This window comes from Aristolochia californica, unplaced genomic scaffold (genome assembly GCF_029961685.1).
Source record: "Aristolochia californica isolate CCGP_79_NKW_82.1479 unplaced genomic scaffold, dmAriCali1.0.hap1 SCAF_10, whole genome shotgun sequence".
Taxonomy (NCBI): Eukaryota; Viridiplantae; Streptophyta; class Magnoliopsida; order Piperales; family Aristolochiaceae; genus Aristolochia; species Aristolochia californica.
In genome coordinates, this window is record NW_027181771.1 from 6,494,933 (window position 1) to 6,567,021 (window position 72,089).

Sequence of the window (72,089 nt, forward strand, 5' to 3'; positions counted from 1 at the left end):
TTCTATGACACTTGTGCCAACTAGTAAAATAAAATCACAATCTTTGACTTGCCTTTTGTTTTCCTAATTGATTTAAGACGAAATTCTAGAGAATAAATCAATAGAGGAAGCCTCAAAATAGATCAACCATAGCAAGATACGATCACAATCTTCAAAGGCACCAGGGGCACCAGCTTTATGAAGGAAACTTTCCTTCTATGCGAGTGTGCTAGATTTGTGATTGAAATCACAGCCAAATCTGACCTTTTTTCCTTGAATTTTTTAGGTAAGATACTCCATAGGATAACACCACGAATGAAAGATATCAACGATAAAAAAAATCGTGCAAAAAGATGCTAGCACCTTTTTCCAAAAACAACTTCTCTCGATAACCAGAAAATCAACCTCTACCAAGCTCTTTAGAGAGTAAAATTTGCAAATAGCAATATAAACTAGTCTTGACGAATTTAATCATATTTTGATCATGGAATCCTCATATTGCATCAAAGCAACAAGAAAAACTTTATCCAATATATGGTTCTCTAAGAAAGAAAATCGAACTTATGGTAATCCAACATAAGCTCAAACTGAACATTCTTTTGCATAAAAATAAACCGAGCACAAGATATTTTCATGCATGAGATGAACCACGAGAGTAACAATCAATAATCTTTTTGACAAGATCAAGACATCATCAAAAGCATCTCATGAAGGAGAAAAAAATCATTTATCTTCTGGTTGAGCCTTTGCTTCACCAACATAGATACATGAAGTTTGATAAAAAAATCTTAATCACCACCTTCATGTCGAGATCCTAAACCCAATGTTCTGATATTATGTTGGATTTAAGATCCCATGATAAGGTCATCGAGAAGAGAGTGAGTGAGAGAGGAGAGGAAGAAGAAAAAAATAGAGGAAATAAGGAAGACAAGAGAGGAGAAGAGATAAAAATAAAGGAAAGAAGGAAGAGAAGAAAGAAGAAAGAAGGCTAAAGGGAGATGTAGATCAAGAGAGAGTTTGGGAGAAGAGAGAAAGGTAGGGACGAATTTGAGAGAAAAGGGGAAGGCTTAATGGTTTATGAGAGGGTGTTATAATATCTACAATGCCCTTAGGGCTACAAACTTTCAAAAGGAAAACACATAAGTAGACATATATCATTTTACATAATTACATATTTGTGTCGTCCCTATGAGAAAAACATTTATTTACCCTTTTATACCACCTCTTTGACATGGGCATACATATTACCATGATGCCATTTGAAGTAACTTCCAACAAGCGCCCGGTTCGCAGTGATTTATATATATGCCCTTCTCATATCAAAATAACAATTGGTTTAATAAAAATATAATTTTTAACTTTAGTTGAAGTGTTTAAGGGAAATATTTTTTATTTCAAAACATTTTTCACGTGGACGTTTATATCCTCTTATTTAAAAATAAAGACTCAAAAGTTTTTCCTGCATACAAAGATTAAAAAGTTTAGTTTTTGGGCATTTAAGGAAGAAAAAAATGGGGCTTCCTTCATAAAGCCTGAATTTTTTTCTTCCCCTCGAATCCCGCTTTCAGCCCTAATCCTTTGTTCTCTCCTGTTGAGTTCCCGTGCAGTCACCAAGTACCAATCTACCAACCTTGCCATTGCCATCTCGTTGTTGTTGACTCGCCATCTGGAAAATCTTGAATCGTCAATGCTGCCAATCCAATACACAAAGGATAAATATTTCTTCCAAATTTGAACCATAACCCACATTTTTAGAACCCAAATCAAATTCTGTGTTTTCTCTCATTCACTTTCTCCTGTTGCCGCTATTTATTTGATCTCCAAATTCTTCAATCAGCATCAGTAAATGTTGTACCTTAGTACCGTTATTGATTTATAATTGTTTGCCTCATAAATTTCTGTTAGTGATATGTCCATTCACTGAGGTGTTTTTTTTTCTTTTTTCTTAGTGGGTTATCCTTTCGGGTTCAACATGTATTCCAGTATTACAATAATGTAGCATTATTTTTAAAATTGAAATAATAGAACGTATTAAGCTGGATTTTATTTTCTTACTTTTTAAAATATTGATAACCCTAAGTCCATTGAAGCCCTCTATTTTTTTTGTGATTTTTATAAATTTTTATAGTTTTTACAAGTTAAGAATTTTTAATAGACCCTCATTTATGGGCTAGGTCACGACCCGTGCGGCCGTCCCACCCTTATTCCTCCCTCCCATAACTCTAGGCCCCTCCAGTTTTGCACAGTTTCCACTGGGGATACTCCTCTCTCGCTCATGAAACAAGGGGTCCTCCAGCTTCTGCATGCAAGAGACCAATGGGGAAAGATCCATACTGCCCAAGTGAAGGTCTTCTTTCCCGCTGTTTTAACAAGAATGCTCACTCACCAAAATTAAAAATGAAGCATCATTCAAAAGCCAGAGACATTTGAAAACGGGACAAGAAAACTTCCTCTCATCCATCGTCTCTGTCAAATGAAAATGAGAAAGAAAGATCCTTTATGTACACAGTAGAGGGGGAGCCTATCCCGTTGACCTATTGCCCAGGCAACGAGGGAAGCTTCTTCACCGTCAAAAATGTAATAGACCTTCCTCTTAGCATTAGCAGGTGAAGAGCTCCCTTTGTACCTTGGCCTACTAAACGTTGCTCGAGCAAGCTATAAGACGACCCACTTGCAGTGCATGCCACATTCTCATATTAAAAAATGGATATATCTGTCTGTAACATGAAGAATTCTATTTTTTTTTTTTTTTTTTTTTGTCCAGATGTTAATTTTTATTCATAAATATTTAGCACTAAAGGTATGCATGTAGATATTAAAAAAATATCATGAAGTATTAATTTTAAACCTACACTACACTATCTCAGGGTAAAAAAGGCTATTAAATCTTTCATAAAAGGCCAGCACGGTAAAAACTTATTCATTTTCTGGAGTTTAAGGGGTAAAATGATTTTAAACTTATTCAATTTCTGGAGTTTTAAGGGGTCAAAGGATTTTTATACCTTGAATTCATTGTGTTTTAGAACCTAACCGTTCCTTTAGAACTAAGATTTCATCTAAGATATCTTGTATTTACTTATTCATTTTCTGGAGTTTTAAGGGGTAAAAGGATTTTTATACCTTGAATTCATTGTGTCTAGAACCTAACTGTTCTTTTAGAACTAAGATTTCATCTAAGATATCTTGTATTTAATCTTTGTTTAGGTTTTCTAAACTTTGTCTGAGTTTTGTTAATTCGCTAACGAAAACAAGACTCTTTCCTTCATCCACCTTTTCTAGAATTGTTTCTAGAATATTTTGGCATTTTAAAACTTCTTTATGTCTAAATAAATTGTATAAGAAGTTTATTTATTTTTACATGTTGTCTACTGCAACTTCTATTTTTGTTAAAGTCTTGGTACAAGATTCTATGTTTTGAGGCAACTGATTATAAACAAGCATATCCAAAGCATCATTGTCCCACCCTGTATCACGATGGTGGTCTTTGGAATATGTACATTATCTCCTATCATTATCATTTATGATCTTAAAAGTTACACCATCAAAAACATGAATATACAAACACAAGAAACCAGCAGCATTTTCATAGATATCTACACAGATTGACCAAAATGTACACTGACTTTTTATATAATAGAAAGACCTCATCTACCGACAATTGACGTTATTCAGTAAATTACATGGAACAGTAAAAAATTGACCAGAGTTACCTCTATGGGTTCGAGATGAAGTTTACCAGGAAGGGGCTGTACAACCTGGAAATGAACAAAAATGAACAGCTACTATGGACCCAACGTCTATCTTGTACATAACTTCCAATCACCTGTGCACAGAGACGAGAAACTCAAACCTGTTCGAGTTTATGATGTTAACATGCATGGTAAAAGAAGGTATAAACTAACCAAAGAAACTAACTCAAGAAATGAGACGAAATGAAATAAGACCTGATGTTGGCCATCCACCTCAACAACTTGAGGTTGGCTAGATCAGACCCCAGGTGCCACTTGAAGGGCTTTTCTTTATACAAGCCAAAAATCACAGGGACATTCGCAGCTTGTTTCTGCATTTGATTTTAAAAATACACTTAAAAGTCCTCAGTTTAGGACAAACCAAACTTTTAAATGAATTAAAGATCAATAACTCAAGTATGCATAGTACCAAAACCTCTTCCAACTATGCAGTGAACATTGTATCAAATGTTGTCTGGCGCATGACCTCTGAACTTCGATCCAGACCATGGGACACTACCTGTCATATTAGGAAGTTCCAAAACCCACCCAGTGAATGCCTCGAAAGAAAAGGTGCAGTTCTCCCACAATACATCTTCTGCCTTGCGAATAACCAATAGCATAAATAGTGACAGAAGAGAGAATAAAAAAATTACATACCATGCAGGTAAGGGCTGCATAGCGTTCTTCACTCAAATAGAGGGGTCTCCCTCTATCCATTTCATGATCCTGCAATGAATGGATAATTCAGAATCATGGGGTAAAGTGAAGATCCAGGTGAATTCTTAATACTACTTGGGATTGATATAAGGACAAAGACCATTGCCAAATTAACTCTTACCAAGATAGTCAAACATGCATAGGTGAAAGAATTATTTGCGATGAGTTAATTTGGTCAAAATATGAACAATTTGACTTGCTAAATTTGAAGGCACATCACCGATAAAACAATCCAAGAGTTAGTCACAACTAGAGACCAAATGATAGGCTAATTGTTTGCATTTGATGATCTCTGGTGTTGGATGATCTTTGTAAGTCCAAGCACTGGAAGAGAAATACTGACAAACGAAAGCACTTGGAGAGTAGTTTAGCAATGAAAACATGTGGGTCTGTCAAATAGGAAGGATTTCTATTTTACTATAAATAACCTAAAAAACCTAGATCATCTCATGGGTAGGGGTATCACACAAAAATGCAGTCCCTCCAAGTATAATAAATATAATTGTTAAAGTTTGACATATTCCACCCAAAATGATAATCCAAGTTAGAGAGCCTTTCTAACTAATAATTATAGAATGTTTTCAAACCCAAACTAATACTATTTTTTTCCACAAAAATAGCTTTCACTCTCAGGAAACTAGCCTGAGATGTAGAACACATGTACAACTATAGACTAGTGGACTTTTTTACCCACCAACACCTCCCTCACATCTCAGTCTAAACCTTAAAACATGGAAAATGTACTCACATAGGTCATAGAGAATAAATACAAGGCACACAAAACACAAAATTAAGCTTGGATTGGTTATGATACCACATTGAAGTTAGATTAGTTACTCCTGCAATAACCAGCTAAGCTTAAGAGCCAGTCCCTCATAATTATTATAATTGTTAAAGTTTGGCATATTCCACCCAAAATGATAATCCCAGGTAGAGAACCTTTCCAACTAATAATTATAGAATGTTTTACCAGCTGAGCTTAAGAGCCAGTCCCTCCTTTTCAAGTATAATTATTATAATTGTTAAAGTTTGGCATATTCCACCCAAAATGATAATCCAAGTTAGAGAACCTTTCCAACTAATAATTATAGAATGTTTTCAAACCCAAGCAATTACTATTTTTTTCCACAAAAAATAGCTTTCACTCTCAGGAAACTAGCCTGAGATGTAGAACACATGTACAACTATAGACTAGTGGACCTTTTTACCCACCAACACCTCCCTCACATCTCGGTCTAAACCTTAAAACATGGAAAATGTACTCACACAGGTCATAAAGAATAAATACAAGTCATACAAAACACAAAAGTAAGCTTGGATTGGTTATGATACCACATTGAAGTTAGATTAGTAAATCCTGAAATAACCAGCTGAGCTTAAGAGCCTTTCCCAACTAATTAGCATATGATTTTTTCAAGCCTAAGCCAATACAGAATTATTTTGTCATTCACAACAACTCTTACTCTCAGGGATTCCACAAAACAAAAATCTCTAACAACTAGTCTAAGATGTGGAATACATGTACTAACCATAAACCGGTGGATCTTTTTACCCACCAAATAACCTTCAGATATTTAATTTATTTATTTATTTTTTTGAAATGATGCTGATTTTTATTAAAACAAAAGCTCAAAAGAGCAATTTACAAAAGAGGGAAACCTTCCCAAACAAAGAGAGATTATTTGGAAGTTCCGAATTTTGCCAATTTATCAGCAAAAGAGTCGGCTGATCTAGAAATGAGATTCCAATTACAATGAGTAGAAGATACAATGTTAGCAATACTATCAATAATGGGCCAGTAGCGCCAAAGGGGGGAGCTGTCTTAAAATGTTGTTTGTAGGTTAGGTTAGCTTTCGTCACATAAGTTTTAGCTCTACATCCTTTGAGGACAATGTTTGTAACATCAAAGTTTTTAAAGTTGTTCAGATTTAAACTTGTCACATCAAAGAATATTATGATTTTTTTTTAATGTTGAACCCCAGATATCACAGCAGAGACCACCCTTTACTCATGCATGTCTAAACTGTTCTTTTTCTAAGTACAATCTTCTAATGACTTCATGAGTAGCTAATATAGGCAAATCATCAATCACGCAATACTACTCTGGTAGCACAAGTGTTTCTTCATTTTTCTTCTTTTTTTCTGCAAATGCATGTCAGTCATGCTCTACGTTGAATCTAGGATAGAATAAAAAAAATCATGTCGCATAAATTTCAACAAAATCTACAATAGAGTCATCTGCCACATTTAGATGCACAAATTTGTACATGTTTGCAATAGTACATTGCAATAAAAAAGCTGTTTGAGATGGTTTGACATCCAACATAGAAACATAATAATAAATTAGGGAAAATGGTTTTGTCTATGCTGGCCGATTGGCTGACAGGAAATAAAGGCTGGCCAAAATGACATGGACAAAGGTGGCGATAAATGACTAGAAGCAAGTCAACCCAGAAATAGAATAAGGAAGTGATCAAGCAGAGTGGGGAATGTTTCATTTAGTCAATGGCACCACCGTCTTGACAAGACTTTAAATCAGACCCAGGTATACTTTGCTCTGCATCTGTAAAACTGTTTTGTTCTATAATGCAAACTTTCCTTTTTTTTCTTTTTTCTTTTTCTTTTTATTCAAAGACATTCATCCCTTATAATGGGAGAAGACCCAAAGGCCTTACACCATAAATCCAACAAATGTAGTCATTAACCTAAAGAACCAACCGACATATAGCATCTCATGATAGCACACCACTTAAGAATACTTGGATGTCTATCCATATCCACTTCTTATCCATGGCATTAATTCTTTTTTTATCAGCTGTACAATTTGAGGCAGTTTAGTTTGGAAGGTTTGTCAACAATGAGCTTCATGAGGTTTGATCCCTATAATATGGTTTAGCATCACATTCAGATATACACAAGGATTAGAAAGTTGGTCGTAATAGTCAAGGAACTCCTTCCCACATACATTACATTAGATAATACCTTCCATACATATATTTATTTTACTCTAGTTTAGCCTACGTATCTTCTTTTTTCATTACAAGAAACTAATGCATTCAATGGAGTTCTTAAAACTTAAAAAAAAAAAGTGTCCATTCTACAAATAGTAGTATCTTTGGGGAAAACTGCAAAATGAAATAGAATGAAGAATTGACTTCAATAAGGTATAATTTGAACCGTTACAGAATAATCTCATCTACACAAATAAATAGTAAAATTTTGGGCTTATTAATTGGAAAGAGGCTTCCCAACTTAGTCAATTATTTTGGAATGCAACCAGGTTCAACGTAATAGTGGTATCAAAGTTAGATGTGTGCATGAGCCGAGGCCTAATTTGTGCTCTTCAGGTTATTTGTGTATTTTGGGCTCCATGAGGTGTTTCGCTGAGAATTTGTACCCATGTCTCAAGTCTGAAATATATAAACTTGAACATGAAGGAGCGTGTTGAGAGGAAAAAAGTCCCACATTAGAAATTGTGAAAAAAAAATTAATGGATCATGAAGTTGAGTAATGAGCCTCTTAAGTAGCTAGTCATTTTGGGATGGAATCGAGCTTAACCTGACAACTCAACCTTATAATCCAATGTTATTTCTTAACACGTATCAATGTAATACTTTTTCCCACTCAACATAAATCATTATATATACATTTAACAATGTATACGTTATTTACACATAATTTATACAAAATTCAACCAGAACACAAGATCATATACAATGTTTTGATTAAATTCAGAATAATCATAGCCTGAACCTTAAGGTGAATTTGCATACCTCTTCTCCAAAGGCATCCAAGTAAGGGGAAGGCCATGACACAAGCCGCGAAGATCTTTGCAAAAGAATTGTGGTTCTCTGTAGTGAAGGGAAGAGCACCTTGTCATCACCAACAAAAAACTATAGTAGGTCTCACCCAAAAATCAAGTGAGACAAGAACTAAAGCACGTCAAAACTGAATTGGTATGAGTAAAAGAATTAGCATACCCTAATAGACAGAAATACACCAATACCAGCACCACAGCTGATTGCATGACTTTGGCTATCATTGTCACTATGGCATGACATTAGGATAGTCAATGTAACTAATTTTAGCAGTTGTATAAAAGTTATTCAAAAATTCAAAAACAAAATAACAGGATTGTGTAATAAAACCTGCAACATGGCTTCCAACTTGGAGAGCACAATTTGCCACACAGCAAGCACAAGGCAGACTCTACAGGAATATCATTGCACTCAGGGCACCTCTCTTTTATGTACCTAGTAAAACAATTGCCCCTATTACATGCCTGAAGCACAAAGAGTAGACCAAATAGTAACAATACTTCAACTATTCTCTTCTTAATAACCAAAAAGTCCCTTTTTCGGATCTGAGGAAAGAGGAGTTGAAATGAGAAGTTTCCAAACAAATGAATTCTGCACATAAAATATATGTTCACACTAACCTCTGCAGGAGATCTTGGTACAGCTGAGGAAGTTGCAACAACCTAAATGGAACAGCAGGAGTACAATATAAAGTCCGCCAACAATTAAGGACACCCATGTCCTTGCAGAAATGTCCACACCATTTAATAGATAGAGACTGCACCATTTCATGTTTGATCACTGTATCAAGTGGGGGGATCTTAAACATCTTTTCAAGTTCACTAACTTCACTCAGTTGCACCAAAACTTCATCAGTATTTTCATCACTCAAATGTGAAGATGCCCAATCCCATAAACAAGAGCTATCACCAAAAGGCGTAACATTTGAAGATCTTAACAGCTTCCAGAATAGGCCACATCTCCTAAGGTAAGGGTGAGTAAATCTACGAATCAAATCACTGAAGCTAGACGAATCAATATAGTTGGAGGCAAAATATTTTTTAGCAACTGTGGATTCTCGGATGATGCCACTAATGCAACTAGTCAGGGGATGACCAAATCCCGACTTGGAGAGATTAGCAGAATTGCTTAGACACAGTGTAATCAGTGCCTGCAATACAAAACATCAAACCAAATTAAAAAGAAAAATCAGGCTTCGAAAGAAAGTCTTACTAAAACTTCCAATTTATTGAGCACTGAAACAAACATGCAATTTAAGTTACCTGAATCACAGAAACAACATAGAAAAGATGAACAAATGCTCTGAAAGACTCCACTGACGACAAGAAGGGGCAAGGAAGACAAAACAGAACCCACATCAGTGATGAAAAGGGATCATGAGCAAGGACGGGATCAGCAGCTCGTTTCCAAAACTCAATATCTGGGAAAATGACTCCCTGGTCTACATGCTTCAAGATAGATGCAATATTGCCTGAACCGGAAGATAAGATGGTACACAAGACGAATCTCAGGTATAATTAGAAGCATTAGAATTAGGAATATTTAGCAAAGAGATATTTTATCTTGTCAATATTTAAAGAAACTAAAAAGCAGTAGTTTTATAATAATAACACATTAAAAAAATAGATATTAAAAGAACACCAATTATTGTCCTACCTTTCCGGCTACTGGGGCTGCTTAACAGTTCATCTACTGAATCACCATAACAAATAGATCTAGTGAAAAGCTGTATTCCCCGAAACCTATGAAGCAACTGTAAATGATTATGACTTCGGCTGGTTTGGGCAACCTGAAGCAGTGCGGACAATATAAACTCAGCAGGAGATGCAACTTCTTTATATAATGCTTTGAGGCCATAATCTGAACCTCTTCCTGACATCTTCATGCCCCCACCACGAGCAGCTATTTCTGTTGAAATTAGTGAATATATAAGGGTGTCCCATAAATGCACAGAGGGGCTAACACACCCTGGTGCCAACAAACTACCACTTGATTCAGGATAATACAATTTGCACAGTGAGTGAAAGACAGATTGTAATGGTTGTGGTATACTCTCACTGGACTGAAGAGAGCAGCACTTGAGAAATTTACTGTTCCCGGCTTCATTGGCAGCACTTCGAATAAGGGAGAATGCTAATGAAAGCTGAAGAGTACAGTCAGAGACTGATGCAGTTGAAAACGAACATGCACTGGATGTCAAATTATCGTTTGAAGGCATCATAAAGCTCTCATTGGCCTTACTTTGACCAGTTGAGACAGCAGGCAAAACTGAATTTGCAAGTCTACGACATACTGGGCACAGGAACTCACCCTGGCATACACAATTACAGGCAACCAAAACAAGTAACAGCTGAAGGCCATTAGTATAAGCATAGACTTGAGAAGGAAACAAACAGGAATTAACATAACTTCACTTCCAAAAAAACCTACTGCAATAATTCTGTTGAGAGAGTGAGAGAGAATGAGATATTTTACCAATGTAGAAATCAATCAGCATTATACAATAAAAAAATTTCAAGGAAAACATCAGTTTTGATATCACTAATAGAGCAACAACTTCTCCGACTGCATAACTGCAGGGAACCTCCCATTCAATTTTTGTTTTTCTTCAGAGAGTGTGAAAACATACCTGATCTGGATCCACGATTGACCCTCTTTCAAAAACAATTCTTCTCACAAATCTGTGAAAAGAGTAACACAAAGATAAAATACTAAATAATAGAAGATGGGTTTTAGATTCTATAAAAAGTGTAGCACAAATATTTTATTCCAACGAAACTTGTTTAGTGGCAAGATCGTTGATGTTAATATAAAGAATTTCTCTTTTTTCGATAGTAAATTTAAGGTTATAGCAAACAAGTGATATATATCAATAAAATATCACACATGTATTCTGTAATAACAGTATGACTGAGACACATATGGCACATAAAGTACAATTGTTTCTTCATAGAAAGCTAATAGATAACTTTATGAAGAAGGAAAAATATGGACATAAAGGAACACAACTAGCATTGTGGGATGTCGAAACAGATTGAAAATAAAACAAAAAATAATCAAATAAACGGAGCCCAGGCATCGAACTCACCTCTGCCTAAGAGAGGATAAATACCGGTCACGACACTCCTGATGAACAGCATGCCCACATGATGATATATGGATCCCATCACAATCTGTGGGCCCAAAACCATCAAAAGCAGAAGCAGGAGTAAGTGTGGATGATACATTTTCACTTTGTACCGAATGGCCAGCCTCTGAAGCCAAAGAATGTCTTGCTGTTTCTTTAGATAGTGATGCAACATATTCTTCAAGCACAACAGAACCAATTCCCATTGAATCTTCAAAATGTGCAACAGAGGATTCCTTTTCCTCTTCCAAAGGGTCTGAATGGAGCATGATATCAGGAAGGGCACTCATAATGGACCAGTATATATCAGCTTCCATCATCTCAGGGGAAAATGGATCACTGTTTTCTGTTTCACTGGATATATTAGGATGTTGGACATTCCTAATTGCAGGAAGGCGAGCTCTCATGAATTCCACAAATGCATCAATATCTGTTGGCCGCCCATCACTTGTAAACTCATTGACAGCATCTTGTACCAAATGCACTAACTGGGAGGATGACATCATCTCTGAACTACTGGGGAGTGTTTCCCTCGCAGATAGACTCATGTTGCTGCTGGAAACATGCCGTTCCAGGTATGACTTGTCCCAAGATGGTGGTCCTTTATCTATAAAAGTAGTAAGTCTAGATTTCTAGTTTTCCCGAATAAATTTCCGCCATTTTCCAAAAAAAAAAAAAAAACAGAAACGAAGATCATGTAAGTTATTAGCCTGATAATCCAATTATTGCCACTTAATCAATTAGTCAAAATTATTACAAACATCAGCTATGGTGAATGTTTTCTATACAAAAATATTTTTAAAAAAAAGTAGAGCTTCTCTTACCTGCAGGAGAGTCAAGAAGGAAAGAGGATTTTTTGAATCTGGATCCCTACAAAGAGAACAGACAAGAGGTGCAGACTCCTCTTGAACAGCATTATCAGAGATGGATACATCTTGGTTGGTGTCTGATGAATCCCATTCAGAGTTTCCAGAACTATCAAGGCCTGCAATGAACTTGGTTTGTGCTGCTTTCATTTTTTCCTGCATGTCGATATAGCCCCAACAGCCCAAGCATGGCATAGCAAACAAAAAGAACCACAATTTAATGAAAATATAAAGAAAAAACTAAAAAAATTAAAAGCATAATAGAGGATAAACAAAAGAAATGTTTGAAAAAACGCTTCTCATGTTTACCAATACTAACCATAATAGCAGCTTGCCTCTCTCTAATCTTTGCTTTTCTCTCTTCAGCATCAGTAGCTGAAACTGAATCCTGTGAGCCTGTACTAGAGACAGGTTTTGAAAAACAGCCAAAAACATCAGGGGCAACTCTTTGTAGCACACTCATACAGCCAGTATGAAGTTCATTGAACCTCTTCAATAAATTCTCAATCAACAAAGAAAAGTTGCCCTGGTTTACTTCCACAAGAGTCCATTCATGAACCTGCTTGTACTTCCTCATCAACAATACAAGTAGAGAAAGCAAGCATTGCTGCTTCTGGAAGGACTGAGAATTGGCCTTGTTATACTCAGTAACATCAATTTCTTCACAAGCGTAATCAAGAAAGGAAAGGGGGTCCTCATGTGATGAATTATCCATGCATAACACATTGTTGGAGTCCATGTGGGTCTGTTTTTGCATTTGACAAATGTCTAGGGCTAATGAAAGCAAGTGCAGAGCTGAAAGCAGAACCCCTTCTGGTGCACGAGATAAAGCTGGATGTTCAGAGCAATATGAATAAAATAGAACAGCACGAAGAATCCGTAAGACTGTCCGAGAAGTAGCTATTGTAGATATTGGATGAAGAGGATAGTAAATCTTGGTCCATTGAGGTAACTGTGTTGTGGAAGGTGACACTTTGCAGAACCTTAGATATCTTTCTTCAGCAATCTGCAAATCCCTTGAGCTCCAGCGAGGATGATATAAGTCCAATTCCTTCCAGTATTGTCTACGAAGTGAATATTTTCCCTAGTATGAAAACAGAGATAAAGGTTATTTTTAAAAACTAAGGTATCAACAATGCCCAAGAATCATGTCAACATCATGTTATCAATTACAAGAAGCATGGATGCACTATGACAAACAACCAAACCCTACAGCAGCCAACGGCAGCAACCAAGCCAAACCTTGGATGAGACTGAGATTTAACAGTTAATGTAAATATGTTATGGGCAAACAACTGGCCTTGGCTCAGCCAGTGTCATGAAGGCTTTCCCATTTCAAAGCACTATGTCCAATGGTGACGCTTGGGTCACACCAAGCCACAGCATTGGCATCCTTATATCATAACCCAACTACTGCAGTTATGAACCTGTAGATGTGCATTTTTCAGTCCAACACCCCTTTGTTGCATGTGATAAATAGCCAACATAAATGAAGGAGAAAAAAAATATATACTGAATGATTAGTTTGAGTGCATTTTGTCAAGGCTTAACTTCATAAAAACCCTGATAAAGATTCATTACAATGCTGCTTCAAGTGAGCAACTACTCAAAATTTTCAGCATAATCAAACCTGCTTTAGGCCAGACGGATTGGTGTAAGCTGCAACTGTGTCCAACGTTTTCTGAAGCTGATCATTTTTTGAAAGGTCATGAGGGAGAGCTTTCACCAACTGGCTGCGGGTAGCATCTCCAACAGCCAACTTACAGACCAACTCGCGGCGCAAATTTTCGGCTGCTGAAAACCCACAGTACTGGCGTTCTTGAACTATTTGTATGATAAGTGTGAGCATTTCCTGCGCCAAAACTGGTTCATACCTGGAAACGGTAATGCCTTTTACAATCTGTGACTAAAAGAATAAACACTGTAATATTCTTGTCCCATGGAATGTAAACTGACAAAAGGAAAAAAAAAACAAAAGAACAATTCACAATAAATGGTACAAATCAGTTCTGTTTCCTTAAAAAATTTATTCTGTTTATCCCCCATTTTCTCAATGAAATCTCTTTCTCAAACATGACCCTCTCCCACCCCCCCAAAACATAATAATGATAATAGAATAAAGAAACAAAAAGAAACTGCAACTTAGAAAGACAAAATATGCCCACATATAATTTTTTTTTATGAAGGATGTAAAAACTTTTATAAAAGAGAGAGAAATATACAAACCTAACTAAGTGGGCCTTCCTCCACAACAAAGTGTTTTTTTTTTTTTTTTTGGAAATGATGCTGATTTTTATTAAGACAAAAACTCAAAAGAGCATATTACAAAGGAGAGAATCCTTCCCATACAAGGTGTTGATTCGCACATATATTGTAACCAGAAAATGAAGAAATCTGATTTAGGACTATTCTAGCCAAACTCCAAGGCCCTGAAATTCCCTGTTTTCAGACACTGGAGAACGACATCTTGGCTCCATTATCTGACAATTCCACAGGAGTACTCTAAATTATTGCATATATCACAAATTAATTCTTGAAAACTCATAAAAGAACCTTAATGCACTTTCCAAGGGCATTAAGAACTTTTCTTGGAGTACAGGTATAAGAAGCTATCACTTCAGGTATAATACAGTGCCATAACATAGATGCAAGTGTAAGATCTCACAAACGCATGCTGCAAAAGTATTAATATGAAACTCAGTTGGTACTTCTAACAACAAGTTGGAGATAAGAGAAACTTACTCATTAGGCCGTTCGAGATTCAAAGAAAGATAGTCTGATAATCCAAATCTTTCTTGAATCCTCTTCACATATGAGTCAGGTGACCCCAAAGCAGCACAACATTGTAATAGAAATAGATCAAACTCTAAACCCTGTTCACACCTGAGTGCGAAAACAGTTGAAACCATCAGCGTACAATCAATTTCAACAATTAACCAGTACATACAAATGTCACATAGACCTTGAAATTAAAGTTCACTGTAAGCATTACTGGCTTACCAACGAATAGAGCGGTACCACTCATAACTGACAAGAGCGGGATCACCATTCTTGCGCCACATGCCAGCACGTAGTTGAGCACAAAACACCCGTAACCTGAGGGGATGTTCCATCACAAATGCTGAAAATCCATTTGGATGACAATTTGGTAAAATCTTTCCAAAGAAATTATGATATTGAACTGACAACTGAAGATTAGAAGTGGAATTTGACATTTCCATCAATCCACACGCCTCACAACATCTTCTCAGCACGTTTTGCAACAATAGTGAAAGTAATCGATGCAATGGAATGTGAAAGGATACATCTTGAGAACTAACATCATAAGTAATATCAGGCCAAACTCTCAAACTTAAAAGACTAAGAGAGTCCACATCCATGGCATCATCTATTTCCAGAGTCAAATCATCACAAATCCTGTTCTTAGCATCCATGTCAGTAACATATGTCAAATTATTGCCCTTCATTTCTGCTGCCATCTCTTCAGACTCCACGTTCTGAATTCTCCCAAGATTCTTACGAACTTCACTTGAAGCAGCTGACCTAGAAGCTCCTCCAGACAGAGATGGCAATGATGCCAAATATGCTCTTGTGGCACTTTTATCCCTCTTCATCTTCAATAATGATTTTCTCAAGACTGACTTATGGTCTGTGCTGGTTCTACTCAACCCAGGCAAGAAAGAATTTAGGAACCTTCCTGAAGCAGTACTAATTTTCAACCAGTTCTCAATGGCCTTGAGGCACTCATAGATTAACCAATGAACGGAAGATGGAACTTGAGAAGCCAAACCCTGTAAACTGCTTCTCCCTGTCAAACTAGAGACAGAACTTTCTTGGGAGAGCCTTCCAACTTTTGCATGGCGAATACTCTGATCACTTTCACCAATGTTTGTAGTGAAAATGACAGCGTTGTCTTTCATTCCATCTGAATCAGTAGCTGAAAAGGCCCCTGTGACCAAAAGAGAATGGAGTATTCCAATGTAGCGCCCAAGTACAAAGGGAGTCTGTGTATTTTCATTTTCTTCCTCTACATGGAGCCCCGGCACTCTCTTCTGGGGATCCATACCTTGGACAAGGGACAAAAGTTTCATCCAGGTCCTGGATACCTCAGGAAGCTCATGAACCACATATATCGGAACTTCTGAATGACTCATTACAAAGCGAATATCTGTAATGATTCTCAGAGTAATCTCATATAAGTTCGCCCATCTGTTAACCTGAAAAAAAGGGTTGAAATTGATGTCACAAGAGAAAGAATGAAGAACACTTAAAACCGTGGTTTGATGGCACAAAAAAATAAATACTAAAAAATTAAGAAATATCCCTCACATACTTGAAGGTGAAAACCTGTTTTTCTTTTAAAACAAAAACCATCATTAAAGCTGGTGAAATCCTGAACTAGCTTACATATGGAAAATTTGGTGCCACAAAAAATTTATTCCAGGCTTATTCATTAACTATGCTTCAAATCATCTCATGGAAAATAAATACCGTAGACAGTAAATGGATCTACTTTTGTGGTTTATCAAGGGGTTGCATATGGAAATTTAGACATTGGCAGACTTTATTTCAAAGAACAATTTGACCACAAAGAACAAATATGATGATTAACATGGATATCCTAAAATTACAAAGAGTGCCAGAAAGGCTAAAGCTTCAACAGGAAGAGAGAGATCGTCTGCAGACAATATCATGTTGATGATATTATCATGTAGGCAGACAAGACATATTTGGGTTCTCTATTGTTAAAATACCAGTCTGAGGGTATTTTCGTCATTTCACATATACTGATTAATCTTAGCATGGTTCTGTTAGATAGATAATTTCATTAAGCTATTATGTTTCAAGTTGTTGAATAGCAGGGAAGAAATCTTACATGACTCTAACAAAAAGAAGTCTCACAAAGCAATAATTAATATTTTTTTTTATAAAGATGTATTAATAAAACGAGAGAAATTACAAAAGAAAACAACAATTAATATGGCAGAATCCTACATGAGTCTTACGAAAAAAAGTTTCAAAGAAGTGTTTCAGTTAAAAGTGTTTTAGCTATTTTAATCTTCGATTCATGTTCAATTGTTTTATTATTCTAGGACTCATGTTTAAGTGTTAGACTTTGGGTGTAACTGGACAAGGGTAGTTTAATTGTAATCAGATTGTATTTGTTTCCTCTATTATAAATAGAGAGTCATTCTACTCAAATTATAACAAGTCAATGAATCATTTCTCTTTTCCAAAAATTCAACATAGTATCAAAGCGGTTTGTGTGAGTTGATTCGGTCAACCCACAAAAATAGAGTGATCCTTTTCTGATTTACCATCTCTAGTAGCATAGGTTCATATTCTACCTTGTTCTTTCTTTCTTCTCCCTATACTCGTTGTTTCCTTGGCGTTCTCACCCCCATACTGAACCTTTCAAATTACAAATTATAAATTAATGGAAAGATCTTTGAGCTTACTTTTCAACGTAAAAGAACTTTGGTAATTGGATATTTCTACAAAGACGAATCGAAGGTTAAAAAGCAAGAGAGGTTTGAACAGCAATAGAAAGTTTTAATTTTCGAGGCATTTTATGCCATCAAGAACGAAACTTTATACAGAAATAATATGTCAAAAGAAAGATTTGAAAGTCTATTTTCTAACCTATCAATCCAATTCTCAATTTGAGTTTTCTAGAGGGAAATATCAATATCGGAAGAGTCCATGGTCATGTTGGCCAAAGAAGAAAGAATACTCAGTTCGGCCAGATTGTAGAGTTTGAAACCTATCAGATTTTTTCTCTCAAAAGAAGTATATTTCTTGAATCAATATTAAATGAGCAAAAGATATCAAAGTCTAGTTTAAAAAAGGAGCAACTTTCATGTCAATCTAATCTATATGTGAGGAGATATTCTCATTGGAGTCGGCAAGGCTCATGCTACAGAATGAAGCAAATCAAGAGGTCTTAACAGATTGAAAAATGAAGATTTTTATGTCAGATTGGGTATCAAATTAAAGCTCATTGAGTCTAGTTTCTTGAGTTTTGTGATTCTATGTTATATTTTGGAGATGTCTATATTTAAAGTACCAAAGGCCAATTCTACAGAAAATATCTCATTTTCCTATTGTCTCTCCTATTACTTCTCTATGCAAATTTTTAGGCAAATTTCCCTTCTAATCAAAGAATTTCAGTAAGACTTAATCACTCCATAATGTGCTCGTTCAAGGTCCTATCATGGTGAAACTCTCCTTGAAATCGAGATTAGGTAGATGCCCCTTGTCGAAGGGCGGATCAAATCGAAGTTTCCTTCGGAAGCCACCAACCTATAGCTATCCTTAAAGCTTCAATTCTAGGTGGAGAAGAAGCAAACAAAGGTACACTCGCTTGTGTCTTGTTCTCTGCCATGGACTGGGATCACTCGCCAACTAGGTCAAATTCGAGCTACTTTGTATGAGAACATATTACTCATTCAGGGACAAGAGACGGAAAGACCTTTGGATCTACTTACTATAGCCCACGACATGGTGTCATCATCTTGGCCCACAATATCCTATTTGGATGTTATTTTCAATTTTTACATTTTTGTTACTTAGTTGCATATCTTCAACATTGTCATCTCCAAAAATTATGCTCACCTCCAAAAAAAATCTTTGAGGCCATACTTGTTCTAACTTGTTTGTTATGTTTATAGTTCTACAGTTACGGTCTCCCCTGTTTTTTTACAAAAGGAAAAGGTCACACTCATTATTGATTTGATAAGAAAGTTCTTATTATTTTCTTTAGAAACTCGGCTTGTAATAGAGTATTGCACTGCTGCCTCCTTCTATCTAAGGCTTCTAGAGTTAGTTTTAGAAGTAGAAGTAGAGTATATCGCCTCTTTTTGTCTGAAATTCCTTGTGTTCCTCTATATTTCTTCAATTTCACTTTTTCATCACTTCGAAGCAAAGCTTAGATCCACTACCTACAAAGTATTGGAGTGTGCCGAACATCCAACTCAAGTCAAATCTTTTATTCTCCACCTAAGAGGGGATTTGTGTTTGAGCTACCATTAGAGAGTGAATAGTCTATTTTTATGCTTATAATTAGGTCTTTTTACTATCTTTGAAAATGAGCGGAGTTTGTTTTTTACTATGACCTTTTTTCAACTGGTGTATGGAGCTTTGTCATATGGCTAGGAGTGATTTCCTTCTCCCATATTTGTTTTGTCTAAGTCGGGTCTTTATATTCTTTTTATTCCCTAGCTTGAAGGGGAGAAGTAGAAGAAGAAAGTAAAAGAAAGAGTTATTTTATTTCATTTCACTTGTTGTGGTTAATTGTTTACGTGACCTAGAGTATCTAAAAAAAAACATGAAAAATTTTACATCCATGAAAAAAAATTTCAGCCAAACAAGATTGAAGGCCAAAAATCTTTTTCCTAGCAAGCTGAAGTTATATAAACTCCAGCTTGAGGGGGAGTGTTAAAGAGCAAGGATAGAAGAGTCTTGCATGACTCTCACAGAAAGAAGTCTCACAAAGCAACAATTAATAAGGCGGAATCCTACAAGAATCTCATGGGAGAAAGTCTCAAAGAAGTGTTTTAGTTATGTTAATCTTCTATTTATGTTCAGTTGTTTAATTATTCTAAAACTTATCTTTAAATGTAGACTTTGGATGTAACTTTTACAACGGTACTTAATTATAATCAGATTTTACTTGTTTCCTCTATTATAAATAGAGTTTTATTATACTCAAATTACAACAAGTCAGTGAAGTATTTCTCTTTTCCAAAAATTCACGACATTTTTTATTCAAATCAAAGTTGTATAGTATGAGTTACAGGAGTTTTTTGTAACTAAGGCCATTTTTGTAACTAAGAGTTTTTAGGCACGAACTCCAATGCAGCACTTGTTGCTTCTTCTCCCTCTCCTTTTTCAAACTTCTCTCCGTCTTTCTCTCTCAAAACTTCTTCTTTACATGGTATGAGCAGTGAAGGAAGTCTTAGGAAGATCTTCTCCAGTTTTCTGGCCTCTTCTTCTTCATTCAGCAACCCTATTGAAGGTTCTTCCAACAATTTCTAGATTGGCAGGGTAAAAATTCAATTTTTTTCTTTTTCCTTCCTCCCACAACCAATTGGTTGATGGCTCCTACTGTCAATTGGATGATTACAATGTTTTGAAGCTCTTAAAGGGATCCCACTTGAAGACCTAGCTTCATCTTTGCTTGTGCAACCTAACCGGGGCTTCATCACCTCCCAATAACCTGGTTCATCATCCATCCTACAAACAATTAAGTTGACTTTTATTCAGATTTCTACTTCAATTAAGAATTGTGATTATTATTCATTACTGGTTTGTACTTGGAGAGAAATTGTGCCTAATTCTTGAATTGTGGGACCCACCTAAACCAGTGCAAGGTAAATTGACTTGGGGAAAGTGCTCTTTTGAATGATAAGTCTCTTATTTGCATGGAGTTGTGATCTTTTCAGGAAAAACAAATTGTTGAATACAGTAAACAAGTTGTCCTAAAACCAATTGAGAGTTCAGATGGAAAACACTATGAACCTGTTCAGATAAGCTCTATCACACTGAATGGATCAAACTATGTGAATTAGTCAAGTTTCGTTTTTATGTTCCTGAAGGCCACAAGAATGGCAAAATACATCAGAGAAGATCCCCCTATACCAATACAGACAGAGACATTGTCTCTTACTCTAGTCCACATGATGAGATTCAGCAATTATTACAAAGGTTTGGTCAGTTGACTACACCATCTACTACTTCTTCTACCATTGAACTTGATCCTTCATACTCAACAAGTGCCACAATGGCGAACATAGGTATAACTGCACTGAATGTGTCCCACTCTCCTGATCATTGATTTAGGGACATCTACCCATATCTCAAGTATGTCCTCCTTATTTCAGTTCATCCATCAGCTGATGGTTCCACCTCCCAAATTCAGGAGGAGGCTACTATATATACCATTCCTCAGATGTCCTTGAATTTGGTTTTTTTTGTTCCAAACTTTCCTGTCAACCTTTTATCTGTAAGTCACATAACTAAGTCCTTAAATTGTTTAATTACCTTTTCTCCTACTTCTTGTGTTTTCCAAGACTTGCAGACGAAGAGGACAAATGGTTTTGAGCATGAGAAGGGAGGCTTTATCTTCTGGATTATGTTTCTATTCCCAAAGTTGTGGTGCTCACTACTATAGACTCCTCATACCTATGGCACCTAAGTTGGAGCATCCATCACCAGTTAAGTTGTGTCAATCATTTCCTCCCTTGTTAGTTGCTATGTCTTTCGATTGTGAGTCTTGTCAACTAGGAAACCATCATCAAGCCAATTTCCCAGTTAGTCCTAGTCATAGCATAAAAATGTTTGAATTAGTTTACTATGATGTACGGAATCCATGTTGGATTCCCAGTCCATTTGGTTTCTTTCATAGATTATTTTAGTCAGGTAACTTGGGTATATCTCCTATGGGACAAATCCGAAATATTTGATCTATTCCTTAAATTTTTCAATGAAATAAAGAATCAGATTGGTGCTTGTATTCATGTTTTTCATATTAATAATGGATTTAGAGTATCGCAATCAAAAATTTGCATCATTTTGTGCTTCCCATGCTATTACTCATCAGACATCTTGCACATATTCCCCACAATGAAATGGGGTTGTAGACTGCAAAAAAAAAAAAAAAAAAACATCTCCTTGAAGTTACATGGACATTATTATTACATATGAATGTTCCTAAATATTTTTGGGGAGATGCAATTTGACTTCTTGTTTCTTAATTAATCGTATGTTTTTTTTTTATGAAATGTGATTTTATTAAGAAAGCAAAGAGGAAGAGCTAACAACAAGAGATTGCAAGGAGGCTCCTTGGTTGGCCAAAGCATCAGCCACAAAATTTGTTGATCTTATAATGAGAGACCAAAAATAGTCAAAAAGATTGACAAAATCCAAAATTTCAAAAAAGGTATCCCAATGTCGCCACGAAGGCGAGGCGCAGATGCATTCTCACACCAAGCAATCACCACCTTGGAGTCTCCCTCAATCAGGATAGGCCCGGAGCAATGATCTCGAAGGGACATGAAGACCATTAAGAAGGCTTTGAAGCTCGACTGTTGTGGAGTCCGCAATACCGAAAAGGCCGAAAAAGGAGACGATATGGTTCCCAAGAGAATCACACCACCGACACCCGCTAAGCCAGGGTCACTGAAAGAAGATCTGTCAAAGTTTAACTTAAGGACACCAGCAGGTGGCGGAGTCCACTCACATATAACGGGAGGCTTTGCAAAAGTGTGGAACTGGTATGTCAATCTCTGTTTTGTGTGGTCACATTCCTCTACAAGTTGTAAAACCTCAGTATAAGTTGTTTGATATCATTCCTTGTATATTTTGATGCACTTGTTTTGTGCATTTGTTGGGTAATTCTTCAGATAAGTTGTCACCTCGGTTTGTTAAATGTGTCTTTCTAGGGTATTAATGCCATCAAAAGGAGTATGTGTTATGACCATGTTCAACGGAAAACATGTGTCAGCTGATGTAACATTCTTTGAATATAATCCATATTTTACATCTTCTAATGAGTCTCCATTATCACTTGTTCCCTCTATGGATAGTCTTATACCTGTAGCAGTTTTCGATGCACTAATCACAGGTTCTTCTCCTTTCAAGTCTACAATCGACACCCACACCGTGAGTTGCCATCTGCTATGCCTCTAGAAGCTCTAGCTCTTGAACCCTCTCCTTTAGATCAGCCATCTTTCTCTTTGCATGTGGGCCCAATTCTATCAGATTTGGGTTTACCCATCAGTCTCCGGAAAAGTAAATGATCTTGTACTTCTCATCCGATCTCACAATATGTGTCATTTGATTTTTTATCTCCGTCTTTTAAATCCTTTGCCATGTCTTTGACTACGTCCATTATTCCTCATTCAATGCAAGATGCTTTGAGTTCTCCTGAGTGAAAACAAGTTACGGATGATGAGATGAGTCACTTAATGTCTAGGAAACATGGTGTCTTTGTGATCCACTAGCAAGGGCAGCTATTGTGGAGTGTTATTGAGTGAACACCATTAAATATATCGTTGATGGATCTATTGAACGACACAAAGCAAAATTGGTAGCCAAAGGGCATATACAGACCTTTTGTGTCAATGTTTTTGAGACATTCTCACTTGTTGCTAGATTTATATCCATACGTATATCGATCTCTGTGGCAGTTGATAAAGGGTGGCCACTTTTCCAACTAGATGTGAAAAATGTTTTCTTGTATGGTGATCTACAAGAGGAAGTATGGAGCAACCTCATGGGCATGTTGCTTAGGAGGAGACAAAGAAGGTATGTAAATAAAAGAAGGTTATCTATGGATTCAAACAAAGTCCAAGAGCATGGTTCAAAAAGTTTAGTAATGTAGTAATGCAATTTGGTTTCTACAAAAGCCAGCGATCATTCTATGTTCCTGCTCAAAAGGAAGACTTGTGTGGTTATCTTGGTTGTATATGTGTATGATATTGTATTAGCTAGGAATGATCTTTGAAGGAATTGCAGAAGTTACGAAGCACTTGGCCACCCACTTTCAGACCAAAGATCGGGACATCTAAAGTACTTCCTTGGCATTTGAAGTTGCTCGTAGTAAGCAAGGTATGGTTCTCTCTAAGAAAAAGTATGTGTTAGATATGCTACAAGAAATATGGTCTCTTGGATGCAAAACTAGTCGACACTCCCATAGAAATCAACAATAATCTTCATGACACAGAGTCCTGCACTCAAGGACAAAACACAATACAAACATCTGGTAGGTAAGTTGATCTATGTTACAGTTACCATGTCCAATATATCCTTTGTTGTGGGCATTGTGAGCCTGGTCATGGAAAACCCACAGAAAGTACATCTAGAAGCTACCCAAAGGATTTTGAAGTATTTGAAGGGTGCTTCTAGAAAATATCTATTGCTACTCAGAATGACAAAATAGATGTAATTGGATAATCTGATGCAGATTATGCTAGATCTAAAATAGATTAGATGGTCCACTTGAAGCTATAGTTGCTTTATTGGGGTAAACTTAGTAAGCTGGAAAAGTAAGAAACAGACAATTGTGGCCAGATCAAGTGCAGAGGCCGAATACAAATAGATGGCTCACACTTTCAATGAGCTTATGTAGACTAAGTTTGTTCTTCTTGAGTTTGGTCTTCATAGTTTAGAACCCATGGTTATGAAGTGTGACAATCAAGTTGTTATTTTAATTGCAAGCAACCCTATATTCCACGAGAGAACTAAACATATAGAGGTTGACTGATATTTTATCAGAGATGCAGCTATCCAAGGGAAGGTGATTACTCCAAATGTAAAGTCATAAGACCAACTTGGAGATGTGTTTACAAAACCTCTAGGAAGACGTGAACACTTGGTTTTCTCTGACAAGCTAGGATTGTTTAATATCTACTCTCCAACTTCAAGGAGGGTGTTAAAATACCAGACCAAGGGTATTTTAGTCATTACACATATGCTAACTGATCTTAGCATGGTTCTATTAGATAGATAATTCCATTAAGCACTTGTGTTTCTTTTCTTTTTTTAAATGATTAAGCACTTATGTTTCAAGTTCCTTTCACAGCACAGTTGTATTATATGAGTTATGGGAGATTTTGTAACTAAAGGCATTTTTGTCCTTTCTGTAATTATAACTTAAGTGATAAATAAAAGGGGAGAGCTTGTGCTTTTCTGGCACGAACTCCAATGTAGCCCTTGCTGCTTCTTCTCCCTCTCATTTCTCAAACTTCTCTGTCTTTCTCTCTCAGATCTCCTATACAGCTTTAATCAGTTGCATAAAGTAAATATGGTTACTAATGGTGATTTCATTTTTCAAAAAATAGTAGTCCTCAGCAATGAGAAAAGGTCTGAAAAAGTTTAACATGAGCACATGTTTTCCTCATACAATTTTAGATCCCTTACCCCAGAACTACTCTGATCTGCTTCCTAAAACAGGAAGAGATCTATGGAAAACCTCAATAGTTGTTATCCTTAGGCACCTATGGGAAGAAGGAATTACTAAACCTTTAAGGGCTGTTGTGGGTGACTCTGCTATTGTGGTGGTTTGGTCTTCTATAGGATGTCAACCTGTTATGATCCTGGGGTAAAGTACTTGACTTTCCGCTACCTACCAGGCAGGTTTTTTGGGTAGTATTGGCTAGATGCATAACATTTGGTATCAGAGCAGGCACCACGTTGCGGGTTCGAATCCCAGAGGGGCGACCTAGAGGAATGATACACCCCGATAACCAAAATAAAAGTTTCAAACCATAAAGAAATAAATCACAAACCTCCGCTGCTGAAATCGAAATAAATCACCACCTCACACAGACGACACCTTCCAATACCGCTGAAATATCTCCGCATACAGAAAACCAATACGTGCGAATGCAATAGAAATGGCAAAACAGAAACTCCGAAATCAAACTCACGATCAAACTCCAACCAAATCAACAAGTAACCACTGGTATTCAAGAGACCAGTACTCTCCCCTAAGTTACGCTCTGAATACAAATCGACGCCCTTCCTCTCCCTTCCTTTTCCCCCTAAATTCCTCCCAAAATCACTTAATATTATTCAATTCCCAAAATGCCCCTGGCAACTAATTAAATTCCCAAAATGCCCCTAACCCATTAATCTCCCTCTAATTATTCTTTTGTTTACTCCTTCTAGAGTAGGTAATACTAATTTGGGGTCTATCATTACCCCCCGCCCAATCTTTCACCTTGTCCTCAAGGTGAAAAGCAAGAAATTGGAGCCGCATTGCCTCAAAATCCTCCCAAGTAGCTTCAAACTCGGGAAGGTCTTTCCATTGCACCAAAACCTCCATCCGTGACTGCCCATTTTTGTCCACGCGACGTATATTCAAAATTTCAGCAGGTTCAACCAACATTTCCAATTCAGCATTCAATTGGGGAGGAAGAATCAGAAAATGAATGCGATATACCTATTGCTCGACGCAGTTGGGAGACATGAAACACCGGATGCACGGTGGACTCTAGTGGAAGCTATAATTTATAAGCAACTCTCCCAACTCATGACACGACCTCGAAAGGTCCATAAAAACGTGCAGCCAACTTCTCACTGCGCCGGGTGGCCAAGGAACGTTGCCAATATGGTTGGAGTTTTAAGAACACGCGATCCCCCACCTGAAACTCTTCATCCCGCCAAGTACGATCAGCCGTGGCCTTCATTTTCTGCTGAGCCCGTAGTAACTGCATCTTCAAATCATCTAGATATGCATCCCATTCCTCTAAAATCTGCTTGACTTCCGAAACTATAGCTGTCCCGGGTTTATAGTGCAATAAGGACGGAGAGTTACGTCCGTATAAGACTTGGAAATGAGTGGTATCAGTAGAAGAGTGGAAGTTGGTGTTATACCAATATTCTGCCCATGACAACCATTTCGCCCAAGTTTTTGGTCTATCTAAAGCGAAACACCGCAGATAGGTCTCCAAACATCTGTTAACCACTTCAGATTGACCATCGGTTTGAGGGTGGTAGGAGGTGTTGTGCCGGAAGTCAGTCCCTTGAAGATGAAAGAGTTCCTGGCAGAAATGACTCATAAACACCTTGTCCCGATCAGAAATAATGGACTAGGGTACCCCATGCAATCTAACCACCTGTCGCACAAATAAATCAGCCACGATTTTGGCTGTAAACGGGTGCCGCAACACCAAAAACTGAGCATACTTGCTCAACCTATCCACCACCACCATAATGGTATTGACGCCCTCTAACTTGGGCAACCCTTCAATAAAGTCCATGGTCAAATCGTCCCAAGCCATCTCCGGTAAATCAACAGACTGAAGAAGACCAGCTGGGGACCTTGCCAGGTGCTTGTTCTTTTGGCAGATCTCACAATTTTGAACGAATTTGGTCACTTTTTTCTTCATACCTGGCCAATATAAGTCCACAGGCATTCTACTATATGTTTTAACCTCCCCCGAATGGCCCCCAATAGGTGTGCAGTGGAATTCACGCAATAATGTGGGAATTAATGAAGAAGTCACAGATAAAACCAACCTGCCATTGTAAAAGAGTTGCCCATGGTCAACGTGAAACCCGACTACCCTGTCACCAGCTGCTAATCGTGTGATAACTAGTTGTAAGAATGAGTCCTCGGCCACTTCTTGTTGTAAAACATTCATATCCAGCCATTGTACCCCAGAAATTGCAGTTATATGCAGCATGTCCAGCTTGCGAGAGAGTGCATCCGCCACTCGATTACTTGCCCCCGGTCGTTATTGAATGTCAAAGTCATAACCCATCAATTTTACCAACCAGCGTTGGTATTCCACACTGACGAGACGCTGTTCCAGCAAGAATTTTAAACTTTGCTGGTCAGTTCGTACCAAAAACCTCCTTCCCAGCAGGTACGGACGCCATTTCTGAATAGCCAACACAATTGCCATGAGTTCTTTTTCATATATAGACTTCAATTAGGCTCGTTCACTCAATACTTGGCTGAAAAATGCGATCGGTCGTTGCTCTTGCAATAGAACAGCCCCTAGCCCATATCCAGAAGCGTCAGTCTCCACAACAAACAACTTCAAAAAATCGGGTAGAGCTAAAACTGGTACCATAGTCATGGCTGCCTTCAAACGCTCAAATGCCCCGGTGGCTTCATCTGTCCACCCAAACCTATCCTTTTTCAATTGATCAATCAAGGGTCTTGCAATATCGCCATAACCCGAAACAAATTTTCGATAATATCCAGTAAAACCAAGGAAACCCCATAGGTCCTTAAGTGTGGTTGGTGCGGGCCAATCAAGCATAGCCTGGATTTGACTCGGATCAACTGACACCCCCTCTCTAGAAATGATATGTCCCAAGTATTCTATCTGTTCCCTTCCAAAAGAACACTTCGAAGAATTAGCATACAACCTGTGTTCTCTTAATTTCTCCAACACGACAACTAAATGATCACAGTGAGCACTCCAACTGGGACTATATATCAAAATATCATCGAAGAATACCAATACAAATCGCCGGAGAAAGGGTTTGAAGACCTCATTCATAAGGGATTGAAAAGTAGCCGATGCATTGGTAAACCCAAAAGGCATGACCAAGAATTCGTAGTGTCCTTCATGAGTCCAGAAAGTTGTCTTGTGCACATCAGCTGCTTTCATTCAGATTTGATGGTATCCTGACTTCAAGTCCAACTTCGTGTGCTCCATGAAGCTCATCTAACAATTCATCGATCACTGGAATGGGAAACTTATCCAGAATAGTCTCCTTGTTAAGGGCTCTATAGTCCACACAAAATTTCCAACTTCCATCCTTCTTCTTGACTAATAGCACGGGGCTTGAAAAAGGGCTAGTGCTAGGTTGTATGATTCCCACAGCCAACATTTCGCCCACCAACCTTTCTATTTCATCTTTTTGTATTTGGGGGTACCGATATGGGCGAACACTCACCGGTGAAGCTCCCTCCTTTAGAGTGATGGCATGCTCTTTTGCCCTTTTTGGTGGTAACTCCTGGGGCATGGCAAAAACATCCTCGAACTTAGTCAAAACTTTCTCCACTATCGCTGTCGTGTCCTCCCTCGGTTGTAACTCTGCCACTGTGGTACTGCCCAACTCCACAAGAACCCCATGTCCCTCATGCTTGAGAGTTCTCATCATCACCTTTAAGTGAAACTAGAGTTTTGTGCAAGGAGAGATCTCCCCGTAACACCACTGTCTCATTACCCACTCGAAACTTCATCACATGTGTCTTCCAATTCGTATAAGAGCCTCCCTAGGTTTCCAACCATTGCACCCCTAAAATCACATCGATGCTTCCCAATACCAAAGGCAGAAAATCCTCCACAATCTCTATTCCTTGAAGAGTTAATCGAACCCCCCGACAAAATTCTTTCCATGGGCAGTGTCACACCTGTACCCAATTGAACGCCATACTTTGCTGTTGAAGATAAAGACAAGTGCAGGTTCTGGACCACTGTGGTGGAAATAAAATTATGGGTTGCTCCCCCATCAATAAGTACGACGACTGGCTGTTCTCCGATGCTTCCCGCAATCTTGATAGTCTTTGGAAGTGTTAATCCCACTACCGAATTCAACGACACCTCCACTATGTGAGCATCCGCACTAACCTCTTCCTCTTGCTGTTCACACTTGTCGTCGTCGCCATCCTCCATAACTTCTTCTTCCAGCTCTTGTAAGATCATCACCTGTAGGTCCTTGTTTTTACATCTATGCCCAGCTGAAATTTTTTTGTCACAACGGTAGCACAAACCCCGCTCTCTCCGGTACTGAATTTCGGCTTCTGTGAGTTTCCTGAATGGTGTACTCTTCTCCATCCCATGTTTCGTCTTTTCTGCCATGGACGTGGACCTCCCATTACCCCCAACTATGTTTCCCACTGGTTTTGGAGTACTCAGCCCAAACCGAGCCTACTTAATAACTTTGTTTTTTTCTTCCAACTTCTGGGCCAACTCCATGGTCCTTCCCAACCCATTTGGCTCCAACACCCTCACCTCGGCCTGAATTTCAGGCTTAAGCCCATTAACAAAGTTGGACTCCAACAACTTTTCGGGAATATCTTCCAATGTGGAAGCCAAATCCTCAAATCACCTTCTGTAATCTCTCACGGTGGTCTCCTGCTTCAACGCCAGAAATTTCTTATAAGGAGAGCCGTCCTTGGAACTTCGGAACCGTTTGAGTAATAAGGACTGAAATTCTCCCCAATACATGATCTCCCTCCTGTTATTTTCATACTTGAACTATTTTAATGCCTCCCCTTCAAGACATACTACTGCGGCTTCCAATTTTTCACCGTGAGATACCCGATTAAGCGAGAAGTAGCATTCAGCTCTATAGATCGAGTCATCGGGGTCTTCCCCCTCGAAAATGGGCAACTTTAACTTTCTGGGTCGCAATTCGCATCGACTCGGCCTATTCCGCTCACCCTCGCCATCGTCTCTTCCATGTCCGATACCTCTCTGGATTGAGTTATCGCCCACCGCCAAGTCCAGCCCCTATCTTGCCGTTACCGTCCTACTCTGTGCATTTAGATTTTGGTTGAGTTCCTCCTGAGTACGTAGGAGTTGTTCAACCCGCCCAATCAGTGTCGTCAACCCTTGTTCCATGGCCGGAATCTTCCGAACCTCTTCCTTCATCGAGCTCACCCCCTCCCTTACGGAACTCACGATTCCTTCCACCGATTCCACCCTCGACTCCATTCTGGTAGTCGCCATGATATTTTTTTTTTTTTTTTTTAAACTCTTCTCTACCTGTCACCGAAGTCGAAATTCACCGTCGACTCACCTTCGACTCCCAGCAGAAGACAATCCGATTCCCTACTGCCGAAATCGTACAGAAACCCCCTTCTAGCAAACGATGCACCGAAACCTCTGATATCCTTCCGATTCAGTCAAACAATGGCTTGAATGTAACAGAAATAAAAAAACGGAAACTCCCTTTCACCGCCGAACTTCAGATGCGAACCCAACCTCGCTCTGATACCAAATGATACACCCCGATAACCAAAATAAAAGTTTCAAACCACAAAGAAATAAATCATGAACCTTCGCTGCTGAAATCGAAATAAATCACCACCTCGCACAGACAACACCTTCCGATACCACTGAAATACCTCCGCTTACAGAAAACAAATACGAATGCAATAGAAATGGCAAAATGGAAACTCCAAAATCAAACTCACGATCAAACTCCAACCAAATCAACAAGTAACCACTGGTATTCGAGAGACCAGTACTCTCCCCTGAGCTACGCTCTAAATACAAATCGACGCCCTTCCTTTACCCCCTAAATTCCTCCCGAAATCACTTAATATTATTCAATTCCCAAAATGCCCCTACAATTACTTAAATTCCAAAAATACCCCTGACCCATTAATCTCCCTCTAATTATTCTTTTGTTTACTCCTTCTAGAGTAGGTAATACTAATTTGGGGTCTATCACAACCACAGTGGCAATTTTGGTGGTTGCATGGTGAAGCTCTTGAATTGTCTCATAGTCTTGAGTTGCATTGGGTACATGTCGTGCATAGTGCCAATGGCATTGCAAACACACTTGCTAGGAGAGGTGTTTCATTTCCTGGGCTTATTAAAAGCGTTGTTTATCCTTTTGATCCTGACAGATCTTTTTCTTTTTTTAGTTACTTCTTAGGCTGGTTGAATATGCTATTTCGTGATCGTAGTGTGCGGTCTTTGTAGCAGTTAAATATAAGGCAAGGGGTATTTTGGTCATTTCACATTGTTTGTATATATCAGTGAGAGTACCAGTAAATTCAGCATGTTTATATTAGTCGAAGGTCCAATTTTCATATTTTTATAATATTGGACATGTAATTATGGAGATATAAGGAGTTCTTGTATGAAAGATAGAGAGGTCATTTTCTCTCTACTCACTTTAAGTTTTATTTTTGTTGAAACTCTACTCACTTTAAGTTTTATTTTTGTTGAAACTCTACTCACTTTTGCCCCATCAAGAGCTGCCTAAGCTCTTCTCTCAAACTCTCCTTCTTCTCCCTTTTACTTCTCTCTCTCAACTTTTTCTTCACTATTTTACAGTAGCTTTGGTCTATTTCCTTATGGGTTCTCGTTGTAATCTTTGACTCTCTTTTTTAACGCTATTCACACTTTTCTCCCAAAAAAAAAAAAAACGTTTCTGGTGTCAAAAATCAGTTGGAGGCATTATTGAGAGGATCATCCATTCTATTCTACCATGTTTTTGGCATCCTCCCCATACTAACCAGCTCAACTATCCAACTGGTTTCCCCTTTTTTGTTTCTCTTAATAAAACTTCTCCTTCATAAAAATAAACTAAAAAAAAATAAAGAGGCCTTCAGCACAAGTTAAAAAAATATTAGTCCTTCAATTTAATGGGACACCTAACCCTAAATATTCTATGTTGAATTGAATAAAGCTCCACATAAGTTCTCTTCCACATATCAAAAGAGTCTCCATTGTTATAGATTCGATCCCAACTCCAACCCCCCCTCCCTTCTTCTCCCTCCCTCTTGGGCTTTTTACCGGAGACTTGAAGCCTCCCAAGTACCTTTCTTTTTTTTACTGCACATCAGAGACCATATCTCACACGGGAAGAGTTAGAAAGTAAAGTTCTGCCCATTTGCTCCGGATGTATGCCAGATGTAACTACCCAAAGGACAGCAGTTGACATTTACATCTCTTTTCCTTTTTTTCTCGTGTGTGTGAATATGTGTTGTGTCTGCCAAGTAATCTCTCATCACTAACAGAGAGCCATCCAGATTCTTATCTGGATGAAGCAGTGCACTCACATATTTGAAGCTGCTGTATGACTACGATAGGGTAAGTAGCATTTTCTGTCTTTTTTCTATTTTCTGGATTACTCTCAAAGATCTCTTGGCAGATTGTCTGGCCAAATGCCACTATTTCTTTGCGGCTAATTGCATCTGTTTCCTTCTGAGCTCCTATAATATTTTAGAACATATGACATTAAACAAATCATCACCATTAAAAAATGAAAAAAAAGGTCCTTCTAACTTCTGTTGTATGAAACTTATCTCCAACCTCAAAAAAAAAAAAAAAAATAATCACTGCTCATTTTATACCCCCATAGAGTGTCTAAGGGCAATGATTCCACATCTCTGTACTTATATGGTATCTCTGGCAGGCGACAACATCAATAAGCCATATCCAGTGCAATGTAAAAAATAAAAATAAAGCAATTCATATATAAGTGCCCACTGGTTGATATATGGAGGTTAATTGAGCCCAAATTCAATTGGAATAATAGAGAAAAAATGAATTTTCCTATAAGACATCACATAGTGCTCCCAGGAAGCTCTAGATACATTACTTTAAGCATTATACACTAAATAGGCATACCAATTCACGGTTGGTTTTGATTGACCATTTGGCTGCCAAATATATAGAAGGGTGGTCCCTATCCAAGGTCCAGAAAAACCTGAACGGAGCTATTGAGTGTTTTAGGGCACCCAAGGAAAGCATAAAATAACAGCTAATTATCATCATGCACCAGAATAATCACTTGAACTTTATTATTCAATTCTAGGAGATGAAGCATAAGATATAATCTTATAATGCAAGTATGACCAATGATATTGAAACACAGTGAAAACAAAATAAAAGCCTCCTTCTGGGATTTTTGTTTGGAGAAGTTAGAAAACCAAATAAAGAAAAATTACAGAAACACTGTACCTGTAAATGGCCCTCTTCTCCAACACAAGAAAGGAAAAGCTCCCCTAAACATCCCAGCAACATGCCCAATAGATTCACCTCCCTCACAAGTCGTGGAGTAAGTGTAGGCACAGAATAAATTTGTACAGAGAAAGCTGATAGGAGGGGATACTCAGAAAATACATCATCAGAGCACTCCCTTATCGCTTCATTGACAACAACAGGATAATAAATTATGAATGCTTTTGCAAACTCATACTTAAAAATAGGCTCTCCTAGCATTTTTAAAAGTAACTCATGAAGCTTCTTTACAACAGATTTGTGCAAGAACTGCTCTGCCTTAATCAGCACATCCAATAAACCAGGTGATAGAAGCACCTGCTTTGAAACAAAACTGAGCAGACCTTCACTGCAATTACCAAAGTCAAGCAGCATTTCAATAACAACAGGAGAAAAACTTGTCACTAGCCTATCATGCGCATTAGAATCATCTAAGCCTCTATCATCTCTCTTAGTAGCTTTCTCTAGATATAATAGCCGGTCCCGCCAACACATAAAGAAGACATCAAGAATCGGGCCCATACATCTTGATATATCTTCAGAAAGTGGTCGAATCTGCTCTGCCCCTCTATGATTCGAACAAAAGCCCTCACGTTTCCATGCAGTTACATCCCCACAGTCACAACATCCTCCTCCGGTATACATGATTGAATAATCATGGTCTTTATGATTGCCATCTTGAAAACATGTGACACATATTGCACAGGTAGGATCATGCTCACAAGTTCGACATCGATAGGCAATATCTTTTTCACCCCACACAGCTCCACAAACACCTCTGTGGCCTGAACCCATCTTTGCTAAACTTTGCAAAAAACTTTGAGGTTCATCCTCAAACATTAGCCATTGGAGCCACAAAAAACTTTCACAATAGTGGTCTCTAACACTTGGGCCCTGTTGAAATCCGGAGCTCTTTGCCTTAGCATCATCAAGGACAGCCCCAGAAATATCCATCTCGTTAGGCAAGATGGCGGCTACTACCTGGGGTATTAAAGACTTGTTGTCCTTAACGAATTTTATCAAACCGGGCTGCAATTCAGCTAAGTAGCTGTCTGGAACTCCACATCTGCCAAGTCTCTGTTGTAGTTCATCCATAAAAGCACATAGTCCAGGCGTTAGTCACAAATTAAAGTAAAACTCACAAACATGAAAGGCTTGCGTAGACCAAGGAATCAAAAGCGGTTAAAGTAAAATTAACAAATCAAACAGTGCAATTGCAAGGAACAAAAAAAAGTGAACAACTGAAAAACTAAGTCGCCTAGTAGAATAAACACATACACAACCTTGTAAAGAGAACTTCTCCAAACATGAAGAAGCAAGTCATGGACGATAATGCAGTAAGAAGTTGCAGCTTTTCTTTGTTAATTGTCTCTATAAAAAAACAAAGAAGAGAAATACGCATACAAGCACAAAACCAGCAATCACGGAGCAAAAGAGTAGACAGAGAGCAACAGAAATTAAAAATTTAGAATGAGAGGCATAATTCAACGTAAGGAGTAATCAGGCAGTACCTGTACGATACAGTCTCGAGGCGAGGAGGGATTCCGTTCCGGGGGTGAATCTACCTCCATGCCAGCCATAAACCGCAGCCAATCCGTGCAACTCCAGTAGCTGGATCCTAACCTTGCACGCCCCAGCGTTGCAATTGAATAAAAGTGAAAATAAGCTAGGATCCACGGACTACGAAGCAAGAAAGATCAAACCGATTCAAAGAAACCCCAATCTTTCTATTCATTTATGCGTTTGGTATCCACCGTTCCTTCTCTACAATTTTCCATCATTTATGATGTTGTAGTCCCATTTGTTCGCACTCCCCCTCACCCACTCCAGTCTGCTGATTCGAGGCGGTTCACTGCTCTCATGAAATATCCAAATTCTAACTGATCACCGTAATTTGATTTTCAGGTGACGTGCCCCTCTTCTCCTCCGCCCTCATGAACGTCCCCTCGATTACGTGTGTCACTGATAGTGGCTGCTGTTAGATGAGCGGTTTAGATCAAGTAGGTGAATTTCCTCTTTGCGTGTCCGAGCAATATTTGGTTTAACTATTTATTATATTTCATTTTTTCCCTGTTCTTTTGACTATTTTTGCGGATTTCATTCTCTGTAATCTGAATATGTTACGACTTTAAGCTTTGTTTTTGGCATCTACTCAAATCCAAAATAATGTATCTCCTATGTTTGTCATAGTTTCACTCTTGTAAATTAAAAACAGAATAATGATGTGGTTTCCTTGTTTCTCGGTATACAGCAAAGATTTATTATTGGCTGCTTCTCTTGGAGGGTCATGCAACTCGTTTGATCACTTTTTAAGCGGATTTGTGTTGGTAACTACGTGCCACTTCGAAGCAAGAAAATAAACTTCTCTAGTGTTAATTTTTTTTTAGAATAATATATGGACAAAAAAAACAAATAACTTTTGATTTAAGGGAAGAAGGTACTCATAGAGAATATCACATAGAAAAAAATCATTTTTAAGGTGATTTATTTATGTCAATCTTATAAAACCCGACCTAGTGAGGTGGTTAAAACCCGACCTAGTGAGGTGGTTAGAACCCAGTTCAATTAGGTTTGATGACTAGTTGAATCATTGTTGATGGCATAAATGATGTTAAGGTGTATATAAAACAAACAAAACATTAAGGGGGGAAAAATTCTCACAATCTATGGGTTACAAAGGGGGAGGCATGGGGAAAGGGAGAGGGCAGAGCCATGTCTCCCCCTCCTTTGACCAGCAAGGAGAATCTCCCATTGTAATGTTAAAGACAACCATCACCCTCCCACCCTCTACTCTTCCCCTTTCTCCTTCGCCCCTTCCTCCCTTCCCCCTCGTCGTGCATGAGGGGAAGAGGTACCCAATTGACTGAGTCGATTCTCTAGTCAAACTGGTAAACCTAGCCAAGTCAACTGGGTTTTTTAATCTTCCTCGGGCTTTCCTCTAATACGACCAGGACATGGAACTGAGTCAAATTGAACCCCATTCAACAAGCTTGTCTAATACGGATTTTGTAACACTCGATCAATCTATAAAATCAATTTTTTTTTTCCTTATTTGTCATCTTCAGTAGTTTATTTTGATTATTTTTATTACAATGTCCTTTTATTGATATCAAAGCAGCAAGTTCATATGCAACTTTGGAAATATTTCGAGTTGATTTTCTGCTTCTCTGGCTCCAGTGTTGTACTTAATCACTCAAAGCACCACCTCTTGCATCCAAGGAGAAATAGTCAAGAGTAGCCCTTGTTGGACGTAGCCGCTCAATCCTTTTTTTTTTATTTTCCCAATGCCCATGCTGGATAACCACTACTTAGCCACAACTAGGGGTGGGCACGGGCAAAACCCACTCCAATCCTAAAAAATATGAAACGTTGAATCCGACCATGACACAATCACCGTCTTTGCAACCCTATCCCCAACCCGTCCCTACCCCTTTTTATATTTCCGTTTTGTCCTCGTGCGTCGGGTTTGGGACAACTCGTCCTCGACACGACCCCTCTCCCAACCCGTGGGGTAAAACCCAAAACCCGAACTCAGGGTTTTTGGATCGGGTTCCCCATGCCTAAGGCATAAAGTTGCTGCCTGAGAGATCCAAAAGCAACATCTTGAAGAAGTGCCACTTGAAGTTATGGAGTTCCTTCAAGTCCTCAATGTAGAAGACGAAAGGAGTTGGGAAACTAACCCGAGCTCTCTATTACACTCTTTGTGTTCTTTCCTCTCTTAATAGCACTTCTAGATCGGATCTACCTTCAATTTCAGCATGGCATGCTTATCTCTAGAGGGATCTCAATTTGTTGCACGCCAATATGATGCCAAAATGAGTGAATTGCTTGCATCTTATGGACAAGATTTCTTTACCTCTATGATAGTTTTGATTTCATGGATTGTAGGAAAATATTCTTAGAGGAATCTATGCATAAGCTCTCTACTATCTAGCAAAGAGGACTTGTGCCTTTCTTCACGGGACTTGATGTGATTCAACAAGCATAGTCTAGAATATGCAAAATTGCTTCTTTTATATGTTTCTCCACTTTCTATATTCAGAGAAAAGAAATTGCAAGAGTCAAGACTCGAGAGAGACGAAACAAAGAAACAAAGCTCAATTGATTTGCATGTTCTGATTCAGATTCAAACCATGCATCTTAGGATAGTCTTCAAAAATTTTAAGCCTTTGTAAGTTGTCAATTGTTGAATTTATGAAAAAGAGAAAAAATTCACTAACTTGATGTAATGTGAGTACATGAACATCTACTTATAATAGAGAAAATAAGTAGAATCCAATTATAATTAAACTACCCATGTCCCAATTACACCCGATGTCTAAAACTTTAAGATAAGTCCTAGCATAATTAAACAACTGAACATAAATAGAAGATTAACATAATAAAAACACCTTTTAAATGAAACTCTTTTGTGAGACCTCCTTCCACAATAATTCTAGCTCTGTAAAATTTCTTATTATGAGAGTCATGTAAGACTTTTTCATATCTACTCTTCAACATCAACTTCCCGTTCTTGAAGGGTTTTCTCAAATTCATTGCTTCTCGCTCCCTATTTCTTGCATTCTCGGCTTTAACTTGAAGAGGTGAGTTATAATTTCCCTCTGTTTAGGAAGTCACAAAATAAGAAAGAGAAATGGAGTTTGGTCGTGAAAACTTGGTAAATCAGACTCCTTCCAAGGAAAGGAGTTGACTCCTTCCCCATTCTTCCTTGACAACTTTATCAAGATACTTACTCAAAAACTACTAATTTCAGTAACTCTTAAGCCTGGCGAGCCTGATTTTCCAACTGTTGAATTTATGGAAAAGTGAAATACTTCATTGACATCAATAACTTGTTGTAATCAGGGTACATGAACCTCTATTTATAATAGAGGAAGGTAGTAGAGTCCAATTACAATAAAACTACCCTTGTCCAATTACACCCAAACTCTAACACTTAAAGATAAGTCCTAACATAATTAAATAACTCAATATAGAAACATAACTCAAACTAAAACTTTTCTTGGTCATGACCTTAAGATAAAGATACTTTTGTGAGTCCTTCTTGATCTTCCAACTGATGTGATAAAGATGTCAGCTCATGGAAATCATTGTGGGTCCTACTTCTTATGGGTTTGGGCCCATCTTGTGGGTCTTCCTTGGTCGTGTGGCCCATCTTATAATAATCATAGATATATGGGTCTGCCTTGATCGTGTGGGCTTGAGCTTATCTTCCAACATTCCCCCTCAAGCTGGGGGTGAGAGAACAACACAAACTCCCAGCTTGCTACAAATGATGTATAAAATATTTTTGTATAAAATGGCACATCTTCCAATATGCCTTCATCTTCCAACATTCCCTCTCATGTTGTTGCGTCCTTCCATGAGGCCATGTGGCATTATAAGTGAAAGTAAAAATCACTCCTAGCCGATAGGCCATTACTTCATATTCCAATCTTAATGTTGGATGTAGGGCACACTCCACTGCTATTGGTAGTGTATCTATCGGTATTGCTCTGAAGTGTCCACCACCGTGTCCCTCCACAGGACAACGACTCTCAAGTGGTAGGAGACATAAAAGTCATTACAGGGGGGATTACATAGATGTAATAATAAGTTCATCCGTCATGGACTTCCAACAAAAAATAATTTTGATCTTTTTGACAGGGATGAAGTTCCTCCATCATGGACTTCCCACCACAAATAATTTTGATCTTTTTGATGGGGATGAAGTTCCTCCGTCATGGACTCCCAACCACAAATAATTTTGATCTTTTTGACGGGGTCAAATAAATGATGACATGAGGCCACCTCTTCTTCAATAATAATGTCCCCAAAGAGACATAATAGCTACAACTGAATATAACACGACCATCTTCCAACACATATAACACGAACCAAATAATAAACTTTGTAAAAGAACCCATGAAATAATCCGATATAAAAATTTTCACAAGCTTCATCTTTTGTGCTCCCCTTTTCTTGAATATTTTGGTCACATAAACTTATTCACAAAATATGAAATAAAATACCTCTTTCTTGTACTTCTTCTACTTCTCTCCCTCAAGATGGGAGGTAATGGCAGTGATCCCAGCTTGAACCAAATATCATAGATGTAGCAATAAGAAAAAATAATAGAGATGTATAAATAAGTCCTCAAACCAGGGAGAAGTGAGATATTTTTCTGATATATCAACTCAAACAGTGACGTAAAACAATCGGCTTAAATTCAGATTTTCAAGGTAACAGAATACCAGCATGACCTTTGATTCTTCCAATGCGAATACATCTTTAAATATAGATCAGATTGACATGAAATTTTCTTTGTCTGAAACTAGACTTAAATACCTTTCATCAAAGTATAACATCTCTTCATAAAATATAATTATCTGTAGGTAAATAATCTGATAGGTTTCGGTCTCTGTCATCTGGCCGAACTAAGTACTGTTTCTCCTATTTTTCCAGGATGACTATTGACTCTTCCAAGATCAATATCTCCTTACAAAAAAATCATACCAAGGATTGGTTGAATAGGTAAGAAAATATACTTACGTATCTTTCTTTGGATATATAAATCTACATATAAAGTCTCTTTCTTGATAGCATAAAATACCTCAGAATTTGAAGCTTTCTGCTGCCGCTCGAACCTTTTTTTCAATCTAACCTTTGCTGCTTCAAATATTGATTTTTCTTTATAGATAACTCAGATAAAAATTTGGTTGAATAGGTAAAAGAATAGACTTACAGATATTTATTTTAATATATATTTATACATATAAAATCTAGTTCTTGATAGCAAAAAATACCTCTGAATCGAAAGATTGCTGCTGTTGCTTGAACCTTTTTTCAATCTGACCTTCACTCATTCAAATATCTATATCTCTCTGTATATAACTCCGATTGGAACAAATATACTTTATTTGGAAAGTAGACTCAAATATATTTCCCTAAATATATAATTTGTAATATAAAAAACTACTTATATAGGTAAACAACTCAAAGACAACTACGGGTATAGGGACTAAAAAAAATAACTACAAACCTAGACTTAGGGTTTAGGGTTTAGAGAAAAGGATCACATTACCTCCATGAGTTGACCATGTCAACTCATATAACCTGCTCTGATATCATGTTGAATTTATGAAAAAGTGAAATACTTCATTGACATCAATAACTTGTTGTAATCAGAGTACATGAACCTCTATTTATAATAAAGGAAGGTAGTAGAGTCCAATTACAATAAAACTACTCTTGTCCCAATTACACCCAAACTCAAACACTTAAGGTAAGTCCTAACATAATTAGGTAACTCAATATTGATAAAAGACAAATATAACTTAAACTAAAACTCTTCTTGGTCGTGACCCTAAGATAAAGATACTTTTGTGAGTCCTTTTTGATCTTCCAACTGATGTGATAAGGATGCCAACTCATGGTAATCATTGTGGGTCCTACTTCTTATGACCTTGGGCCCATTTTGTGGGTCTTCCTTGGTCGTGAGCTTAATCTTATCTTCCAACACCAACGAATTTCTTGCATAATCTGTGAGGTGAAGATTTTCAAAGAAATTGAAGTTCAGTGAACTCTATTAGGATCCAAGACCATGCCAACATGTTAAAATTGTTTTTTTTTAGACGGTATGGTCTAGTCAGGTCTGTTTCAATCCACAAGTTGTGTTGTAAGTTCATTCTTAATAAAATTATTATTTTTAATTTTGAGGGGAGATTGCATGAGGCACTTTTGCCTGAGTCTCCACTTTGGTATTTTTTTGCTTGTCAGCTCCAATTGCATATCTTCTGTGTCATCCTCTTTGAAAAAATTAGCCCAAAAAACACCCCTAAAAATTCCTTTTGATCATATTTGATCCAACTTATGGTTTTATCATTCCACTCTCTCCTAGAATTTTCAGGAACAAAACCAGTTATTTTTATTCATAAAAAAATTTAAAATTTTTTAGTAGGCTTTTAATTCTCTAGTATTTCTTTAATTATTATCTTTTCTACCACTTTAAAGAAATGTCTATAGACTTACTACCTATAAAATAGAAGAGGGCACCCAACATCTAGCATGAGTCAAGTTTTTTATTCATCCAAATGATATGTTTTGAGCTACTTTTAAACTGTGAGTAATCTCTTTTTTCAATTTCCTAAAATTGAGATTTTTCCTCTCCTTTGAAATGGAGCGGAATTTTTCATAATTTAACCCATTTTGACTAGTGTATAGAGTTTTTTTATTTGGCTTGGAGTGATTTATCTTCTCCCATATTTATTTTATCCAACCTGGGTCATTTGTGTCCTTTTAATTTCCTGTTTGAGTGGGAGAAGTAGAAGAAGAAGTATAAAAAAGAGGGATTCGTCAGAATTTGATGACAAACACTTAGAAAAATAAAACATAACGATGCATATGCACACTCCTCCTTGCATGATACATGAAACTAATTTGGAAAAAATTTCAAGCTCACTCTATTGATAAACTATCATTCAAAAATATCTTGCCATTTTTGTAGGTCATTTACACAATTTGAAGGTCTATAGTCGAATATGTTGCTTCTAAAATTGCTTAGGATTCATTTGAGGAGTTTGGAGTTGAGTCCTTTACTTTGTACTCGTATTTTGCCTACTTCAATGGCTCTTTTGGAGATCGAATCATTTGTGTGACTCTTTGATGTAGTTGACTCCTATATACACATACTTCCTATATGGGTTGAATCCTTAATTTAATTCAAAACTTACTATAACTTTGGTTTGACTCCTCTTTTCTTGCAATTGATTGTATGAGGCTAAGGTCCTTCACTATGGGTCAACTCCTTCCCATCTATTGCTTATGACTCAAATATGTTTTGCTACATTTTTTTACTGTGTTTAGCTACAGTGTATGTGCTTGACTCCATTAAGTTCTAGAAGTGTAAGATCTTAATTTTTTGAATGTTGTGGGCTTCTTCTTCTTCATGTACTCATCTCCTTTTAGATGGAGTCGACTCATTTTTTAACTTTTCATCTTGAAACTAATCTATTTACACTTAAAGAATAAAGTTATCAAATGTCAATATTTGTTATTGTTGGAAGATAGGGCCCAAGCCCACACGACCAAGAAAAACCGACATATCTAAGTGTGTTAGAAGATGAGCCCATTCCCATAAGACCAAGGAAGACCCATATATCCAAGAGATTAGAAGACAGGCTCAAGGCCCATTGATCAAGGAGAAGACCCATAGGCCCACATACAATGACGGCAGGATGGTAAGTAGAGAGTCATCTCATAGAGATGGCATTGATGTAATTAGGTTGAAGTTCTAGGGTTAAAACCCTAAGTTCAGGGGTATTATTTTAATATTGTAGTTTGATAATTTATAAATTGACCTTTAGGGGAAGGGTTAGAACAATCAAGTCCATAACCTCTTTTCCTCCCGTTTTCTCCCAATGGTATCAGCATTGATTTTCGGGTCTCGTAACTATGGTATTTTAAAATTCCAAACCTCTTTTATTTTTTATTTTTTGTCTTTACCATGCCCTTATTTTTTCTATTAATAATGGCCACCATGCAAGTATGCCGGAGGCAACCACTGGTGAGTGCCTTCAACCACCGGTGAGTGCCTTCCTTCTCCACAAATATTTTTGTCTGCATCTTTAGTGGGGACTGCTCGTTAGTTCAGTTTGATTAGTCCCCTTAGCCCAGTTTATCCCAACACCTGATTAGCCAAACACAAAGTTATCATGTCGGAAGACATGTCCTAACGGGCCCGACTGCATCTTCCATCGTTCTCGGCTCAACATCCATAAGCACCGCCGCTGGACCAAGTGTCACTGACGATCTTCATCTTTGGCCTTCTGCTGAGGACGTTTCTGGTTCTCCATGTCTCTGGCCTCCCACACCCGGCGTGCGAGCACAAGCTCAGCCTTGGGTCGGGCCTCGCTCTTCAGAGATGTTCGTATAATCACATAAAACGACGACCCCAACCTCCACTGAGTTACTGAGTTGCTGTCCATTACAGCTTCCGCTGAGGGGGTGAAAGAACGGAAACTCCTCTGGTTTCCATATCTGCTTTTCTGCTGCTACTGCCATATTTTTTTCTTCTTTCCGAAGATATCAAAATCGGCGGAAACGGAGCTTGGAAATAGACCGACATTGCACCGCTACGGAAATTTTCCATTCCAAACCCAAAATTACATCCTATGCTGGCATCTCTGATTCTCTTGCGATATTGTGCTTGCGTTGCTGTTCCGCGTTGTTCGGGAGCCAGCGTGGTACGTTCAACGAGTCCAGAATCCGAAAAAAAATATTTCGAACCAGCTGTTGTTTCCGTTTTTGGAAAATCTTCTGGCTCATCTTCATCTCCAGCTTGGTTTCCGTTTCTGGACTGTTTCCGCTGAGAGTCCTTCGGCATCGGGGAAGAAGAAGGCTACGAGATCTTCGGTTCCGCTCTGTTCGGTCGAGAAGAAGATACTGTAGAAAAATTAAATTATTTCCTAAGTTAGGAAGCTCAATTAATCAGTCGGGCTGCTCCTGTTCTGCTGAGACCCGGACTCGCCCGGTCAAGTCAGTGAGCCAGCACACCAGCCAACCTGCCGACCCGAGGTTGCTCCCTCATGTTCTACCGAGTCAAACCAAGCCAACTCGGATTGAGTCAACTCAGTACGGGTCAATCTGTCTGGTCCACTTATTTTTTGCCTCGGAATACGTGTCTGGATTACAACTTATACATATTTCTGCCATGACTCGGATATATTGATCTACTATTTGACTCGGTGCGACTCGATAAATTTTTACTTAGATTATTATTTTGAAGAATTGACAGATTATTCTTTGGTCAGCATAGTATTTGGTATAGATGTTTGCATTAGATTATTTCATGGGTCAATTTTATAAGGATTATTTTGGTTTGTGTTATATGGGCCCAAACCCATTATAGTTGTTACTGTTATATCTCATTGGATGAGACATTATTATTGAAGAAGAGGTGGCATCAGTATCTGTTACATCGTCGTGATGGAGGAGTTTATTACTAGATCCACTACCCGTAAGGACATCTATGTTATTTCACCGTGATAGAAGAGTTTATTAATAACTCTATATTATACTCCCATGAATTGGCATTTATTACTCCTACTACTTGAGATTCGTTGTCCTGTGGAGGGACACGGTGACAAATGAGTTTTTTTATTACACTTCCGAATAGCGTATAGACCCACTACCTACATTAATAGGAGTGACACTACATATAGAAGATAGAAGTGTGCCGAACTCCAACATGAATTATTTGACTGGATTAAAGAGCAATGTCATATGACTTGAAGTGATTTTACTCTCATGTTTCTTATGCCAGTGGGGCCTCATGTACGAGAGCACCAACGTGAGGGGGAGTGTTAGAAGATGTGCCACATTATACAAAACAAGGTTTTATACATCATTTACAGCAAGTTTGGAATTCATGTTGTTCTCTCACCCTCAACTTGAGGGAGAGTGTTGGAAGATAGAGCTCAAACCCACACGACCAAGGAAGGTCTACATATCCAAGTGTGTTAAAAGATGGACCCAAGCCCATAAGACGAAGGAAGACCCATACATCCAAGAGATATAAAAGATAGGCTCAAGGCCCACAGATCAAGGAGAAGACCCATAGGCCCACATACAATGATGGCAGGATGATAAATAAAGAGTCGTCTCATAGAGATGACATTGATATAATTAGGTTGAAGTTCTAGCGTTAAAACCCTAAACCCTAGTTCAGGGATATTATTGTAATACTATAGTTTGATTAATTTATAAATTGAGCTTTAGGGGAAGGGTTAGAATAACCAAGTCCATAACCTCTTCTTCTCTAGTTTTCTCCCAATAATGTCTCTCTCATTTTTCTCCATGACCTAAATTCATGGAGTCCTGAAAATCAACAATTATCATCAAAATTTGGGTACTTAGAGAGGTATATGAGCTTCTTCTTCCACACCTTGGCATCCGTTTGTTGGACAAGCTTTGAAGAATTTATCTATTTCTTGTTTGTTAGTAAAAGTGGAATTAGGCAAAGCCTATTTTTCTTAATATCCCATTAAATCTCCCTCATGGAGTCAATAGTCTCACTAAATTTCATTTTAAAGTTCTCCTACGCATTCAAGAGTAAGTTTACCTTAGCCTCCTTTACTTGTGAAATAACCTCATGGATTAGTTCTAGTTTGTCCTATACTTCTTTAGCACTATAGTCACCTATCACTCTTTAGTGCTCCATAACACTCAAAGAATACAAAAGTAGGTTCAAAGCTTTGGGGATTAGACACACCCTTTTTTTCTCCTCATTGGTGCACTCCTTAGATATTTTCTCAATTTCCTTGACATTTTCCTTTTCTTAAGAACATATGGGTCCTTGGGTGGTGATCTCTCAAACATAAAATTTATAGCCCAATAGGAAGTATTTCATCTTTCCTATCAACTAAAGGAGGCTTGGTGGCTAACATATTAGTGGCAAAGCTTGAGAGAAAGTAGAACTAGCCACAAGTGAAGTGAATGTTTCCTTTTCAGCATAAAGTTTGAACTGGGTACTCAAGAGTATACTGGCATAAGGATAACTTTTATTAAGTTCTATAGTTGTTAGAAGGAAGGTATAATTAGAATTTAGTTAGTTTACTTTATTTTCTATGAAAATCATTTCCTAGGGTTAGTATGGACATAAAAATAATTTTGATAATTTTTTTGATTATAAATAGGGGGAAAAAGTCTCAACCATAATATCCCTACTCTCTTACAAAATTCACAGAGATGAAGAAACTCACCTAGTCCGATTCTTTTCACTTCTTCCATTTGACTCGTAATCATCCTCATTAGTATCCTCTTGGTCTTTGTTTCTTAGATTGGTGCTTCTTGTTCTCGTTTCATATGAAGATGCCTTATCATGTAGCTCCACGTTAGTACAAAATCCCAAGCTTCCAAGACTTGATTGATTAAGCTAGAACTATTGCATGATTCCTAAACCCCACTATTTTTTGAAATATGATAACCCCTCAATATCCCCTTCCTCAACCCTTTTAAGATACCCAAGTACAAACATCTATGCTTTTGATGTGAACAAATTGAAAGCTTCTTTCTTAAATTTCTATAGTGTGTTGGCCCAGGTAGCGTCTCAAAAGGGGGGTGAGTTGAGATACAAAATAAAAACTTAAGCCCTTTGTATGGTAAATAGGAAAAAATAAAAGCACATGTACACAACAACAAAGAGAAGGATTTTTTTTTCTTTTCAATGTTTCCCTAGTCAGTCACCACCCAAAAACCCTAACTCGGGAATCTAGATCTAGTAGTGAAAATACGAAAAGAATCTGGCTTTTTGTAAGCAAAGTTTAATCCCCAATTACAGTATCCAAATCTCTCCTCAAAAGATTTTCACAAAACTAGATTTCGGCTCTAGTAGGCACTCCCTTTCTAGATTCAAAGCTCTGGAATGCCAATTTTTCTAACTTTAAAGGTACTAGAAATTTCTTACAAAGAAAAGTGAAAATACAAAAGGGAAAAGGAAACTTAAACTTGTCTCTTATAGAGATAGCCTTTCTCCTAGTGACATCTAAGCTTCCAAATATTTAAGCCTATGCAATTAAATGTGTGGAACTTGATGGAACTAGGAATCTTGAGAAATTTGTATAAAATTTGGTAGATATGCAATTTTTGGGCTATGAAGGGTTATTGGAATTTAAAGCACAAAATGTTTTATTCAAAGGTCTGGTATGCCAATATATGCTCAATGAATTCTCCTCTATGATTTTGGGAGCCTATTTATAAGTTTCCTAGCCAAATAGTCATTTTTTTACCGTTTACAAAAAAAGGTACACAGAGGGATGAAATATTTGATTGATCAATTGAACCCCAATACCTATATTTTTAGCCTTATAATCAATCATTCTTAATGGGTTGATCAATCAATGTAGTATGTTAATTGATCAAGCTTTATACTCTAACTTGGCAGAATTCTGGTTGATTGATCGAGCAAGCCTAGAAAGGTTGATAGATCATGCTTTATAACTTCTACGTGCAACATTTAGTATAATCAATCATGGCCAAGGGATTTAACCAATCATGCTTTATAAACTTGCTTGTCTACACACTGGTTGATTGTTCAAACTTTATGTAGAAGGCTACTACCAATATACGATCTATCATGCCTTATAAAGGTTGATCGATCATGCTATTTTGTAGAGTATTCAATTAAGTTCAAAGTATGTCTAAGACCAAAATTGTTGATTTAAAGGATCCACAATATTTGAATCAACTTTGAAAATATGGTTTTCGAACATATATTTTTACGAAATTGGTTGACTATCCACTCATATGGCTAGAGTTTTTGAGCTTTTCTATGAAACTTGAACTCTAGGTCTTCAAATCTTCAAGCTTCTTCTTTGTGAAAGTTCTTTTTCATAACAATTTGGTCTTGACTTGGCAACTTGATTGATCATTTTTTTGTCTTAAGCTTTTGCCATATATCTCATAATATTTTTGTTGGAAAGCCTATGTTTAAAGTACTTAAAATTGTGCATGACTTCTACATTAAATTATACATAAATATTGTACTTAAACTCTGCCTAAAATTATCCATACACTTTACGTAATTTTTTTCATAAAAATTAGAGTTGTAAATAATAAAAATAACTAAGAAGAAAGAAAGGAAACAAGACACAAATAATAGCAAGTAAAGCCATTTAGCAAATTCAAGACAATCAAAAAGCGAGTAGACATGTAATATAATAATCCATCAGTACTGAGTGGAGAGAAAAACGGAAATTAATAGTTGAAGAAGATTTGGAAATCTCATATAGCTAGATTTCGAGAGAAAGTCCTCCAATTCCTTCTGGTTCCCAACAACCCAAGAAGAACAAACGTTGTTGCGTTGTATGGCTTGTCTTTAGAAACTCAAATTTCTTCATAAGCTATTTGAAATTTTCGTGGACTTGAAAAAGCAATTGAGATTGGCTAGAGCAACAAAGAAATTGCATATACTAGAAGAAATTACAGACACTTTGACTTTTTAAATTTTTGCAATTCGCATTTGGTCAAAGAATAATGTTGAAGGAAATCAAACTCATCAATGACACCTATCGGCAATGCCCACGACGACAACACCCAAGTCGTCGATAACTCCCAAATAAGCTAGAGCGACGAAAAAATTGCAGACGCAAGAGGATGTACATAGTGGAAAGGTTGAGGAATGATTGAAATGGGAAACTCCCTGAAGATTGTTGGTTATTGTTAAGGGAAGATCGATTTTCCAAAGGTAGAAGGGAGTGGTTGTTCTAGATATACCTAAAGCAAAAAACCTGAAGCCAAACTCCTCGAGTAAATTACCCCTCTCGGATCCCGCTGGTTTAAGTAAACAAGCTAGCTCGCGAGATCGTAAACCAAACTACAACTCTTTCAAGTTCGGCTTTTCTACTTAAACGAACCCAAAACCCAATCTCAAATTTGATTCGGGATTGGGTTTATTCCAATCGAACTGAGCTGGATTGGCTCCATCATGGATGCTACCCCTACTTTTAGCCCTGTTAGTGCACTCTGTAAGTGAAATGTATTTCACTTACACTAAATAAAGTGAACAAAAATACATTAGTGCACTCTATAAGTTAGAAGTGAAAGTGAGTTTACTAGGTAATTCACTTTTACTTCATTTACTCACAACCCAAGTGAAAGTGAATTCATTCCATTCGATGTGTGAATTCACTTTCACTCGATCAATTACATCGGGCTGTCAATAGAGAAAAAATTTCCCCAAACTCTCTCGTGACCATCATCGATTTCATTCCCCCCCTCTGCAACTTCTCCCCAGCAACATCACTCATTGAACCTTTCTTCTTCTCGCCGTCCCTAACATTGCTTGACACCAACGACCTTCAATGATCCCTCTCCTCTATAACCTCTCTCACTTGATTCGGCAAAAAACACATTTCAATTTTGAACCCACAAAGCCCCCCAACATCCCATTTCCTCCGTGCCAGAACTAACTTTTCTTCTTAGTGGAGGCAAAATGTGTTATGTTCAAAATCACTGAGAGTCTCTCCTCAAATTTTGTTGACAAACCCTAGTCTCTTCATCTTACCTATCAAACTCTCGCTTGTTTCTCTACGGTGCCAGGCTGCCGACCTCCCCCTCCGACCCACACCTTCTTCTTCTTCATCTTCTTCCTCTCATTCTTCATGATGGTTCCAGCCAACGAGCTCAACTGATGTGATTCTGATCCCACTTAACTTGGAGGCAAGTGGGTTCTATTAGACGGTCGACGAACCATCATTCATAAGTGACCCGTCGTCGTCCTTAATGTTCCCCTTCATGGGTGGTTGTTGCCAGTTACAACCTTTCACCTTCTCGTTGGTTGGTGATCTCCTTTGATGGAAAGGAGACTATAAGAATGGATCTAATCAAGCAGAGGCATACCTGAACGTTGCCATCGACGAGCCTCTGTGATAGATGAGATATTCTGTTAGCCCGAGACAATGTCGTTCACTCTGTTCGCCTGAAGTTGACACCATGTCAGGAGGTATGATTTCAGTTCATGAATTTCATTTATGTTTTGAAGTTTATGATAAAAGTAATTTTTCATTTGGCATTAGAGCTCCTCTCTTTGATATGGCAACATTTCCTAGAGAGCGACGCTCTGCATACGATTTTCGATGTCCATTCTAGGGCCTTTGTGGAGAGCTGCTGGCCGATGTTGACGTCCGATAGAGGGTCGACGATGGAAACCAACCGTCCCCTATGCGCGTGGCTGGAGGTTGAAGACGACCTCCAGCACATGGAAATTAAAAAAAAAATCGAAACTTAAGTAAGTAAGTTTCATTTAAATAATGAGTTGACTCGGCTGAGTCGACTTGTATTAGTTGCGCAAGATCGGGCTAGTTGAGACGAATTGAATGGGTTGACATGACTCGAACATTAAGGGACAAATCAAGCGGTTCGGGTCGACTCAGACGGATTGAGTTGGCTCGCCCATTCCAACTCACTGAAGCGAGTCGTCCAAGAGAGGATCGAGCCTACTCGGTTCTCAAAATCCAATTTTTTGCACCAACGGGGATTCGAACCGGCACACAAGATTTTTAGTTTGGTGCAGTGACCATTAGGCCATCTGCTTTCATGTGTTATCATTGGATACACATGTAATACATATTTTAAATTGCAGTAAACTTAGTATATCTATTTTTTATGCAATTTCTCTTTTTCATTCATATGAATATTTTATGTATGCACATATAGTTGTATAATGTGCATATTTAAGTTGAAATTTCAGTTGTGAAAAATTTTATTTAGGTTTTATGCATACTTCAGTTTTATGCATAATTTAAGTTGACCTAAATATAAGGAATTAATAATTGACATTAATTTTAGTCAATTATTTTTATGTCATATTTTGGTATACATTTGAATAATTGAGTAATTTCTACAACATTCTTAATTATGCAAATGTCTAGTGACATTAAGTTTAGTCACATAAATTTAATGACATAAAAAATTGTGATTAATCATGGAGATATAAAAATTTAACCCACATGATAAATATTATATTTACCTGATTAATCAGGATGGGAAAGAAATATTTTTAAAAAAATTTATAGATTGCCTACATGCCTAGAATATTCATTTACAAACAAATTTTTGGGCCCCATCATAAAAAGACATAAATCGCATCTGTGTTATAATCTAAGCCCACAAGAAAAATTATAATAACACGCTGATTTATTTGTTTAGATTATTTACATGGGTAAATATTCAAAATTTGGCTTCATTACATGTTTAGTAAGCTTGTTGTCTATTTTTCAGTGCTTCAAACTTTGTCCGTCCCAAACTTTGATTCCTCTATTATTCCCCCTAAATGGAGAAAATTATATTAAGTGGAAGGAGAAAAATTCTCCTCTTATTAGGTGCATGGATCTTCACTTGGCACTTAGAGTGGATGAACCTCCAAATCCCATTGTCTTTGTGGAGTGAAGCTCTCAAAATTGCAGTCTATGTACTCAATAGGGTTCCAACCATGGCGGTTCATAAAACGTCATTCGAGTTATTGAAAGGGTGGAAATCTAGTTTAAGACATATACATGTTTGGGGTTGTCCAGCTGAAGTTCGGATCTATAATCCACATGAGACAAAGTTAGACTCTAGAACAGTCAGTGGACATTTCATTGGCTATGCAGAAAAATCTATGGGAAACAAATTGTTGAATCTAAGAATAGATTGAGTTATATTTGTGTTATTTTTTTTTATTATTACGTTGTTTACGTAGTACGTTGGATAATGAATAGTTTATGAGTGAGAATTTAAACACTTTTAAAATAATAATTGCATTAAGTTTTTTGATATTATAAAAGTAAGTATTTGTGTAATTATTTTACTTTTTATATATTTAGTTAATAAATTAATATTATTTTGATATTACTAATAGACTAACTTTATATAATAAAATATCCTTTTTATATAATTATTTCATATTTAGATATTACAAAATTACAATTTGATTACAATTTTAATAGTATAAAAGTAACCATTTGTTTAATCATTATATTTAATATATTTTATTTATTAACTAATATTAATTTAATTTTCTAAAAGTCAGATATATCAAAATATTTTATTAATAAATAATCTATTTGTACTTTATACTACACTTTCTATTATGCACACTAATACAAACAAGTAGTTTACACTATACTTTACAATAGTGCACACTAACACAAACAAGTACTTTACACCACACTTTCCATTGGGTAGTTTCACTTTCCCTATTATTGGGGGTTAGTGCACTTTGTAAGTGCGGGTGAAAGTAAAAGTGAAAGTGAAAGTAAAAGTAAAAGTAAAAGTGTTAGTGTGCATAATAATAGTGCAGTGTAAAATATTTGTTTGTGTTAGTGTACACTATGTAAAGTGCAATGTAAAGTACTTGTTTGTGTTAGTGTGCACAATGGAAAGTGTGGTGTAAAGTGCAGAAAGATTATTTAATAATAAAATAATTTAATATATCTCACTTTTAGAAAATTTAATTAATATTAGTTAATAAATAAAATATATTAAATATAATAATTAAACAAATGGTTACTTTTATACTATTAAAATTGTAATCAAATTGTAATTTTGCAATATCTAAATATGAAATAGTTATATAAAAAGGACGTTTTATTACATAAAGTTAATCTATTAGTAATATTAAAATAACATTACTTTATTAACTAAATATATAAAAAGTAAAATAATTATTCAAATACTTATTTTTATAGTATCAAATTATTTAATAAAATTATTATTTTAAAAGTGTTTAAATTCTCACTCTTAAACTATTCATTATCCAACGTATTAAGTAAACAACGTAATAATAAAGATAAAAATAACACAAATATAATTCAATCTAATATTTAATATAAAAAACCTCCAATTGTACATACAAAATATAATAAAAAATATTTAATTTATTGAAAATATAATAATCAAAAATTTTACCCCATCTGAATTACTAATACATCTCAAAAATACAATGCTCTTGCAGATTATATTACAAACTTCCTATGAGAACTGCTTTGAGTGTCCACATCATCCTCACAATCATCATCACAGTCACTATCTTCATCTTCATTTCCATTGTTATCTCACAATGTACATCATCATCACAATCACAATCACCATCTTCATCTTAATTTGCATTGTTATCTCACAATGTTCTCCATCAGAATCATTACATTACTTCAATCATGTTCTGCATCTCCAAATAAATCTGCATATTAGTCTCTTGCTCCATTTTCCTCGTTTTTTATCTTGAAGGAGAGAAATTAGAGTGTCCAGCTCCTTCACAAAAGATGCTCTGTAGGTGATGCATTTGTTGCTGTTTGACAAGCAGATTGCTTCTTCTGTAAGAAAACAAAATACAGTTAATTGAAAAGAGTGCAAAGTTATTAATATGCTCATCCATTTCAAGCCATGGAGAGTCCAAGTAGGGCCTATGAGACATTTAATTATAACAAAAAGCCTCAAAATTCCATAATTTTTTATTAAAAAGAAAAACTACAATAGAACCAGTAAAGTAGTACTACAAATTGTGTATGCCCATATAAGTAGCTGGAAAAAACAAAAACTCCTGACATTAGCATGTAAGAGAAAAGGAAACCCAATGCTCTCCAAGTCAGCTACCGAGCTTAACATTCACGATCGAATAGTTCCACATGACAAACTCAAAATACATAAAAAGCACAAAACCAAGCCAAACAGAACAATTATTAAATACTAACATTACTCCACTAAAGCCTTAAACGCAGAAACAGCACAATAAACAAACAGTGGTAAACCAGGACAAAGCAACAATAAAGCCAAACTTGTAGAAACACACTGACCTTATTAAGCAGAAAATTAGGGTAGAGCTGGTTAGTAGAGCTGGTCAGTCTCATATTGGATCTGGATTCTGAAAGATTATAGAACGGGTTGTCTTCTATTTTGTATAAAAAATTCACCAAAGTATCAAGTGTTCTTTCCCTGTTTGAGTTGTCCCACTTATTATTTAAAACAACACACTAACAAACCTTAAAAATCTGCACATAAACGACTAGAAGAAAGGGTATATGCCTCGGAGGAACCAGAAAAGAGGAAGATTTCCAGGAACCAGAAAAAGGGGAGATTTCCAGGAACCAGGAAAAGGGAAAAAATTCCCGAACCAGAAAAGCATAGAATTTCGAATAGCAAGCACTGACTTCTACGAAAATGGAACCGAAAATTAAAATGAGAGGCAGAGGTACGATTTCGAACCAAGAAGAACGATTTAATATGACCAACCTTCGATTTCTAGGAAGAAGAGTTTACCTAGTTTCTGCCGAATCGAGCGAGAGAGGTTGCAGAGGGGGGGGGGGGGGGAAGAGAAATCGTCGAAGGTCGTCGGTGTTGGGGACCGGCTAGAAGAAGAGAGGTTCAGCGAGCGCCGGGTAGATGTTGCAGAGGGGGCGAGTGGTTGCAGAATTTTTTTTCTTTCTCCAGCTTCCTTTCGAGAGCTCGACAGCCCGATGTAATTCAACGAATGAAAGTGATTTCACACGTGGAATGGTGTGGATTCATTTTCACTCGTTTTATGAGTAAACGGGGCTCACGTGTAGAAAGTGATTTCACACGTGGAATGGTGTGGATTCATTTTCACTCGTTTTATGAGTAAACGGGGCTCACGTGTAGATGGACGCGAAGTAACTATTAAATAGAGTTGATTGGCTTAGGAAAAATCTAGTTTTGTCGGTGGCGGACCTGATATTATTAAATAGCCGGGAGGGATGAGAAGAGACGGAGAAGTTTCATTTATGGATTTTCGGCATGCCGTTTCCGCTTCTGCCGCTCTCTGCCGCTCTCTGCCTTCAAATCTAGGGTTCAGTGGGTGATCGAGTGTTCGGCCTAGGTCTTGGCGGTGTTGCCTGAAAATTTGATCACGGAAGGACTAATTCTGCTTGGAATCAGAATTTTGTTCAAAATATGCGGGGTAGCCCAGGTTGCACAGTTTATATAGGTTTGTGTTTTTCTGCCTTCAAGTTGGCGAGTGTTTTTTTAGATCTCATTTCCTAGGAGAAAAACGGATAAAACACAGGGATTCCGAGCATGTTTACTTGATTCGATGTCTTGTTGCATAGTGAGCTCCGGGTATTCACAGACAAGAGTTTGGGCCTTTTCCTTTTAAATTATTTTTTCTTCTATTACAGCAGTTGCTCTTTTCTGAGATAAATATCATACGCTGGAGTTTCGATTTTAGTTTCTTTTTCGGTTAGTATATTTTGACTGGGTATGGTTGTACTTGCTCGTTTGTCAACTTGGTTAGCGGATGACAGTAGCGCTTCTTTTATTCTTTTCTAGCTATCAATCTGGGAAATTGTTGTTTGTGAGTGAATCAATTTCCGTGTTCTTTTTCCATTTCAACATCATTGATACTCGTTTCTGTACGTTACATGCTCAGGGTAATTGGAGGATTAGTTTTTCATTTTAGAAAAGCATGCTCAAAAAAATTATTTAAAAAATCTTGGATAATCTAAAATTCGCAATTTCTTTTCTCAGATGTTAAACTGGCTTTAGCGTGTGTTCTTTCTATATGCGTGTTTTATGCATTGTTTGTTTGATAATGCAAACCGCCACATCTGTGGTAATGTATCTTTTTACATAAATTTATTTATGTTTCAAATGAAAAATGTTTCTGGTATTTATTTAGGCTGTGAGCATGGGTAATTATTTATATTATATTTTTTTTACCTTTCTTTCTCCTCTGATTGTTTTTATTTTAAGTTGTAATGCACTTGATTTTACTAAATTTTGAAGTTCCTTTGAAGTCCTTTCATAGTGAGTTATTTGTAGGTTTGGATGAGGAATTAAATTATAGAAGCTAATCTGCTAGTTCTATAGAGCCATGTCTTGCACTAGTTTCTGATCCTTTGCTTAATTCTCTAGGAAATTTGGATGAAAAAGTGAGTGAAAGAGTGCTTTATGAGATTATGATTCAGGCCGGCCATATAGTAGATTTGTACATTCCAAAGGAGAAGGAAACCAACCGTCCCAAGGGATATGCATTTGCGGAATATGGAACTGAAGAGATTGCAGATTATGCTGTCAGGCTTTTCTCTGGTCTTGTTTCTCTTTACAAGAAAACATTGAAGTTTGCGGTGCGTTTTTTGGTTCTTTTTTATCTATCTACTACCCCCTGGTGCAACTTTTCCTGCATTCTTCTTGATAGAGCTCTCTTCAAATGGTCCTTAGTATGAACTCCTTTTCATTGATTTTCCTCCATGGCCAACGAAAATTTGATACCATTGGTGCATCTTTCATCCTTGACAGATATCTGGACAAGATAAAACTTCCCAAACCTTGGGTATGCATGCATCACCTATTTCGAACTCTTTTAAAAAAAGATTGGGGGCTGGCCTTCCAAACGAAAACGAAAAATTCCAAGAGTCAACACATTTGCCATCATTATGTAGAATTTCAGCATACAGTCAACCACAGACTCCAAATTATCCTAAAGGTGATGAGTGTTCTTTAGATGTGTCATTTCTATTACAAACACTACAATTACTTCAGAATTTCTTACTCTTTGTTTGTTTTATAATTTATTCATATACAGCTTCTCCAGGCCTAGTAAGTAATGGCTCTAGGTCAGATCTCAGGTCGACAGGTTTTGACTATAGTAGACGTGTAATTGGGGCAACTATGGATAGCATCAGGCGCAATGAGTCTCATTCGAGCCGGGTAGTTTATGATTCAAGACTGCCAGTAACCTATCCATCTTACTAAAAATCTGATGTACTTCATAGTTCTTCTGTTTGTGTTACTCAACCAGGTATTATATCCTTTTCATATATCCTGAGCTTGTAGTGTCTGTTCTGAGAGGTAAACGGTGGAAGCTCTCTGCTCTATCAACCAGCTTCCGCTGTGTTAGTTGTATCAGGAGCGTGGAAAGGGGCATGGTTAGCTAGCTTAGATTTGAACACCTCATACTTGTCGTGCTATATGTGATCTAGTTGCATTTATGTAAAGCTCCTGATGGTTTCAGTATTGGTGTTAATTGATTTTATTTTTTTTGTTGTGCCAAGTTTTCTCTATTGTAATCGATGAATTTTGATGATGAGGACTTGAAGAATGTTTTCCATGTTGAGTAGGTACTTTCTGGAGAAATCTTTTGTTTTTTGCACATGATTTTACACTTCCCAAAAAATGGTTTACACTTCCAACTGTGAGCGTATTTAGAGAGAGAGAGAGAGAGAGAGAGAGAGAGATATTATTGTAATTGGTCAATCTTATGCTATCCACTTTAGTTATGTCTCTTCTTGCTTGCTATGTTATACCCTTGTTGCTGACGGAATATTATAGATTGAGAACCTGCTAATGCTCTGCAGTTATTGGCAGCAGGATAATGTGTGAGATTGAGAAATTTTTAGTGCATAGTGGTCATAGAGAGGGAGGGAAGAGCCTCTATTGTGTTTGTATGATGAAAAAAGCTCAACCTCAGGTTTTTAATGGGCATTGGTTTGATGAGGTTGAAGATGAGTTCCAATATGATTCCGTTGTAGTCAGGAAAATGATTAAGGATGTTGATGACCTTTTTGTTAAGCAAGCTATTGATGTTGTTCACGTGTACAAACACCTAGCAATTGGTTGTATGGCGTGCTAGTTTTTTGAATTTTTTTTATTGGAACCACTAGTTGAATTATATCAATTATCTCAGCACCCACTGTTGGATGTCAAGATGACAGGATTTTCTTGATTGTTTATTTGATTGACTACCGAATTGCAACTGCGTCTTGCATTGAGCTGAGCCTAGTTTAAACTGTTGGAAGTTCGAACTTGGCTCAACCTCCTAACCGATCTCGAGCTTGAGTCTAATTCAAGCCTATTACTGATCTCGAGCCTTATTTAGCAAGAGTGGTTTGAGGGAACTTGAGTTATAAAAGCAAAAAAACTTGAGAAAGAGAAAGGATCAACCAAAGGACCGTTTGTGCCAATACAAGAAAACCGAATGACAAACAATGAGTGAATCATTTTTCTTTTGATTAATTTTTATTATGACTGATGGACTTAAACTCTTAACCGATGCATAAGGTTGGTATGAAGATTTATGTGAGTCAAATAAAGTATGAAGATTTATGAGAAGGAGAGGGGTTGCCAAATAACTAATGGGTAATGGGTAAATGATGTTGAGGTTTATATTTTTTTAATAATAATATTTTATCCAAATAGATAATAATTGTACTTGAAATGGGTTTTTAATAATAATGTTTTAAAGAGATAATAATAATTGCAGTTGAAATGGGTTGGGTTTATATAATACAAACCAAAATAATAAAATCTATGTGAAAGGACCCATGGAATTATTGATACAAGTATATATACCAAATAATATGTTGAGCAAGGAATATGTAGTAAATATTTTAAAATAATAATACAATCGGAGAAATAGAATCAAGTCGAGTTAGGTATCATCAATAATTATCACAATTATTACTACAAGTTAAGATTTTTGATCTTCAAATTTATTTGTTCTAATTTTTTTTAGATGCAAAAGCTTCATATTTTTTCCTCTTCCTTTTTTTAATATTTTGGTCATATAAAATTTATAATAATATATAAAATAAAATACATCTTTCTTATACTTTTAATATTTCTCTCCTTCAAACTGGGAGATAATAGCAATGGTCCCAGTTTGAACCAAATATCATAGATGTAGTAACCGAAAAAGGGGTAAGTCAGATATTTTTCTGATATAGAGGGGGGGGGGGGGGGGGGGTAAATTAACAAACTGGAAATTTGATTTCATCTTCATCTAATGCATGATCTTCATCTTCATCTAATGCATGATCTTCATCTTCAAAATGGGTGTTAGTGTGGACAATTTCATCTTTAAAATCTTCGAAATAGGGTGTTAGTGTGGACAAGTTCATCTTCGAAATTTAAAATCGTTGATTTTATTAATTATAAAAATTAATTAATTAAACCAAGTGTTTGAATTAATAATATTTTAATTACCACTATTAAATCACTAATACAATAGAGTATATAAAAAATAAATATGATTAATAAATAAAAAATATTATATTAATAACGTAAGATAGATTTTTTGTATAGTATTAATTAATAATATATTTTGACAAAATTAAAAGTAATTAATTAATCAAATTCATACTTTAATTATATTTTATTTACCATAGACTTAAATATGAAGTTTAATATAGTAATAAAATTGAAAAAAATAATAAATAAATACATATACTACTTTATTAATAACCTAAAAAAAATAATATGCAACAAGCTTGTACAATTTTCACCTGGATCTTAAAAGAAAATGGAGGAGTGTCTTTTAACATTTGAAATCGAGCTTTAAAAGCACCAAAAGTTCGTTCAATAATATTCCGTAAAGATGAATGTTTTTGGTTGAATAATTCTTTTTCATTTCTAGGAATATTATCTCCAAATTCTTGCAGATGATATCGGGTTCCTCAATATGGAGCCAAAAATCCTGGAACATTTGCATAACCAACATCGATTAGATAATACTTTCCTATAATAGAAGTTATATATTACATAAAATAATTGAAGATAAAATCGATAAAAAATGACTGCATAAAAATATATTACTTACCTTCAGGTACAAAGAATTTATCTCTACGAGTCGATGCGTCCTTCAGTACACGGGAATCAGCTGTTGACCCTTCTCATCTACCAAGTACATAAGTGAATTGTATATCAAATGAACATATTGCCATCACATTTTGTGAGAGATAACCTTTTCTATTCCAAAACCTTGGTTGATCTCTAAGTGGAATGTTGGCTTTGATATGAGTTCTATCAATAGTTCCAATACAATCCTAATTATACATTTTCAATTAATATTGACTACCTTTGTATATTAATCTAAAATTATTTAGTTATAGGAAGTGATGTTACCTTGAAGTAGGGATAAAATATTGAATTGGTTAAAATCTTCGAGTGTGTGCGTTCCGAAGGCCGTTTGACGTAATCAGAGTGAAGTTTGAGGATTGCATCCAACACCTTGTTGAAATACTTATTTATGGTCCAGTTTGATCTATCAAACTTCTCTGCTGTGATACTATACGCTTATCCTTGACCAACAGTTAGGAGGAAATATGCAAGTTGTTCTTCAACTGAGATAGTCTTTGTGGCTGATAAAAACCCTTTACTAGTAAGTATATCTGCCAATTTGTGAAATACCAGTTGGTTCATCCTGTAAACTTTCCGAAATTTAATTGGTGATTTGTCTAGTGCATTTTGCAAATACAATGGACCATTCATCCCACAAGAACGTGGTACACGTCTGTTGCAATGGTTCAGATAATATCTTTCCATGGCGATAAACAAAGTTGTGAATGCAACCATAGTTGCAACTTTTTCATCGTCTGTCATAGTATCCATGGAAATCTATAAATCCAATCGCCTAAAAGTCATAAACACAAGTAAACATCAATCTTCAATCATAACCTATTTGCAATCATACTTATAAACAACCATATTCATCCACATTCCCACATCCTACATTCAATCACATCCCTATGTAACCATATTCATTTAATTGTCCACATCCATATTCATATACCATATTCATCCATGCAATATATAAACACAACAAAATATCAAATTTAAATACAAACCATACTAATAAGTCTTGCAATGTCATAATTCAAATATCATACCTAATACATAACAATATTCCAAAAGAATACTGTATTTATAATGCATTACAATTAGTTTTCAAAACAAAATTTATGCCACTCGACCCGCTCTTCCACTATCATCTCCGTAAACATGACCTTCTTACTTTGCGTATCCAACCATGAAGAAGCGCAAAATTTCAATTCTGTAGGCAAGTCCGGGATTTCCTTGAGGACTTTGACCCAATCTCTTTCAATAACGTTTTTCATCAAGAAGTTCTCAAATGTCTTAGCAATTCGATATATTGCATCAAAGAATCTTCTAGTGTCATCATCAGGTTTTTCGGTTCTTTTTCTACGAAAACCTGAAGATGACTGCTTACTTCTTTCAGATTGATTACCTAGAGACTCATCCATGCTTAATAATGGTGATGGAGTATTGGGGTGAATGCAATTTATTGATGGCTGTTGCTTCAGTTTTGGATCCAAGGGTCAAATTAAAGTTGATCGAAATGTGTTTTCCAGTGATATATTCTATGGAGGAAGCTACAATGAATATAAATTTAGTTCGATGCACCTTATATGAGATCTACGATGAATATGTATCCTTACATAATGTGGATATTAGAAATGAAGAGATTGTTTCAAGTACTAGTAGCTCTATGGGTGTTTCCACAAGTCGTAGGCTTTCATCAAGTTCAAGTTGGTCAAAGTTGATGAGTTATATGAAACAAAAGGATGTAGTTAATTCACCAAGGTCAGAATTAGAAATTTATCTTGAAGAAGGTGTATATAGTTGTGAGGAAACTTCACAATATGATTTTGATGTTTTAGAATGGTGGAAAGTGAATCATATGAAATTTCGAGTATTATCTAAGATGGCAGCAGACATCCTTGTAATTCCCATATCCACAGTAGCTTCAGAGTCTACATTTAGTGCTGGTGGTAGAGTAATAGACTCATATCGTTCTTCCTTGGCACCAAGTACAGTTCAAGCTTTGATTTGTGGCAGTGATTGGATTCCGGTTCTTCACGGTGTAAAGAAAAATCAAAAGGTGAATTTCTTTAATCAATTCTTTATTATGATATTTTTTAGTATATTTTTTAGTTTTTTTATTAAAATTTTGTTTTATGATTACAGCCTGAGAAGAAGAGTGTAGAGATAGTGCTACCTCCTACATGATTTTTCATGTTTCTCTCATCATGGTAATTTTAATATTTTTAACGACATTAAGTAACTAGTAATGGAAGAGTATTTTTTATCTGACAATAACTAATTTTATTTTTTTGTTTTTGTCGTAAGTGGAGATTTTGCTCATGTAGGGACGTATATTATTTTCTAGCATTAAGAGAAACAATTATAGTTTGTAATTTTATAATGGATTTATAGTTTTTATTTGGGTGATTGTAAATTGATAGTGCTATTTCATTTAATTTTGTTGTGTTTGATTATTGTATGAAGTTTATTTATAATATTATGCAGTGTATAAAGTATTTAGACTATTTTATGGAGTGTTTATGGAATGTATAGATAATTTTATGGAGTGTTTATGGAGTGTTTACGGAGTATTTATGGAGTGTTTATGCAGGTATTATGTATATTGATTATGTCCAATTTTAAGTAGAGGTTATGCCGAATTTTATACATGTATTATATACATAGATTATACTCAATTTTAAGAAGAGGTTATGCCTCAATCTTATACATGTATTATATATATAGGTTATGCCTAATTTTTTGTAGAGGTCATGTCCAATTTTATGTAAAATGTATGTATAATTTTATATATAATTTATTTGATATATATTTTTTGAAAATTTTTAAATGTATGTTGAGGCTTGAGTTCGGCTCGAAGCTCGGCTCGAGCTCGATAACAATTTTAGGCTCGAGACGAGGCTCGGCTCGAAGCTTGGCTCGAAATATTTAAATCAAGCTTGATTCGAACATAGGCAGTTCGGGCTCGGCTCGGCTCGATGCCACTCCTAACCGCAACCATAGAAGGAGAAAGGAGAGAGCAAGACCTCTTCAAAAATAAAAATAAATTCGGAACGATTCCGAAAATCAGAGCTTCTGAAAATCCTACCGTCACCGCAGATCTTCCGTTGCCGCCGGGACGAAATCCCGAAATCAGAGTCAAAAATTAGTTTTCTGCCAGGAAGAAACAGTGCCGAAATAATTTCGGATCACTGAAGAAATAGAGTCGAAGAAATAAAATTTTGGAACCCGTCGCCGTAGACCTTTCGTGTTAGGTGACGACACAGCTTCGCCGCAGACCTTCCGCATTCGGTGACGACACAGCTTCGCCGCAGAGCTTCCGTGTTCGGTGACGACACAACTTCTGTGGTATTTTTTCTTCACTAAATTTTTCAGCAGAAATTTTTTTGTTAGCCTTTTACCTAGTTCGGCGATTCTTTGTTTTGTTTTTCTCGTTTATTGGAATTCTGGATCAAAAAGAGCCGTTGCTCTGTTCGTCCGGTTGGCAACGGTCGAGGAGACGAAGACGCTGATTCGTGATAAATTGTTTTATTGAAAAACACTGTTACGCATAACAGGTAGATTTATACAGTAAAATGTAAAAAGGAAAAAATGGTAAAATATAAAAAAATAAATAATGAATATATTAAATTACATTCTAATACTCCCCCTCAAGGTGGCTTGTAAATATCCTTGATAGCCATCTTGGACAACAAAGAAAAAAGGTGGGTAGAAGGAAGAGGTTTAGTGAACATGTCGGCTAACTGGTACTGAGAACGAATAGGAAGTAACTTGAGGACGCCCGAAGTAACACGTTCACGAACAAAATGACAATCGATCTCAATATGTTTTGTACGCTCATGAAATGTGGGGTTTGAAGCAATATGTATCGCAGCTTGATTGTCGCAATAGAGCAATGTAGGAGATGCAACCTTGACTTGAAAATCTTGAAGAAGTTGCTGCAACCAAATGATTTCACTGGCAGTAGAAGAGAGAGCGCGATATTCAGCTTCGGCGGAGGAGCGAGAGATGGTGGTCTGCTTTTTGGCCTTCCAAGAGACCAAAGAATCACCAATGAAGATGCAAAAGCCTATAGTAGAGCGGGGAGAATCGAGGCATGATCCCCAATCAGCATCAGAGTAAACGCGTACCTACAAGGAAGAAGTAGAAGAAAACAACAAACCTTGACCAGGACTGGTCTTGAGATAACAAAGCAGGTGATGTACTGCCTGGAGATGAGGAAGGCGGGGTTTAGCCACAAATTGAGTGAGCTTGTGAACGGCAAAAGTAATGTCGGGACGGGATAAGGTGAGGTAAAGAAGTTTCCCAACAAGTCACCGATAGTGGGTGATATCAGGAAGCAGGTCACCATCACTGGCAGTTAAATGAAGTTTGGGATCCATGGGAACATTAGTAGGTTTACAAGCTAGGTAACCTGAGTCTTCAAGTAATTGTAAGGTGTAATGACGTTGAGAAAGCACAATACCGGTTTTGGACTGAGCAATTTCAAGGCCAAGGAAGTGCTTAAGACAACCGAGGTCATTGAGCTTGAACTGAGTATGCAGAAATTGTTTGAGTTCAACAATAGCACGAGATGAAGGGCCAGTAAGGATGATATCATCCACATAAACCAATAGTGCAACAAAGGAGGAACCATGACCTTTGGTGAAAAGAGAGTAATTAGATTTCGATTGGAGAAAGCCAAAATTGATTAAAACATGAGAAAATTTGGAATACCATTGCCGCGAAGCTTGTTTGAGACCATAGAGGGACTTGTGAACCTTGCAAACGAGCCGGCTGTGGGATGAAGAGGACTCCCCCTGTCGAAGATAGCCAAGAGGAAGATCCATGTAGATTTCTTCAAAACGATCACCGTTTAAGAAAGCATTGTTGACATCAAGCTGGGCTAGATGCCAATTATGAGAGGCGGCAAGGGCAAGAAGAACCTTCACAGTGACCAATTTGGCCACAGTAGAAAAGGTGTCAACAAAATCTAAACCTTCTTATTGGGTGTAGCCTTTGGCTACCAAACGAGCCTTATATCGCTCAAGAGAACCATCGAATTTATGCTTGATTTTATAGACCCATTTGCAACCAATGGAATGTTTATTAGGAGGTAGAGAAGTGACGGTCCAGGTGTTATTGGTTTCCAGAGCGTGCAATTCGTCCCGCATAGCTAACCTTCATTTAGGGCACTTTACCGTTTGGTGATAGTATTGAGGTTCAAGTTTAGTAGAGACATTGAGTGCAAACTGTCTGTGCGAATCAGAAAGGGAATGATAAGAGATGTAGTTAGAGATCGGATAAGGGGTGGAGGGGAAAACAGACAGAGAAGAACCAGCAAGCAAATTGCAGTGATAATCCTGCAAGTAAGAAGGTGGATGGATCGTCCTAGTAGATTTGCGAAGAGAAGTGCCAGTAGATGTAGAAGGAACAAGCACTGGAAGAGGATTAGTTGGAATATCAGCAACAGGAGCATCAGAATTAGCTGGTGAATCATGAATGGAGGAAGAAGCAAGGTCTGGGAGAGAAGGAGTTTGTAGAAAGGAGTGGGGCAGAACCAAATCAGGAAAGGGATCAGGAACTGTATTTGAACTGGTGATGGTATGAAAAGGGAAAACTTCCTCATGGAACGTTGCATCTCTAGAAATAAAAACATGTTTGGTCTCCACATCATAGAATTTATAGCCTTTTACACCAGCGGGATAACCAAGAAACACACAAACGCGAGCACGAGGGTGGAACTTAGTGCAATGAGCAGCTAAGGTGGAAACAAAAGCTAAACAACCAAAGACTCTAAGAGAAGGATAATTAGGAACCGTGTTGTAGAGCAAATGAAAAGGTGTGTTGTGTCGCAAGAGAGGAGATGGGGTTCTATTAATCAAGAAAACCGTAGTAAGAATGCATTCTGTCCAAAAAGAGACGAAAATACGAGATTGGAAGAACAGTGAGCGAGCCACATTCAAGAGGTGCTGATGTTTTCTTTCAACAACTGAGTTTTGCTGAGGTCGTTCAACACAGGAAAACTGGTGTAAGACTCCTTGATCTTGAAAAAACTCAACAAAAGATAATTCAGGAGCATTATCAGATCGGAAAACTTTGATTTTAGCATTAAACTGAGTAAAAACCATATGAAAAAAACGCGCTATCACAGAGATAGCATCAGATTTAGTTTTTAACAGAAAGATCCAGGTAAATCGAGTGCAATCATCAACAAGAGTTAAGAAGAAATGATGGCCAGTATGAGAAACAGTCTGATAGGGTCCCCAAATATCACAGTGCACAAGATCAAAAGGAAATTGAGAAAAGTTATTGTGAGATTCAAAAGATAGTCGACGTTGTTTAGCAAGAGGACAAATATAACAAGGATCTGATTTTCGTAATTTAGTTACATCGCAATTCAACTGATCCTTCAAAAAATCAAGTCGCTGGAAAGAAATATGTCCTAGCCTATTATGCCAAACATGGGCTGAAACAGTGTTAACAAAAACAGGAGAAATATAATTCAAGCTTCGAGCACTGAGGACATAATGATCTTGAACTCTGTCACCCTTGCCAATCGTCCTCTGGGTGGATAGGTCCTGGATAACAAAACAATTAGGAAGAAAACTTACTGTAAGGCCAGAGTCAGTAACTAAAGCACTAACAAAGATCAAGTTGAATTTGAATTGAGGAACAAATAGTACGTTTTTAAGTACAAGGTGAGAATGCAATTGAATATCACCAGCAAGATGGACTAAAAGTTGAGTGTTATTGGGTAAAGTAACTGTAGTGTGAGGGATAACATGCAAAGAAACAAAAACAGGAGCGTGAGAGCAAATATGTCGAGTAGCTCCTGAGTCGATAATCCTTGATTGAGGTGAAGAAATTAAAGGATTTAAGGAGACAGAAAAACAAATACCTGCCACGCAGTGTGATGTAGAAGATTCCGGAGCAGTGGTGACTTGTGCGGAGCTACTCAGGTGTGTAGAAAGCATGGACACGAGCTGCTGAAAATGAGCGGAGTCAAGATTCTGCACAAGACTCCCAATAGAACTAGAACCTGGGCCATCAGCAGCAATGGAAACCTGATGACCAACAGCATGAGAATGTTGCGTGGGTGTGGAGGTGGGTCCAGTCAGATAGCCATGGATCTTGAAGCAACGAGCAATAGTATAGCCAATGGTCTTGCAATGAGTACAATAATACTTATCCTTGTGCGGATTCCGGGGAGCATGAGAATTCTGATTCCGAGAAGCATTGGGATGCGGATTCCGGGGAACATTGTAATTTGGTTAAAATTTCTGAGAGGTATGGGGGCCAGGTTTATGAACATCGGGCTGCCCGGATTTAAACGCGAATGCCATTGTGTCGGTGGGGGTATGCGAACTCGAGGCTTGAGGGATCCTCCGTTGTTGTTCCTCTTGGACAACCATAGAAAAAACATGATTAAGAGGAGGCATCGGATCCATGAGGAGCAGCTGACCACAAACATGGGAGAAAGAGTCATCAAGGCCCATCAAGAAGGACATGACATACTCCATGTTGTGGTAATCAATAAGATCCTTAACTCCGCCACAACATTTTCCACAAGAGCAATGAGGACGGTAATTGTTCAGTTCTTCCCAAAGGGTCGTCAGCTTCGTGAAATAAGTGTTAACATAATCCTTGTCTTGGCGCAAGTTCATCAATTCCCGTTTAAGTTGAAAAATGCACGGACCATTGCGCTGTTGATAACAATTCCGAAGAGCGAGCCAAATTTCGCGGGCAGAAGCAGCAAACATAACACTCGCAGAGATTTCCTTGGAAACCGAATTTAAAATCCAAGAGATGACAATATTGTTATTCCGGGTCTAGGAGTTCAACAAAGGAGGATCAGCACTCTGAGGTATAGGTATAGAACCATCGATAAAACCCACTTTATTCTTCACAGTTAAGGCGAGGGACATTGCACGGCTCCAACTGGTGTAATTTTCACCAGTAAGTAGTTGTGAGACAAGAACTTGCCCGGGGTTGTCCGAATGGTGAAGATAGTATGGGTGCGAAGGTTCGTCAAAAGTGGAACGAGTCAAACTGGTACGAAGACCAGAATCGGAAATGCCCATCGATGAATAAGTCTCCATGGAGCCCCCAAGAAGGTACTAATGAAAGTCTGGGATGTAACCTAAGAATGCAACAGAAAAAAAATTTGAACAACAAATGGACCACAGCACACCGTTCGGCCAGCCACAAAACAAGAAGGAAACTTAACCTTCACGGCCAAATCCAGAGGCAAATTAGGTCACGGCAATGGCGCCAGAGCACCACGACCGAAATAGGGGCAAATCAGCCCTCACGGCAACGACGCCAGAGCACCACGACCAAAACAGCCATTCTTCACAGCAGAGACGCTATCTCGCCGAGAAAGAAAACCACGCAGGAGCTTAACTTCTGTCGAAAAAAAAAAATTTTAGGAGGAAGATGAAATCTAACCTCTGTGTCGGAAGATCAGCTGAAATGGAGAGCTGAAATCAGGTCGCCGATGACCGTCGCCGAAATGGGTCACCGAAATGGATGAAACGAGTCACTGAAAATAGGTTGCCGAAAGGTATGTCACCGAAATCGCCGAGAGAAGGGTCGCTGGCTGAAAATACTCAGAGGATGAGGATCATCCGCTCTGATACCATATTGGAATTCTGGATCGAAAAGAGCCGTTGCTCTATTCGTCGGGTTGGCAACGGTCGAGGAGACGAAGACGCTGATTCGTGATAAATTGTTTTATTGAAAAACACTGTTAAGCATGACAGGTAGATTTATACAGTAAAATGTAAAAAGGGCAAAATGGTAAAATACAAAAAATAAATAATGAATATATTAAATTACATTCTAATATCTTTCGCTCTTGTTCGAAGAGAAAAGTGAGAAGACGCAACTTTTACGCTGAAATAAATCAGCCATTTTTCCCAAGGTCCAACCCCAAATTAATCCGTGCCAAAATTAGTTGAGCCGAGCCGAGCCGATACATCGAGCCAAGCCAAAACTAATTGAGTCGAGCCATAATATCGAGCCAAGCCAAAACTAATTGAGCCGACCATATTACAGAGCCGAGCCAAAACCAGTTGAGCCCAGCCATAATACTGAGCCGAGCCATACCAGTTTGTCATCGCTCCCAGCAGTCTAGCTAGGGCCATCTAGCGGATTATCGTGTTCGATTCAGTAGAACCTAAGTACAGGAAATGTGAAATTGATGGCTTTTGAAAATTTTATACAGCCAGCCATTCCATGCTTCGATGGTCACTATGACCATTGGAGAATGCTCATGGAAAAATTTTTGAGGTCCAAAGAATATTGGACGGTTGTTTTTTCTTGAGTAGCAGAACCAGCAGTGGGAGTTGTGCTTACAGATGCACAAAAGACAGGGCTTGAAGGGCTGAAGCTAAAGGATCTTAAAGCAAAGAATTATCTATTTTAAGCTATTGATTACTCAATTTTGGAAACCATTCTTTGCAAAGACACAGCCAAGCATATTTGGGATCCTATGAAGAAGAAGTACCAGGGTACAACAAGGGCTAAGAGGCAACAACTTCAAGCACTTCTTTTGGAGTTTGAAATACTTCGAATGAAGTCAGGAGAATCAGTTACAAATTATTTTTCAAGGACGATGGCAATCGTTAACAAGATGCAAATCCATGGTGACAAGGCAGAGGATGTTCTCATTGTTGAGAAGATTCTTTGATCCTTGATAGAAAAATTTAATTTTGTTGTTTGTGCTATAGAAGAAGCTAATGATGTTGATTTATTGTCAATTGATGAATTACAAGGTTCTTTGTTGGTTCATGAGCTAAAACTTAACTAGCAAGACAAAGAAGAACAAGCATTGAATGCTTTATTAGAAAATCACTCTACATCCAGTAGAGCTGATAGAGGACGAGGATGCGGAAGAGGTCGAGGTAGAGGAGGCAGAAACAACAATGATCGTGGGACCCAACAAAAAAATCATCATCCCCGAGATAATCAATTTCAAGGGAGAGGCAGAGGACGTGGAGGCCACCACTCAACAACTTATAGATCAAAGTCAGCAGACAAGTCCAATATGAATGTTTCAAATGTCATAGGTATGGCCATTATAAATCAGAATGTCATAGGTATGTCTCTTTTGATGGTGTGTCATGTGAAGGAGGAAACTCAACAAAACATGTAGTATTTAGACATTGGCTGCAACAACCACATGCGTGGAGAGAAGGAGGCATTTTCTGACTTGGATGAATCCTTTCGCAGCTCTGTTAAGTTTGGTGACAACTCCACAATTTCTGTTATGGGAAAAAGAAAGGTAACAATCCAAACCAAAAGAAATTCCACCCACACTATCGCTAATGTTCTTTTTGTGCTAGATTTAAAGGCCAACTTGCTTAGTGTGGGTCAGTTACAAATTATTATCAAAGATGAAGTATGTCAGATTCAAGATGCAAAGTTGGGCTTAATTGCTCAAGTTAACATGATGGCGAATCATATGTTCCCACTTTATCTCCACAACACAGCTCATTCATGCTTCACAGCAAAATTAATAGATGAGGCATGGCTATGGCACTTTCGCTATGGGCATCTGAATTTTGGCGGATTGAAAACACGACAACAAAAGAACATGGTGATGGGGCTTCCTAAAATTACATTATCTTCTCAAGTTTGTGAAGAATGTGTTGTTAGCAAATAACATCGTAATCGATTTCCACAGGAAAATCTTGGAGAGCGAAGAAAGCATTGGAGCTTGTTCATTCTAACATTTGTGGGCCAATAACACCACATTCTAATGGAGGTAAAATCTATATTATTACTTTCATTGATGATTATAGTCGTAAGACATGGGTTTATTTTTTGCAAGAAAAATCTGAAGCGTTTGTAGCTTTTAAAAGCTATAAAGCTCTTGTTGAGAAAGAAGTTGGCAACCCGATAAAAGTTCTTCGCATGGATCACGGTGGAGAATATAACTCACATGAATTTGCAATTTTTTGTGAGAACCATGGAATTAGGAGACAACTTACAACTACTTATACACCCCAACAGAATGGTGTATGCGAGAGGAAGAATCGTACTATTATGAATATGGTGCGAAACCTTTTGACTACAAGTGGTGTTTCAAAACGTTTCTGGCCTGAAGCAGTTAATTGGAGCATCCATATATTAAACAGAAGTCTCACACTTGTTGTTCAAAATATGACACCAGAGGAAGCATGGAGCGGAAGGAAGCCTACTGTAGATTATTTCCGGATTTTTGGGTGTATTGCCTATGCCCATATTTCAGATGAGAAGAGGAGGAAGCTAGATAACAAAGGAGAAAAGGGCATTTTTCTTGGTGTTAGTGATAAGTCATAAGCATATAAACTATACAATCCTAGCACCATGAAAATTGTCATAAGCCGTGATGTGGTATTTGATGAAAAAGACACCTGGTCATGGAATCAAAATGGTGTTAAAGAAAGTATTCCAACAGATTTTGAAGATGATGAAAAAGAGCAGTAGCCTATGGAAAATGAGCAAGAAGAGGATGTCACTCAAAATGTTCCAACCGATCAAAGCCCACTTGCAGCTGAATCACGACGGCCTCATCGTGTTCGAAGAAGACCATCATGGATGACTGATTGTAAAGTAACTGGAGTTGACCAAGCTGATGACTCACTTACACATTTTTCTCTGTTTTTAGATTGCGATCCTACCATTTTTGAAGTGGTTGTCAAAGTGTTATGGGCTCTGACCATGGATCGAGTAACCCAACGGAAGGGGAGGTTTTCGGTCAACTCAGGTTCAACACCAGGGTGTTGTGGTCGCCCTGGTTTGCCTATGTTTTTGAGTTCTGGGTGAATGACGATAGGAGAGAAGGAAGAGAGAGTGGTCTAAAATGGACTGAAGTGGAGGGGATAACCCGGCTCTAAGGGAGACCGTAACCTATGGCTCTTGGAGGGAGTCCGCAACCTAGGTTCTTCGGAGGAGAACCTTGACCCTGTTTTGTTTCAAATTCAACTTGCTGCATTTTCTTTTCTTCCATCCTCTTAAGCTACAAACTGAGGACCAATTATAGTTTTACAGAATTGCCATTATGGCTTACATGCTCTATGAGCTGAATTAACTCAAAACATAAGTCCTAAGTAATTGAGTGATCTTCTCTGAGTCCCCACTCACCCGCGTTGCCTTTGGATGACTCGTTCGGCTATCGAGTCCATAACACAAAGAATCAAAATGGAAAAAGGCTATGGATGCTGAAATTACAACCATTGAAAAAAATGATACATGGGAGCTATGTAATCTTCCAAAAGTGCGAAAGACAATTGGCATAAAGTGGGTTTACAAGACAAAGCTAAAGGAGAATGGTGAGGTTGACAAGCACACGGCATGCTTGGTAGCTAAGGGCTACAAGCAGGAGTTTGGTATTGATTATAAAAAAGTTTTTGCTCCGGTTACAAGGCATGATACAATCAGATTGGTGTTTGCTCCGGTTGCTATGCATGATATAATGCATGTTGTAAGTGTGATTAACAGGTACATGGAACGTCCTACAGAGATTCATCTCTTGGTTGCAAAGAGAATTTTTCGTTACTTACAAGGTACTAAGGAGTTTGGGTTGT

General features: G+C 37.3%; 2 protein-coding genes and 1 long non-coding RNA gene across 6 annotated transcripts; 1 reads left to right on the forward strand and 2 right to left on the reverse strand.

Moving 5' to 3' along the window:
* Positions 1-1,403: 1,403 nt before the first annotated feature.
* Positions 1,404-35,388, reverse strand: LOC137934685 (E3 ubiquitin-protein ligase PRT6-like). Of its 4 annotated transcripts, XM_068779186.1 has the most exons (20): positions 34,959-35,388; positions 33,409-34,524; positions 15,239-16,455; positions 14,981-15,121; positions 13,869-14,112; positions 12,558-13,322; positions 12,197-12,394; positions 11,334-12,004; positions 10,875-10,926; positions 9,902-10,556; positions 9,508-9,716; positions 8,866-9,395; positions 8,576-8,680; positions 8,408-8,474; positions 8,201-8,278; positions 4,368-4,436; positions 4,138-4,227; positions 3,924-4,039; positions 3,690-3,829; positions 1,404-1,669 (listed from the first exon to the last, which is right to left on the reverse strand). In XM_068779186.1, the coding sequence occupies exons 1-17, from the start codon at positions 35,025-35,027 to the stop codon at positions 4,153-4,155; spliced, it is 6,261 nt and encodes a 2,086-aa protein (XP_068635287.1). In that variant the 5' UTR covers positions 35,028-35,388; the 3' UTR covers positions 1,404-1,669; positions 3,690-3,829; positions 3,924-4,039; positions 4,138-4,152. The 4 variants fall into 4 exon arrangements, with proteins under 4 accessions (XP_068635287.1, XP_068635279.1, XP_068635297.1 ...); XM_068779178.1 differs by lacking the exon at positions 1,404-1,669 and having other exon boundaries at positions 3,474-3,829; positions 4,144-4,227; XM_068779196.1 differs by lacking the exon at positions 1,404-1,669 and having other exon boundaries at positions 3,474-3,802.
* Positions 35,389-52,826: 17,438 nt separating this feature from the next.
* Positions 52,827-54,436, reverse strand: LOC137942773 (uncharacterized). The gene is made up of 2 exons (XR_011110594.1): positions 54,220-54,436; positions 52,827-53,276 (listed from the first exon to the last, which is right to left on the reverse strand). It is a non-coding gene; the product is annotated as an uncharacterized lncRNA (long non-coding RNA).
* Positions 54,437-54,682: 246 nt separating this feature from the next.
* LOC137934705 (protein HSH49-like) lies at positions 54,683-57,028 on the forward strand. Its single transcript, XM_068779209.1, has 4 exons — positions 54,683-54,904; positions 55,831-56,042; positions 56,215-56,401; positions 56,501-57,028. Exons 1-4 carry the CDS (start codon positions 54,871-54,873, stop codon positions 56,668-56,670), a joined length of 603 nt encoding a protein of 200 aa, XP_068635310.1. The 5' UTR covers positions 54,683-54,870; the 3' UTR covers positions 56,671-57,028.
* Positions 57,029-72,089: the final 15,061 nt, after the last annotated feature.

What these genes read in the sequence shown, in the direction of transcription:
- LOC137934685 (XM_068779186.1), bottom strand. Translation starts at nt 35,027, where the DNA reads ATGGCTGGCATGGAGGTAGATTCACCCCCGGAACGGAATCCCTCCTCG. An exon ending in CAATCGTGGATCCAGATCAG is followed by an intron (nt 10,557 to 10,874) that starts GTATGTTTTCAC and finishes TGTGTATGCCAG; the next exon opens with GGTGAGTTCCTGTGCCCAGT. An exon ending in GTGTATTTCTGTCTATTAGG is followed by an intron (nt 8,279 to 8,407) that starts GTATGCTAATTC and finishes CCTTCACTACAG; the next exon opens with AGAACCACAATTCTTTTGCA.
- LOC137934705 (XM_068779209.1), top strand. Translation starts at nt 54,871, where the DNA reads ATGCGGGGTAGCCCAGGTTGCACAGTTTATATAG. An exon ending in AGGTTGCACAGTTTATATAG is followed by an intron (nt 54,905 to 55,830) that starts GTTTGTGTTTTT and finishes TTAATTCTCTAG; the next exon opens with GAAATTTGGATGAAAAAGTG. An exon ending in AGAAAACATTGAAGTTTGCG is followed by an intron (nt 56,043 to 56,214) that starts GTGCGTTTTTTG and finishes CATCCTTGACAG; the next exon opens with ATATCTGGACAAGATAAAAC.